Source organism: Lolium perenne, chromosome 7 (assembly GCF_019359855.2).
Source record: "Lolium perenne isolate Kyuss_39 chromosome 7, Kyuss_2.0, whole genome shotgun sequence".
NCBI classification, from domain to species: domain Eukaryota; kingdom Viridiplantae; phylum Streptophyta; class Magnoliopsida; order Poales; family Poaceae; genus Lolium; species Lolium perenne.
The window spans coordinates 246,279,435-246,351,523 of record NC_067250.2 but is presented as its reverse complement, the minus strand read 5'-3'; the positions used below and the strand labels follow the sequence as shown (position 1 = coordinate 246,351,523).

The 72,089-nt window shown below is 41.7% G+C and overlaps 2 protein-coding genes and 1 long non-coding RNA gene across 4 annotated transcripts; 1 reads left to right on the top strand and 2 right to left on the bottom strand.

Moving 5' to 3' along the window:
• Positions 1–27,169: 27,169 nt before the first annotated feature.
• Positions 27,170–29,053, top strand: LOC127311862 (protein MEI2-like 6). The gene is made up of 4 exons (XM_051342340.2): positions 27,170–27,785; positions 27,922–28,041; positions 28,227–28,368; positions 28,493–29,053. The coding sequence occupies exons 1-4, from the start codon at positions 27,196–27,198 to the stop codon at positions 28,646–28,648; spliced, it is 1,008 nt and encodes a 335-aa protein (XP_051198300.1). The 5' UTR covers positions 27,170–27,195; the 3' UTR covers positions 28,649–29,053.
• A 28,042-nt stretch (positions 29,054–57,095) lies between these two features.
• LOC127313176 (T-complex protein 1 subunit epsilon) lies at positions 57,096–62,939 on the bottom strand. The gene is made up of 9 exons (XM_051343729.2): positions 62,614–62,939; positions 61,726–62,044; positions 60,601–60,949; positions 60,185–60,317; positions 60,050–60,102; positions 59,459–59,561; positions 58,453–58,619; positions 58,261–58,374; positions 57,096–57,512 (listed from the first exon to the last, which is right to left on the bottom strand). Exons 1-9 carry the CDS (start codon positions 62,810–62,812, stop codon positions 57,339–57,341), a joined length of 1,611 nt encoding a protein of 536 aa, XP_051199689.1. The 5' UTR covers positions 62,813–62,939; the 3' UTR covers positions 57,096–57,338.
• Positions 62,940–66,313: 3,374 nt separating this feature from the next.
• LOC127311861 (uncharacterized) lies at positions 66,314–67,611 on the bottom strand. 2 transcript variants are annotated; one of them, XR_007857948.2, is made up of 3 exons: positions 67,550–67,611; positions 67,325–67,458; positions 66,314–66,383 (listed from the first exon to the last, which is right to left on the bottom strand). It is a non-coding gene; the product is annotated as an uncharacterized lncRNA (long non-coding RNA). The 2 variants fall into 2 exon arrangements; XR_011748502.1 differs by lacking the exon at positions 66,314–66,383 and having other exon boundaries at positions 66,846–67,458.
• Between the last annotated feature and the right edge of the window lie 4,478 nt (positions 67,612–72,089).

Genomic DNA, 72,089 nt, shown 5'->3' with positions numbered 1-72,089 from the left:
TATGGTTGTAGAAATTTTCATGTTACTAAAATGCCTCTCTATGTGCTGAAATTTTTGAAACTACACTTGTTTTATCTTCCTATGCTTGTTACTTTGCTCTTCATGAACTTGTTTATTTACAAGATTCCTATGCATAGGAAGAATGTTAGACTTAAATTTTTTTTGAATTTGCCTCTGGATGCTCTCTTTCGCTTCAAATACTATTTCTTGCGAGTGCATCATTAAAACTGCTGAGCCCATCTTAATGGCTATAAAGAAAAGAACTTCTTGGGAGATAACCCATGTGTTATTTTGCTACAGTACTTTGTTTTTATTTTGTGTCTTGGAAGTTGTTTACTACTGTAGCAACCTCTCCTTATCCTAGTTTAGTGTTTTGTTGTGCCAAGTAAAGTCTTTGATAGAAAAGTAAGTACTAGATTTGGATTACTGCGCAGTTCCAGATTTCTTTGCTGTCACGAATCTGGGTCTACCTCCCTGTAGGTAGATCAGAAAATTAAGCCAATTTACGTGCATGATCCTCAGATATGTACGCAACTTTCATTAAATTTGGGCATTTTCATTTGAGCAAGTCTGGTGCCATTTTAAAATTCGTCAATACGAACTGTTCTGTTTTGACAGATTCTGCCTTTTATTTCGCATTGCCTCTTTCGCTATGTTGGATGAATTTCTTTGATCCATTAATGTCCAGTAGCTTTATGCAATGTCCAGAAGTGTTAAGAATGATTGTGTCACCTCTGAATATGTTAATTTTTATTATGCACTAACCCTCTAATGAGTTGTTTCGAGTTTGGTGTGGAGGAAGTTTTCAAGGGTCAAGAGAGGAGGATGATATACTATGATCAAGAAGAGTGAAAGCTCTAAGCTTGGGGATGCCCCGGTGGTTCACCCCTGCATATATCAAGAAGACTCAAGCGTCTAAGCTTGGGGATGCCCAAGGCATCCCCTTCTTCATCGACAACATTATCAGGTTCCTCCCCTGAAACTATATTTTTATTCCATCACATCTTATGTGCTTTTCTTGGAGCGTCTGTTTGTTTGTTTCTATTTTTGTTTTTGTTTGAATAAATGCTTGTGTGGGAGAGAGACACGCTCCGCTGGTTCATATGAACACATGTGTTCTTAGCTTTTAATTTTCATGGCGAAGTTTCTTCTTCGATAAATTGTTATATGGTTGGAATTGGAAAATGATACATGTAGTAATTGCTATAAATGTCTTGGGTAATGTGATACTTGGCAATTGTTGTGCTCATGATTAAGCTCTTGCATCATATGCTTTGCACCCATTAATGAAGAAATACATAGAGCATGCTAAAATTTGGTTTGCACATTTGGTTTCTCTAAGGTCTAGATAATTTCTAGTATTGAGTTTGAACAACAAGGAAGACGGTGTAGAGTCTTATAATGTTTTCAATATGTCTTTTATGTGAGTTTTGCTGCACCGGTTCATCCTTGTGTTTGTTTCAAATAAGCCTTGCTAGCCTAAACCTTGTATCGAGAGGGAATACTTCTCATGCATCCAAATACTTGAGCCAACCACTATGCCATTTGTGTCCACCATACCTACCCACTACATGGTATTTCTCCGCCATTCCAAAGTAAATTGCTTGAGTGCTACCTTTAAACAATTCAAAATTTATCACCTCTGATTTGTGTCAATGTTTTATAGCTCATGAGGAAGTATGTGGTGTTTATCTTTCAATCTTGTTGGGCAACTTTCACCAATGGACTAGTGGCTTCATCCGCTTATCCAATAATTTTGCAAAAAGAGCTGGCAATGGGATTCCCAGTCCCAAATTAATTAACAAAAATAGACACTCCTCCATGGTATGTGATTGTTGGACGGCACCCGAAGGATTCGGTTAGCCATGGCTTGAGAAAGCAAAGGTGGGGAGGAGTGTCATCATAATAAAACTAAAATAAAAAGGCACTCCTTCATGGTATGAGATTGTTGGCAGGCACCCGAGGGTTCGGTTAGCCATGGTTTGTGAAAGAAAGGTTGGAAGGAGTGCCATCCAAAAATAAAATAAAATGGGAGCCGCTCTTTGAAGGTTTGTCTGGCAAGGGGGTTAGAGTACCCGCTACCATTCGTTGACAATAACATACACCTCTCAAAACTTTATTTTTATGCTCTCTTTATGTTTTCAAAATAAAAGCTCTAGCACAAATATAGCAATCGATGCTTTCCTCTTTGAAGGACCATTCTTTTACTTTTAATGTTGAGTCAGTTCACCTATTTCTCTCCATCTCAAGAAGCAAACACTTGTGTGAACTGTGCATTGATTCCTACATATTTGCATATTGCACTTGTTATATTACTATATGTTGACAATATCCATGAGATACACATGTTATAAGTTGAAAGCAACCGCTGAAACTTCATCTTCCTTTGTGTTGCTTCAATGTCTCTACTATGAATTTATTGCTTTATGAGTTAACCCTTATGCAAGACTTATTGATGCTTGTCTTGAAAGTACTATTCATGAAAAGTCTTTGCTTTATGATTCAGTTGTTTACTCATGTCATTACCATTGTCTTGGATTGCTGCATTCACTACATATGCTTTACAAATAGTATGATCAAGGTTATGATGGCATGTCACTCCAGAAATTATCTGTGTTATCGTTTTACCTGCTCGGGACGAGCAGAACTAAGCTTGGGGATGCTGATACGTCTCCAATATATCGATAATTTCTTATGTTCCATGCCACATTATTGATGTTATTTACATGTTTTATGCACACTTTATGTCATATTCGTGCATTTTCTGGAACTAACCTATTAACAAGATGCCGAAGTGCCAGTTGCTGTTTTCTGCTGTTTTTGGTTTCAGAAATCCTAGTAACGAAATATTCTCGGAATCGGACGAAATCAACGCCAAGTTCCTATTTTCACCGGAAGCATCCAGAACACCCGGGAAGGACCAGAGGGGGGGCACTGGGCCCCCAGACCATAGGCCGGCGCGGCCCAGGCCCTGGCCGCGCCGCCCTATGGTGTCGTCGCCCCTTCGACCCTCCTGCGCCGCCTCTTCGCCTATATAAAGCCCCTGGATCGAAAACCCTGATAAGTTCGACGAAAACCACAGAAACCTTCCAGAGCCGCCGCCATCGCGGAGCCAAGATCTGGGGGACAGGAGTCTCTGTTCCGGCACCCTGCCGGAGCGGGGAAGTGCCCCCGGAAGGCTTCTCCATCGACACCGCTGCCATCTCCACCGCCATCTTCATCACCGCTGCTGCTCCCATGAGGAGGGAGTAGTTCTCCATCGAGGCTCGGGGCTGTACCGGTAGCTATGTGGTTCATCTCTCTCCTATGTGCTTCAATACAATAATCTCATGAGCTGCTTTACATGATTGAGATTCATATGATGATGCTTGTAATCTAGATGTCATTATGCTAGTCAAGTGAGTTTTACTTATGTGATCTCCGGAGACTCCTTGTCCCACGTGTGTAAAGGTGACAGTGTGTGCACCGTGTGGGTCTCTTAGGCTATATTTCACAGAATACTTATTCACTGATGAATGGCATAGTGAGGTGCTTATTTATATCTCTTTATGATTGCAATGTATTTGTATCACAATTTATCTATGTGCTACTCTAGCAATGTTATTAAAGTAGTTTTATTCCTCCTACACGATGTAAAGGTGACAGTGTGTGCATCCGTGTTAGTACTTGGTTTATGCTATGATCATGATCTCTTGTAGATTATGAAGTTAACTATTGCTATGATAGTATTGATGTGATCTATTCCTCCTACATATGCATGAAGGTGACAGTGTGCATGCTATGTTAGTACTTGGTTTAGTCTTTTGATCTATCTTACACTATAAGGTTACTAAAATATGAACATTAATTGTGGAGCTTGTTAACTCCGGCATTGAGGGTTCGTGTAATCCTACGCAATGTGTTCATCATCCAACAAGAGTGTAGAGTATGCATTTATCTATTCTGTTATGTGATCAATGCTGAGAGTGTCCACTAGTGAAAGTCTAATCCCTAGGCCTTGTTCCTAAATACTGCTGCGTTACTACTGCTTGTTTACTGTTTCACTGTGTTACTACTGCTGCAATACCACCACCATCAACTACACGCCCGCAAGCTATTTTCTGGCACCGTTGCTACTACTCATAGTTATTTATACCACTTGTATTTCACTATCTCTTCGCCGAACTAGTGCACCTATTAGGTGTGTTGGGGACACAAGAGACTTCTTGCTTTGTGGTTGCAGGGTTGCATGAGAGGGATATCTTTGACCTCTTCCTCCCTGAGTTCGATAAACCTTGGGTGATCCACTTAAGGGAAAACTTGCTGCTGTTCTACAAACCTCTGCTCTTGGAGGCCCAACACTGTCTACAGGAAAGGAGGGGGAAGTAGACATCAGCGTGGCAAGATAAGAAACATCCAACTCCCCGCCATTAAGTATTTTGCCTATTACATTGCTACTAGCATTCTTGGTAGGGAGAACAGTAGCAATATTTCTAGCTACCATCTTGCTTTCTTGATTGCTGCACTTACTGGACAGACACCTTATCATCTTGGTTCTCTTATTGCTCGCCGCCTGTCTAACAGGGGGCCTATTTTTGGAGGAACCATTGCATCGCGCATTCTAGCACATTTAAGACTTCCTCTTGATTCTAATGATGTGCCATTAACTCCTAGGAGGCTTGATATTGCTGCTATGAAGAGCCATCATTTTGTTACCGCTGATTCCACTCCAGATAATTTGGTCTATAGAATGTTGTTTGCTGACGGGGATGAGAAGGAAATTCCTTTGCCCCAGCCAGATTTGTTCAGTATTGACAGGGAACCATGGTCGCGCTCTAAGGAGGAGGTGGAGGAAAAGATGAAGATACAAGACTTCCACCAGCAGCATGACTCCGAGGACGCCGATACCTCCTACGACTACACCGTCACGTATCCGGGTGCTTCTCTAGCACATACCCGGAATATGATCCATCTTCGTCGTACTACGGAGATGCTACTTCATGGCCACGATGGGATTGAACTCCACTTAGGCCAAAAGCCTAAGCTTGGGGGGAGGTATACCGGCATCACTCATTATTTGCATATTATGGTTGTTGGATACTTGTATATACTTGTTTAGTTTGTTTGAGTGGTTTTCTAATGAGAGGGAGATGATATTTGGGGAAGTGCTGCCTGAAAACAGATTCTGGACTGTTACCGAAAATATTCTCAAAAATAGCCAGAACAGTATTTTGCGAAGCCAATTTTTGTGCATGTTCCCCAGGTTGTTATCTAACTTTCATTAGTTTAACACTTTTCGATTTGAGCAGTGGAAGAATTTCTTAAAAATCGAGTACTGTACTGCCGTCAAGTTTGACGAATTTCTGCTGCCTTGTGTTTATGTTATTTTTCTAGTTTACCATTTCTTGTTTTTGCTTTGTTTCTTTCCTAAAACCCAAAAAGACCAAAAATATTTCTGTTGTTTCTCTTCATCATTTGTTTGTTTTGGTTTCTTGCATTTATTTTGCTTTATTTGCTATCGTTGGTTTGCTATAAGAAAATCCAAAAAGATTTTGCTTTGTTTGCTTGTTTCCTTTTGTTCTTGTTTCCAATTTGAAAACACCAAAAATATTTGCTGTTCTTCTTTGGTTTGTAAAGTTCATCTTGAGTTCAATGGTCTTCGGTGGCTGGAGCGTGGTTTTCATTTCACATTATCCAAGCTACACAAGTGAAAGGCAATAATGACGATCTACGACAATTGGATTGTGGTGAGAGGCTGGTATGAACTCTATTTGTTTTCATTTTTGTACATATACTCATCCATGTGAGCATGCTTAGTTGGTTCATGTGAGGTATATGTCATTTGAGAAAGTCTAGTAGTTCATGATCTCTCATGTTTAGCTCCAATTTATTAATATGAGTAGCATGACATGGATGTTTGCTTGCATTGTTTTATTCATAAGTAGGTATGGCATTGTGGTATCCTCCTCTGAATAATTCATTTATATCGACTTGGCACATGCTCACGCATGCATATGACTGAACAAAATTCAATTAAGCCTCGATAATTTACATTGCTTCAGAGTTCTTGTATCACTTTTATGCCTCCGTTAATTTATTTTGCCGCAAGCATGATTATGACAGTGACTGCTCTCTTGATTTGTCGCTCCCCAGTCTATTGCTAGCCTTCACTTGTACTGAGCGGGAACGTTGCTCGTGCTTCCAAACACCTGAAAACCAAGTTGTTCCAAAGTGTCCACCATAAATACCTATGCATGGCATTTCAAACCATTCAAAGTAAATTCTCATGCGCTACCTTTAAAACCTTCAAAATGCTTCTCAATTTGTGTTAATGTTTCATAGCTCATGAGGAAGTATGTGGTGTTTAACTTTCAACCTTGTCATTTACTCTTGATGGACTTTCATTATGGACTAGTGGCACATCCGCTTATCCGATAATTTTGCAAAAAGAGCTGGCAATGGGATTCCCAGTCCCAAATTAATTAACCTAAATAGACACTCCTCCATGGTATGTGATTGTTGGACGGCACCCGAAGATTCGGTTAGCCATGGCTTGTGTAAGCAAAGGTTGGGGGGAGTGTCATCATAATAAAACTAAATAAAAAGGCACTCCTTCAGGGTATGAGATTGTTGGCAGGCACCCGAGGATTCGGTTAGCCATGGTTTGTGAAAGAAAGGTTAGAAGGAGTGCCACATAAACATAAAAATAATTCATGGGAGCAGCTCTTGGAAGTCCGGTTGGCGAGGTGGTTGGTGTACCCATTACCATTCGTTGACAACAACAAACACCTCTCAAAATAATTTTACTCCTGTTTTAGAAATGAAAAGCTCTAGCGCATGTTAATCCCTGCTTCCCTCTGCGAAGGGTCAATCTTTTACTTTTGTGTTGTGTCTCCATTCTTTCTTTGAGCACTATCTTGAGAGCACAACTGTCATTCTTAGTATAATATGCTTGTCTCAAAATATGATTGATTGTGGTATAACTTTGATGCTTTTATCTTTGACAATCACTGCTTCTAGTCTTTCTATGATCTTCAGAGGTGCCTGAGCATTTATGTTTTGCTGATCAAATATGGGCAAGCGAGATACCATTCTATCATACTCTCTTATGAACATTGCAATCCTGCTTATATACATGATTCATGATGCTTATTATTAATTGTTGGTACCTCTCCATGATTGACATAGCTATTAGATGATCTTATTTGCATGTATCTTATTATGAACTGCCTAAGTGTTAGCCATATTATGAGAATATATACATCATATGAACAAATGTGTTCGTGAAAGTTCTTTTATCGCTCAGTTGTTAACTGAATTGCTTGAGGACAAGCAATAAGCTAAGCTTTGGGGGAGTTGATACGTCCAAAACGTATCTACTTTCCCGAACACTTTTGCTATTGTTTTGCCTCTAATTTGTGTATTTTGGATGCAACTAACACGGACTAACGCTGTTTTCAGCAGAACTGTTCTGGTGTCTCGTTTTTGTGCAGAAATCCAACTTTCAGGAAAATCCTCGGAATTTATGCGAAAGGTCCTATTTTTCCAGAAGACTCACGGAGCCAGAAGGGCAAGCCAGGTGGAGGCCCGAGGGCCCCAGACACTAGGCCGGCGCGGCCCAGGAGGGGGGCGCGCCGCCCTAGCGTCTGCCCCCCTCGGCTGGCCTCCGACGCCCTCCTCTGGACTACTTAAGGTGTTTCGATCTAAAAATCGCGACCAAGAAGTGGAAATCGCCAGAAACCCTCCAGAACGCCGCCACATCGTGAAACTCCGTCTCGGGAGCCAGAAGTCTCCGTTCTGGCACTCCGCTGGGACGGGGAATTGGAGGAGATCATCGCCATCATCACCACCGACGCCTCTTCATCAACCAGCCATGTTTCCCCCATCCATGTGTGAGTAATTCCCCTGCTGTAGGCCGAAGGGGATGGTAGGGATTGGATGAGATTGGTCATGTAATAGCATAAGATTGTTAGGGCATAGTGCCTAGTGTCCGTAATTGGTACTTTGATGATATTGTAGCAACTTGTTATGCTTAATGCTTATCACTAGGGCCCGAGTGCCATGATCTCAGATCTGAACATGTTATTGTTTCATCATGATATTCATTGTTTTATGATCTTACCTGCAAGTTGTATACACATGTCGCTGTCCGGAACCAATGGCCCCGAAGTGACAGAAATCGGGACAACCGGAGGGGATGGTAGTGATGTGATGATCACATGTGTTCACGGAGTGTTAATGCTTTGCTCCGGTGCTCTATTAAAAGGAGTACCTTAATATCCAGTAGATTCCCTTGAGGCCCGGCTGCCACCGGCTGGTAGGACAAAAGATGTTGTGCAAGTTTCTCATTGCGAGCACGTACGACTATATATGGAACACATGCCTATTGATTGTTTTGTACTTACACACCGTTTTATTATTATCTGCAAATGCCCTGCTATGATTGTTACATGAGTTTCTCTCATCCATGCAACGCCCGTTATCCGTCCCCGTGCCTACAGTATTTTAATCCTGCTGTTTACTATAATCACTACTGCTGTCTCTGTTACTCCGCTGCTGCTATTTCACTACTGTTACTGCTATAAAACTGTTACTACTGATAAACTCTTGTGAGCAAGTCTGTTTCCAGGTGCAGCTGAATTGACAACTCCGCTGTTAAGGCTTTCAAGTATTCTTTGTCTCCCCTTGTGTCGAATCAATAAATTGGGATTTACTTCCCGCGAAGACTGTTGCGATCCCCTATACTTGTGGGTTATCAACCATCCCATCCCATCCCTCTTTAAGTCACCAATCAAACGCACGCTAAATGTACCTAGTTCACCCGAGGTCGAAAATTAAAGATAAGAGAGAATATGTGGAACCTTCTAATGTAATTCCTTGTCCTGTCTTGAAAGCAATGTCCACTCTTTGGTGGATGAAGGGGGTAGGCTAATATGGTGAAGGTGACTTGTGTTTTACCGTTTGTTATTGGCCTCCCTCATTCGACTCAAAAATGACTTACACTATGTATTTACCTTTTCAAACACTTTGCTTAAATATTTGTTTCAGAATCTTACCATAGTTTTGTAAAACTGCTGAATATGGCGTTATTTTTAGCAAAAGTTTTCTTTCTATCCGTTTTTGCATGAAATAAAATCGGGGAAAATTCCACGGAAGTTTTTCACCAAAAAAGAGATATGGAGCTATGGACCAGACGAGAGGAGCCACGAGGCCCAGAAGAGCATAGGTGACGCGCCCCTTGGCCTGGGAACACCACCAAGGACCTTTTGGCCCTCGAGCATCGTCTCACCTCCCCCTTCGCGTGATTCTTATACACCCTAAAAATCTACCCTGCAAGAGGCACAAAGCATTTCGCCAAACAGAGCACCGTCGAGACCACAATCTTCGTTTCGGGGGTCAGATTGATCCTGCTCTTCACCCTGGAGAGAGGGATTTCGAGGGCTTCTTCATCATCACCGCCACCAACAACCGTGGGCTCGCTCACCATCACCATGAGTGAGTAGTTCTCTATAGGCCTAATAGGTGGATGGGATTTAGATGAGATTGATCATGTAATCATTCATATGTATCAAGATTTGAGGTGTTTGTCTTGAGGCTATTCATGTATGAGTGTTGGTACACCTTTGCTATGTTTAAAGCTTGTTACCAGGGTCCGAGTGACATGATTTCAGTATTGAACCTATATTTTTTTATCATATATATGAGGTTTGTATCTATTTGCAAGGTGTATTACTTATTATTATGTTGATCCTGTGAATCCCTAAGGTGACAGATAGGAATAACAAGGGGAATATGTGATAGTTCGAGGATATTATGTGTTCATGAAACTTGATGTTTTGTTCCGGGCTTCGAAATGATAGATCTTAATTTCTTCTAGTTCCAAGTTGGGTCCGGTTAAATAGGCAAGTAGGATAAAAGATGTTATATAAATTCTCTTTGTTAGTATGCTACTATATTTAGATCACACACCTACACACAACTGAATTAGAGATAGTTGCTATGTTAGTTGGATGCCATTATATGATCAAAATCATTTATACAACACACCACTACTATCTCATGCATACGTTTTTAGCCACTGTAAGTTACATAATACTACTTTCGGTGAAAACTAGAAATTTGCTACTGCTGTTTACAACTTGACTTTACTACTTTGAATCAACTACTATAAAATCACCACTTGCTTTATGAGTTTATTGATATACATGTGTGGTTGAGAGTGACGTCTCAATTTCTAAAGTTTTATTGGTATTCTTGTGTTCCCCTTGAGTCGAACTATAAACTTGGGTAATACTTGCCATCGAAGATTTCAGCGATCCCATATACTCATGGGCATCACCCACAAAATAAGCGTACTTCTAAATCTATAGTCTCTAGTTAAAAAAATACTTTTGCATGAAGGCCGTTGTTGGGCTTGATGTTCCATAGCCTTTCATCCCAATCAAAAGCCTCGGCGTCACCAACATGGTTGTCATCATCGCTTCAGGCCCACACGCATAAGTAAGACTCCCTTGCGAGAGGCTCCATACTTCTTTGCACAAAGCCCCGTTCCCGACATCCATGCATGCAAGCATGGAACCGATTGGGGACGCTATATTTACATGTTAAACTACATGTATACATACATGTATAAACATGCAACCAAACCTTCCAATGGGGAATCATTTTGGCCATAGTTCGACATGCCGCAAACCGGTCTATCGGAAAACCTACAACCAAAACCCTAAAACCTACGATCCAAATCCCCCCTTGCGCCATGGTATCCTCCTCGTAGACAATCGCCTAGTCTGCCAACCATTTGTGGACCTGCCCAGTCCTCCTAGCTGATAGTCTAACCCGTATCTGGTTCCTTCTCCTCACACGATCTCACAACCCGCATCACAATTCCAACCACGCCAAGCCATGACGCAACCGGCCCCTTGACGTGATAACATGCTTGCTCTAGGGGGAGCTCCTTGTTGAGGGCGGCGTCGGGCAGTGGGCAAGTAGAGGAGGAGGTGTGCGGCTGTTGATATCCACTCATGGCCTAGCTCAGCAAAGACAACTAACAATTCCATGAAATTAGGCTAGCTCACACCTTATGGATTGTTTGACACAACTTTTGCAGCATAGAGTAGATTGTCAGTGAATATTTAAACTATGGGATAACATTGGGTGTCTTTAGTCCATATTTACATTGCATAGTTCATATTTTCCCTAGTTGATATGCCTTGTGCCTTGGTAAGTTTGTTTAATTGCTAATCATTTTTAATAATACATTGCGGTGCACTTAGTAAGCCTAGGATATTTAGGATGTGTGATTGCAACAATCCGGCTTGTTTATTTCCACACCACGATTTAACAAAATTCATAATTGTTTTCAAATGTATTTACAACCCCTCTAGATGATATTTAAATTATATTACTTTTATGGTAATAATTAATGACACGATCCCTTAGTCCCTGCCTTAGATGATCCTTTATTAATATAGATTTAGTAATGTAGATGTTTGTATTTTTTTATCCAAACTTAGTGAATGAGCCACCCGGTGGAAGATTATAGGCATCCTAAATAAACTTTTAAGTTTTATTAATGTAGTATATAGTTATATACAATTCTTAAAACTTGGATCATCATAAATCAAAAAATTGGTGTCATAGCTAGTATTTTGTTTGATATACTATAATATCTCGGGTTTAGAGGCTATAAAATGAGAGAACGCCAAAGTGTGCATTGCATCCATGCATAGAAAATCCGGGAAATTTTCGCACTTTCAAATAAAACTTACCACGGTAACTAAAGTTTCACTTTAATTGCTGGAATTGAAGTATATCATCAAGTCAAGCGCTATAAATTTCACTGTGATCTTTTCTAAAACCTTGTTTTGGGTAAAGATGATTTGATCTATGGACTAGATCAAATGGAATTAACTTTACAACAAACAACACCTAAAGTAAGGGTCAACCATAAGATCCTATCAAAGATCTCAACATGACATTCCTTACAACGACACATGAATAACTATTCAACCATAAATCAAAGAACACAATTAAACAAGAAACCATTCTTAACTTATCTCTTCCATTTCTGTTACTAAATAAATATCCCTACCATGATTCACATGGTATATCTTTTCAACTACAATAGTTGAATCCATGTCAAGGAAATTCATATTCATTCTTCATCAATCATTGACTACTCAATCTTGTTATTTAAACCTATTCTTATTTAACCACAGAGAAAGGAGAGGATTATTTATATATGTTTACACCATCCATTGAGTATAACTCTAGGTTCATATTCAAATCCTATCCTAGTGAGATAAGTCACTGATATTAACTAATGCTATAAGAAGTACAAGTCAAGTACTAAACCCTACCTGACTTAGCCAACCTGTGGTGGTAAGTGAGAACCTATTTTATTAGGGATTCAAGAGAGGCAAGTGTTGTGATCATTACACCTTGGTAATGCTCATAAACCCTAGATAAAACCCTACCTATCCAAGAGAGCTCAAGCTAAAGAGGTATACCCGAGTATATGGACTTATACTTGATCTTGGAGAGGAGAACCATGTCTCCCTATTGAATCAATACAAGGTCACTGATGACCCACAAGTATAGGGGATCACGGCAGTCTTCGAGGGAAGTAAAACCCAAATTTATTGATTCGACACAAGGGGAGGTAAAGAATACTTATAAGCCTTAACAACTGAGTTGTCAATTCAGCTACACCTGGAAAAGCACTAGTAACAGGGGTGATGTGAAAGCAACAGTAATATGAGAGCAATAGTAACAGTAACACAGCAGCAGTAACACAGGAGCAATGGCACCAGAAAATAGTTGATACTACTTCCAATGACATATAGAACGAGTATATAATGATGAGAGATGGACCGGGGTTCCCAGCGATCTACACTAGTGGTAACTCTCCAATAACAAGTAACAAGTGTTGGGTGAACAAATTACAGTTGGGCAATTGATAGGATTGATAAAGCATTAAGACAGAACATCAATTCATTAATCATGTAGGCATGTTTTCCATATATAGTCATACGTGCTCGCAATGAGAAACTTGTACAACATCTTTTGTCCTACCAGCCGGTGGCAGCCGGGCCTCAAGGGAATCTACTGGATATTAAGGTACTCCTTTTAATAGAGTACCGGAGCAAAGCATTAACACTCCGTGAAAACATGTGATCCTCACATCACCGCCATCCCCTCCGGTTGTCCCGATTCTTGTCACTTCGGGGCCTTTGGTTCCGGACAGTGACATGTGCATACAACTTGTAGATACAATCTAAGCAATAAGTATAGAGCTTAAATCTAAGATCATGCCACTCGGGCCCTAGTGACAAGCATTAAGAATAACAAGATTGCAGCAACAATAACTTCACAAACTTTATAGATAGACTAATCATAATGTATCATCCATCGGATCCCAACAAACACAACACCGATTACATCAGATGGATCTCAATCATGTAAGGCAGCTCATGAGATCATTGTATTGAAGTACATGGGATAGAGAGTACCAACTAGCTACTGCTAGAACCCGTAGTCCATGGGGGAACTACTCACGGAGCATGATGGAGGCGATGGCGTTGATGGAGATGGCTTCCGGGGGCACTTCCCCGTCCCGGCAGGGTGCCGGAACAGAGACTTCTATCCCCCGAATTGGAGTTTCGCGATGGCGGCGGCGCCCCTGGAGTCTTTCTGGAGTTTCGTCAATTGGTATCGCGTTTTTAGGTCGAAAGGGCTTATATAGGCGAAGAGGCGGCGCAGGAGGGCGCCTGGGGCCTCCTCCCCATAGGCCGGCGCGGCCAGGGTGTAGCCCGCGCGGCCCACATGTGTGGTGGCCCCTGATGGCGTGTAACTCACACGTTCGTTGGGAACCCCAAGAGGAAGGTATGATGTGCACAGCAGCAAGTTTTCCCTCAGAAAGAAACCAAGGTTTATCGAACCAGGAGGAGCCAAGAAGCACGTTGAAGGTTGATGGCGGCGGGATGTAGTGCGGCGCAACACCAGGGATTCCGGCGCCAACGTGGAACCTGCACAACACAACCAAAGTACTTTGCCCCAACGAAACAGTGAGGTTGTCAATCTCACCGGCTTGCTGTAACAAAGGATTAACCGTATTGTGTGGAAGATGATTGTTTGCAGAAAACAGTAGAACAAGTATTGCAGTAGATTGTATTTCAGTAAAGAGAATTGGACCGGGGTCCACAGTTCACTAGAGGTGTCTCTCCCATAAGACAAACAGCATGTTGGGTGAACGAATTACAGTTGGGCAATTGACAAATAAAGAGAGCATGACCATGCACATACATATCATGATGAGTATAGTGAGATTTAATTGGGCATTACGACAAAGTACATAGACCGTCATCCAACTGCATCTATGCCTAAAAAGTCCACCTTCAGGTTATCATCCGAACCCCCTCCAGTATTAAGTTGCAAAGCAACAGACAATTGCATTAAGTATGGTGCGTAATGTAATCAACAACTACATCCTTAGACATAGCATCAATGTTTTATCCCTAGTGGCAACAGCACAACACAACCTTAGAACTTTACATCCTTTGTCCCGGTGTCAATGCAGGCATGAACCCACTATCGAGCATAAGTACTCCCTCTTGGAGTTATAAGCATCTACTTGGCCAGAGCATCTACTAATAACGGAGAGCATGCAAGATCATAAACAACACATAGATATAACTTTGATAATCAACATAACAAGTATTCTCTATTCATCGGATCCCAACAAACGCAACATATAGAATTACAGATAGATGATCTTGATCATGTTAGGCAGCTCACAAGATCCGACAATGATAGCACAATGGGGAGAAGACAACCATCTAGCTACTGCTATGGACCCATAGTCCAGGGGTAGACTACTCACTCATCACACCGGAGGCGACCATGGCGGTGTAGAGTCCTCCGGGAGATGAATCCCCTCTCCGGCAGGGTGCCGGAGGCGATCTCCTGGATCCCCCGAGATGGGATCGGCGGCAGCGGCGTCTCTGGAAGGTTTTCCGTATCGTGGCTCTCGGTACTGGGGGTTTCGTCACGGAGGCTATTTGTAGGCGGAAGGGCAGGTCAAGAGGCGGCACGGGGGCCCCACACCACAGGGCCGCGCGGCCAAGGGGGGGGCTGCGCCGCCCTAGGGTGTGGCCCCTCCGTGGCCCCTCTTCGTCTCTCCTTCGGACTTCTGGAAGCTTCGTGAGAAAATAGGCCCCTGGGCTTTGATTTCGTCCAATTCCGAGAATATTTCGTTACTAGGATTTCTGAAACCAAAAACAGCAGAAAACAGCAACTGGCACTTCGGCATCTTGTTAATAGGTTAGTTCCAGAAAATGCACGAATATGACATAAAGTGTGCATAAAACATGTAGATAACATCAATAATGTGGCATGGAACATAAGAAATTATCGATACGTCGGAGACGTATCAGCATCCCCAAGCTTAGTTCTGCTCGTCCCGAGCAGGTAAAACGATAACACAGATAATTTCTGGAGTGACATGCCATCATAATCTTGATCATACTATTTGTAAAGCATATGTAGTGAATGCAGCGATCAAAACAATGTATATGACATGAGTAAACAAGTGAATCATAAAGCAAAGACTTTTCATGAATAGCACTTCAAGACAAGCATCAATAAGTCTTGCATAAGAGTTAACTCATAAAGCAATAATTCAAAGTAGAGGCATTGAAACAATACAAAAGAAGATTAAGTTTCAGCAGTTGCTTTCAACTTGTAACATGTATATCTCATGGATATTGTCAACATAGAGTAATATAATAAATGCAATAAGCAAGTATGTAGGAATCAATGCACAGTTCACACAAGTGTTTGCTTCTTGAGGTGGAGAGAAATAGGTGAACTGACTCAACATTGAAAGTAAAAGAATGGTCCTCATAGAGGAAAAGCATCGATTGCTATATTTGTGCTAGAGCTTTGATTTTGAAAACATGAAACAATTTTGTCAACGGTAGTAATAAAGCATATGCATCATGTAAATTATATCTTATAAGTTGCAAGCCTCATGCATAGTGTACTAATAGTGCCCGCACCTTGTCCTAATTAGCTTGGACTACCGGATCATCACAATGCATTGTTTTTACCAAGTGTCACAAAGGGGTACCTCTATGTCGCCTGTACAAAGGTCTAAGGAGAAAGCTCGCATTGGATTTCTCGCTATTGATTATTCTTCAACTTAGACATCCATACCGGGACAACATAGACAACAGATAATGGACTCCTCTTTTATGCATAAGTATATAACAACAATTAATAATTTTCTCATTTGAGATTTGAGGATTGTTGTCCAAAACTGAAACTTCCACCATGGATCATGGCTTTAGTTAGCGGCCCAATGTTCTTCTCTAACATATGCATGCTTAACCATAAGGTGGTAGATCTCTCTTACTTCAGACAAGACGGACATGCATAGCAACTCACATGAAATTCAACAATGAATAATTGATGGCGTCCCATGAACATGGTTATCGCGCAACAAGCAACTTAATAAGAGATAAAGTGCATAATTACATATTCAATACCACAATAGTTTTTAAGCTATTTGTCCCATGAGCTATATATTGCAAAGGTGAATGATGGAATTTTAAAGGTAGCACTCAAGCAATTTACTTTGGAATGGCGGAAAATACCATGTAGTAGGTAGGTATGGTGGACACAAATGGCATAGTGGTTGGCTCAAGTATTTTGGATGCATGAGAAGTATTCCCTCTCGATACAAGGTTTAGGCTAGCAAGGCTTATTTGAAACAAACACAAGGATGAACCGGTGCAGCAAAACTCACATAAAAGACATATTGAAAACATTATAAGACTCTACACCGTCTTCCTTGTTGTTCAAACTCAATACTAGAAATTATCTAGACCTTAGAGAAACCAAATATGCAAACCAAATTTTAGCATGCTCTATGTATTTCTTCATTAATGGGTGCAAAGCATATGATGCAAGAGCTTAAACATGAGCACAACAATTGCCAAGTATCACATTACCCAAGACATTTATAGCAATTACTACATGTATCATTTTCCAATTCCAACCATATAACAATTTAACGAAGGAGAAACTTCGCCATGAATACTATGAGTAGAAACCAAGGACATACTTGTCCATATGCTACAGCGGAGCGTGTCTCTCTCCCATAAAGTGAATGCTAGGATCCATTTTATTCAAACAAAACAAAAAACAAAAACAAACCGATGCTCCAAGAAAAAGCACATAAGATGTGATGGAATAAAAATATAGTTTCAGGGGAGGAACCTGATAATGTTGTCGATGAAGAAGGGGATGCCTTGGGCATCCCCAAGCTTAGACGCTTGAGTCTTCTTAGAATATGCAGGGGTGAACCACCGGGGCATCCCCAAGCTTAGAGCTTTCACTCTCCTTGATCATGTTGCATCATACTCCTCTCTTGATCCTTGAAAACTTCCTCCACACCAAACTCGAAACAACTCATTAGAGGGTTAGTGCACAATAAAAATTAACATATTCAGAGGTGACACAATCATTCTTAACACTTCTGGACATTGCATAATGCTACTGGACATTAGTGGATCAAAGAAATTCACCCAACATAGCAAAAGAGGCAATGCGAAATAAAAGGCAGAATCTGTCAAAACAGAACAGTTCGTATTGACGAATTTTAAAATGGCACCAGACTTGCTCAAATGAAAATGCTCAAATTGAATGAAAGTTGCGTACATATCTGAGGATCATGCACGTAAATTGGCATAATTTTCTGAGCTACCTACAGGGAGGTGGACCCAGATTCGTGACAGCAAAGAAATCTGGAACTGTGCAGTAATCCAAATCTAGTACTTACTTTTCTATCAACGGCTTAACTTGGCACAACAAAACACAAAACTAAGATAAGGAGAGGTTGCTACAGTAGTAAACAACTTCCAAGACACAAAATAAAAAACAAAGTACTGTAGGTAAAAACATGGGTTGTCTCCCATAAGCGCTTTTCTTTAACGCCTTTCAGCTAGGCGCAGAAAGTGTGTATCAAGTATTATCGAAGGGTGGTACTTCTACAGCGGGGTGTGGGCTTTTCTCAACCAGGCATAGTATATTAGATACATAAGTTTTAGCATCTCCCTTTTTATTAGTCTTAGGCGTGCTACTCTCATCAAACAAATTTTCAGGAACAAGCCAAGCATAGTTATTTTCTAGTGCATCATTCATAGCTAGGAGCTTACATGGTATTGGTGCTTTGATCTCCCCTCCATCATCAATATTATTAGTGTATCTTATTCTATCCATATCCATCTTTTCAAGGAGACTAACAAAATTAGTAGGAGAACCAAGCATATTAAATTTAGCAAACACCTTTCTAGCTTCTCTTGCTAGACCACCAAATTCTCTAAGAAGGGTTTCTAATACAAAATCTTTCTTTTCCCCCTCTTCCATATCACCAAGTGTGAAAAACATGTGTTGGATTATAGGATTAAGATTAACAAATTTAGTTTCCAACAGGCGAACTAAATGTGCAGCAGCAATTTCATAAGTAGGCGCAAGGTCTACCAAGTGTCTATCTTCAAAATTTTCAATAGTACTAACATGGTTGAAGAATTCTTCTATATTATTTCTCCCAACTATAGACCCACGTCCTACCGGTATGTCTTTTGTGGTAAAATTAAAAGGAAACATGATGAATAAAGTAAAGTAAATGCAAGTAAACTAATTTTTTTGTGTTTTTGATATAGCAAACAAGATAGCAAATAAAGTAAAACTAGCAACTAATTTTTTTGTATTTTGATTTAGTGCAGCAAACAAAGTAGTAAATAAAACTAAGCAAGACAAAAACAAAGTAAAGAGATTGAGAAGTGGAGACTCCCCTTGCAGCGTGTCTTGATCTCCCCGGCAACGGCGCCAGAAAATATGCTTGATGGCGTGTAACTCACACGTTCGTTGGGAACCCCAAGAGGAAGGTATGATGTGCACAGCAGCAAGTTTTCCCTCAGAAAGAAACCAAGGTTTATCGAACCAGGAGGAGCCAAGAAGCACGTTGAAGGTTGATGGCGGCGGGATGTAGTGCGGCGCAACACCAGGGATTCCGGCGCCAACGTGGAACCTGCACAACACAACCAAAGTACTTTGCCCCAACGAAACAGTGAGGTTGTCAATCTCACCGGCTTGCTGTAACAAAGGATTAACCGTATTGTGTGGAAGATGATTGTTTGCAGAAAACAGTAGAACAAGTATTGCAGTAGATTGTATTTCAGTAAAGAGAATTGGACCGGGGTCCACAGTTCACTAGAGGTGTCTCTCCCATAAGACAAACAGCATGTTGGGTGAACAAATTACAGTTGGGCAATTGACAAATAAAGAGAGCATGACCATGCACATACATATCATGATGAGTATAGTGAGATTTAATTGGGCATTACGACAAAGTACATAGACCGTCATCCAACTGCATCTATGCCTAAAAAGTCCACCTTCAGGTTATCATCCGAACCCCCTCCAGTATTAAGTTGCAAAGCAACAGACAATTGCATTAAGTATGGTGCGTAATGTAATCAACAACTACATCCTTAGACATAGCATCAATGTTTTATCCCTAGTGGCAACAGCACAACACAACCTTAGAACTTTCTGTCACTGTCCCAGGTGTCAATGCAGGCATGAACCCACTATCGAGCATAAGTACTCCCTCTTGGAGTTACAAGCATCTACTTGGCCAGAGCATCTACTAATAACGGAGAGCATGCAAGATCATAAACAACACATAGATATAACTTTGATAATCAACATAACAAGTATTCTCTATTCATCGGATCCCAACAAACGCAACATATAGAATTACAGATAGATGATCTTGATCATGTTAGGCAGCTCACAAGATCCGACAATGATAGCACAATGGGGAGAAGACAACCATCTAGCTACTGCTATGGACCCATAGTCCAGGGGTAGACTACTCACTCATCACACCGGAGGCGACCATGGCGGTGTAGAGTCCTCCGAGAGATGAATCCCCTCTCCGGCAGGGTGCCGGAGGCGATCTCCTGGATCCCCCGAGATGGGATCAGCGGCGGCGGCGTCTCTGGAAGGTTTTCCGTATCGTGGCTCTCGGTACTGGGGGTTTCGTCACGGAGGCTATTTGTAGGCGGAAGGGCAGGTCAAGAGGCGGCACGGGGCCCCACACCACAGGGCCGCGCGGCCAAGGGGGGCCGCGCCGCCCTAGGGTGTGGCCCCTCCGTGGCCCCTCTTCGTCTCTCCTTCGGACTTCTGGAAGCTTCGTGAGAAAATAGGCCCCTGGGCTTTGATTTCGTCCAATTCCGAGAATATTTTGTTACTAGGATTTCTGAAACCAAAAACAGCAGAAAACAGCAACTGGCACTTCGGCATCTTGTTAATAGGTTAGTTCCAGAAAATGCACGAATATGACATAAAGTGTGCATAAAACATATAGATAACATCAATAATGTGGCATGGAACATAAGAAATTATCGATACGTCGGAGACGTATCAGCCCCCTGGCTCTCCTCCGACTCTCCTTCGGTGTTCTGGATGCTTCCGGGAAAAATAGGATGGTGGGTCTTCGTTTCGTCGAATTCCGAGAATATTGCCCGAACAGCCTTTCTGGAACCAAAAACAGCAGAAAACAGGAACTGGCACTGTGGCATCTTGTTAATAGGTTAGTTCCGGAAAACGCATAAAAACATCATAAAGTGCAAGCAAAACATGTAAGTATTGTCATAAAACAAGCATGGAACATCAGAAATTATGGATACGTTGGAGACGTATCAGTCACCACCTTGATCATTGCAACTTGTAATGATCATAAACCCTAATAATCTAAGTGAGTGTGATGAGAGGAATAATAAAGAGTGATTAGGGAGGAATAAGTGGATCATGTCTAATGCATGATCATACCTTGTAGATTAAGATGATAAGACAAACTTGTGAGATAATCGGAGATCATCCACCACCTAAAATTATAGATCCGTAGCAACTAAACCTAAACCCTTTCTCATATCTTGAATGGAGGAGTAATGGCATAAACTCAACCCTTCTTTATCCAAACATTTGGGACAACCCTAGCATTGCCTTGATACAAGAATTCTAACTAAGAAAGGAGGATTAACCCTAGCAAATAAAACATGATCAAAGCTTATGCCCATATCCTAATCCTAGTTGTGTATCACATGGGTGATCACTACTAAAACCTAGATCATATTTGAATTTCAATCCAAGTACCCCTTGGGATGATAAGTAGAACCTTGCCATGCCTCATGCCTATTTATACTTCAAATTAGTAAAGCACCACCAAAACCCTAAACCTTTCACCTAGGATCCACTCCACATAAAATAATATGTCCTAACATGTGTATCATGGATCACAAATATAACCAAAGCTATGAATATATCTTAAGCTTAGATACCATTTAAGAGAGTAAAGTGAAACAAATATCCAATTCTACTTTGACTTCCAAGTACCTTTCTTAGTTGCCCAAATGGAATATTGTGTCATAGTTTGGACCATCACCTTAGCAAGTTAGTTCACCATGAGGAGCATAGGATCTATCCTAAATAATTTAAGCTAAAGCTTGTTAGTTAAGATTGGTGATTATAGATTTTATCTCACCACTTTTCTTAAACCCTTAGAAACAATTATCCACATAAAATCATGAACCAATTCCATCCTCATAACCATTCGTTTTAAACTCTAGCCATAATTATAATTTATGTGAACCATTCCTATTGTTAAATACTAGCAAAACCTAATAATGTGTTCATTATGCATCTGTTATAAATTTCAATTCATTTGAACAAGATTGGTTCCTAAATTAAAAAAAATTGAGATAAATATTTAAACCCATATCTATTTTAATTATATCTCACCAAAACACCAATTGAATTAAGTATCAAATAATTGTGTAAACAACAAAACTATGCAGTAAGTATGATCACCAAGTTATACTTATGATTCAAATATTTAATAACCTGTAAGAATAAACAAAATTCAAATTTGAGTCAAATAGCAAATTCAAAAATAGAAATTAAAATAGAAAAGAGAGGGAAAAGCCTACCTAGCCGTGCAAACCAGCAGCAGCCCACATAGTTGGCCCAGTAGAAGACCAGGAGCAGCCCAGCCCAACTCGAAATACCGTTTCGTTGCTTTAAAAATCGTGCAAAGAGAGAAGCCCTCTTCTTCTTCCTGGAGGACGACAACACGATGGCGAGTTCCTGCCACCTCCTCACTGCAGATATGGATGATCCCGGACGCCAGAGACCATCTCAAAGCCTCACCAAATCTTCTTCGCGTTCGTTTGATCCTATTCGCGCCAAGATTCGTGCCCACATCACTCAACACCATCACCGCCGTATCTGTGTCGTCTCCGGCGAGTCGTCGTCGTTTCCGAGCTCAAATCGGGCTGTAAAAGCACGAGGAGACGCGCCAAAACCCTAGCTAGCTTGTGACCCCTCCATCATCTTTCTCAGACTCTCAATCTCTCTCTATCTTCTCCACACACCAACGTTGCTGTCGAAGAAGTTCTCCGGCTAGCCGTCGATTGAGAGCATCCCAGTGACCATGGAGTGGCTCTGCAGGTGCGCCTGGTCTCGCAGATCATCGGAGGAGAAGGAATCGTGTCGGGGCATCCCCAATCAACGCAATCGCTGAGTTCCCTTTCGTTGGTGATCATCGGAAACTGCAACCGCATCGCCATCTCCGTCTCCAATCATGCTCGTTGAGTCTCTGGAACACGTCAGGGTGAGCTTACGCTTCTCGTGAGCATCTTATCGCATCCACTAGTCACCTGTAGCTCGAGATAGTCATTTCGCCGGAGTTCGTCGCCGCGATAGAGCTCGCAAGAGATAGCTCCGGTGATACCCTCGCGAAACCATCACCACCACCAGCCTCAGCGTGTCGAGGAGGTTCCGAAAACCCTAGTCGCGCGTCTCGGGAGGCAGTAAATCGGTGGCGCCGTCCTCAGCTGACCGAACACCACGGTCAAAGTGGACCAGTCGTCTCTTGCGTGGCTGCTGAGGTGGACACAGGTCCCACCTGTCTGTGGCTAAGGCTAGCTCCAGACCGGTACATTTAGTTTTTAGTTTTAATTTAAAAAACAGTAAATAGCTGAAACTATTCAGAAATAAATAAAATTCATGTTATCTCGGAAAAATATAAATAATATATCAAAATACTCACAAAAATAAACCCTATTCAATAAAAATGTGTGTCAAAATAAAAATTCAATTATTTTAACTTTATTAATTATGTCTTCTCATTTTTTAAACACAATTTGAATTCAATAAATTAGTTAAGTTTCAAAATAAAATAATAGCTATTCAGTAAGTAAATAAAATGTTAAGATTAATTTTCTTAATCATCTTTTCATTAACTTAAATATTAGTGTTAATTCATAAACCATAATTTGCAAATTACTATTTCTCATTTATATAAATAATAATAAAGTAATAAAATAATAAAAACTAATATTACTTTGCAATGAAAAGTTATTTATTTATTTCAAACTTTTTATTTAACAAGTTAATAATTTACAAGTTAAATAACAACCGTTGAACTCTAATTCTGGAAATTAAACCCTAACTAGTATTTGTCTTTAATCCTAAACCTTTTAAAATAATAAAATGCTAAGACTATTATGAATTTTATTTCAAAGTATTTAATCACCTAAACTCTAGTACCAATTATTATTTTAAAAATGATATCACAATTTAGAAACCCTAAATCTAATATAAACAAGCATCTTGATCCTATTATTTTATGTGATCATTCCACATTAGAATCAACTCTAAAACCCTAGTTGTTTATCCTAGATGATCACATGAATTCCACTTTACATGTAGAACCTTAATAAGCTACCAATGAATGCATACTCATGATCCCCTAAAATTGAACCAATTCACATGAAATCATCATTTCATGCCGTTATTCTTGAATAAACCTTGTATGATCCACTAGTGCCCCTTAGGTGCAAACCCTAACTTGTTACCCACATATTAACATCATTGATCCTCATACTTAGTATCACACCATTGGAATCAACCTCAACCATCAAACCATAGAAGAACCATGGAGATCAATCCTAGTACCAATCTTGTGTAGAAATTCACACCACATGCTCCTATCCCACTAAACCCTATTTAGGAAATAATAAACCACCTAGCATAGAAACCATAATTGAGTACTTAGTGAAGCAAGTAAGAAGTTATAGTAAACTCTAAGGTCTAACTCATGGTACCACATTAATAACCATCCTCTGATATGATCCCTATAATTAATCATAGTAATAAACCTGCTAATACTTGCTGCATATAGATCCATCCAAGTTAAGAACCAATAGTCCCTAATAATGAACTAAATGAACCCAATTGTAAACCCTAGCAACACTTAGCTTCTATTAATAGTAGTTCTTATTCTTATTTAACTTGTTCTTCAAAAGTTATTCTTTTGAAGTGTAAATGTCAATCAAACCATAGAAGCCCTAGTATTATTTGAAATGCTTACTATTTCTTAATCAACATGTTCTTCAAAAGTTATTCTTTTGAAGTATAATACAAGTAACCATCAACCATGTCATGTAGAACTTAAAACTAACAACTACTCTTTACTTGTTATATAACCACTATTTCTTTGTTTGTATGCTTATTACAATGCATTATATCGCTTGTTTATGCTATAATATCACCAACCCTAATAAGAACCTCGTTTGAGAACCATCCTAAAAGTGCAACACGCCCTAAAGAAATCTTTACAACTCATCCATCTTAAATCGTCGAGGTTAGGTTACGCTCGGGACGATTGCATCTCATACTATGCATTATAGCATCTTTACCAGTTCTTTAAACATTGTCCTTACTGACGATGATGGTATTTCAGCATTTGGAGTTATCACGTATCGAAGATTTTGCCTGCATCATCTTGCAGTTAAGAAAGGCAAGTTCATCGCTTGCTCATGTCATTTGATTATTTTTATCAAACTATATGCAAAGTACTATACTTATCACTCCTATATTGAAAAACAAAATATTATTTTACAATTATGAATATGACTATGTGGTGGGCAATGGAACCATTGTATGTGTTGATTGGTGGAGGTTCCATTGCAAGGGTACTACTCATCTAGGACTAAGTACCAATGCCGTACAGTGATTCTAGTGCCGTACAAATCGCGTTAATCATAAGATCTATATGGCTCTGGGGAAGTCAGTTGTATCTTTTTTCCTCTTGCATATCAACAGACTTGATGGAGCCTGACTGGGTGTTGGGGATAACACTGCAGTAGGTTGGGAAATCCTTTAAAATCCCCATCCGTGTGGATGAGAGGCTCTATTGTCTATGAGGGATTATCCATAGTACACCGGGGGTAAAGTTGTATGACCGGGAGATGTCTACCGGGAGTGTGCGGATGGACAAAAGGGTGGGTATGCAAGGTCGCGGAGAAGGCAGTGATTGACTTGGTTCTTATGCTGGGCCTCACACCAAAGGAAGTTTGGACGGGGATATACTCCTGGCTGGCAACAAGGATAAGTTCTCTTATGGGAAAAGTAACGCACCTCTGCAGAGTATATCAAATTGTGGCTGTCACTCCATGTTCCCAGAAGGGAACTAAGAACGCGGCAGGAAAGAAACTCCATGAAGCTCTGTTCAACCTGTGAAGACTGACGGGAATAGTTTTTAGAATGAAATAAACCTTTTGAAGAAATGTTTATGAAAACTTGCATTTGCCTATGAATTTCTGGTTTGTGGATGTAGCTAGAGCATGATACACCTATTTTCTAATATGAACTTGCTGAGTACGCTCATACTCGTTCCCTCACATTTGAACCCCTTCTTAGATCAAGACACCGAAGGAGAAACTACCGTGGAACTCGAAGACAAAGGAGTCAACTGCAACAAGATGAAGAATCCAATCAAAAAAGTCAATGGAGTCAACTTCTGCATCAGCTAGAGTGGAAAGTTAGACTTGTAATAGAAGGAAACATTTCCCTAATCCTAGCACCTAAGTAGCTAGAGTTCTATAGCAAGCCAAGTATCTATAGAGCTAAGGTTAGCAATAAGTTAGACTACGAGTCGTTCTTCTGGAGCTTTATTTGAAGTTTTACCTCATTATCAAGTAGGAGGATGTGATGATCTTCTGTAAAAAGTTTGTGTATCCTCCTATAGACATGCCTTGGACTCGCATATGTTTCTATTGTACCACTTTGAGAGATGTAATATGAGTGGAACAATGTTTCACTTGTGTTATATATCAACGACTGATGTACTACGCCATGCAGTGGTACGCTGGGTCACCACATATACTTAGAATTTTTTTGGACTGTTGGGATTTTCAACGTGGTTTCTTATAATTTAAGGGATAGGAATTTACCTTTGGATGTATTGCGTTCTCAAATGTACTCAAACGGTTTTGTTCGAATTTCACTACATACTTATATAAAAAAGAAGGGCATGCCTAGATCTCAGGCGACTTAGACTAACTAAATCTCAGTCACATGACATCATCAAGTCTCAGTTACAACCTAGTTGCAACTCGTGTGTAACTTATAGGCCAGCATCGAACCTTAAAGTATTCAATGATGTGGATATTTTTTCTCAGTCACAACCACTTGCAACTCGGAAAATCTCAGTTGCAACCTACTTGTAACTAGGTAAATCTCAGTTGCAACCTCCTTGCAATTAGGAAAATCTCAATTGCAACCCACTTGCAACTGTGACATCAGCACGAAACAACAAATCCAATGGCTAAGAAATCGACTTAGACATAATAAAAATCAGACGCCCGATTTCTAGTAAATCTAAAAAAAGAAAAGGAAGTCCGATGCAACACATTGTCTCTCGTTCTTTAATTTTTTTGGAGTATGTCGATCGCCGGATTGATGTTGTTACTTATTTATGAACTTGACATCTCCATCCTTAGTTTTTTACATTCTTATAATTTTCCGATTACTGCAATAAAATTTGACCCCATAAGCACACAGGTATGCCAAACCCTCTCTCCTGGGTTCAGAAACAATTTTCTCTTCTACAGCAGCCACCGCTCTTTACTTGCAAAAAACAAAACCCGACTCACTCCTACCCCTTTTATCCTTCGGATCATAGACAACCTCTTCGTTCTACCCTCTTCTCTCTCGGTCCTCCTATTTATAAACACCGTGCTGCTTCTTCCATAAGCCTCCTCCATCCATAGTACTAGTACTCCGCAACCCAGAAAGAAAGCAATGGCCGCCGTCTCCCGCCTCAATCCCGTTGCCTCGCCTTTCTTTCCGATGACACTCCCTCCGGCGGGCTGCTACCTCTCTCCTATCCCCGATGCTTGTATGCCCAGTGCCGATTTCTTCGCCTCGCAGTTCTTGTACCCACAGCCTCCACCTCCGCTAGCGCCAGCGTACGGGTGGCCTGCTGCTTGCGGCAGCAGCTGGTTCCCCAGTGGAGTGTTCACGGTTGGGGTTCCGGCGTTCCCGCTGCAGGCAGCATACGGGCACCCCCTGCATCCGCCGCCAGTGACGGTGTACTGCTGCACGCCGCCACCGCAGCCAGCGGCTCCTCGGTGCCGCATCACCGAAATCTTTGAGGATGGAGGCGAGGCGGCTGCGAAGGTAGAGTTGCGTGACGAGCCATCCCCGCGCTCCGTCCTTGCAACTTGGAGCAGGGAGCCCAACTCACCGCGAGAGCGGCGTATGCCTCCCCCGCCGCCTACATCTTTCGTCCGCAAACTGCTCCCTCGCCCTCGCCGGTGGCCGCTCCTCGCCTTCAATCCCAGCGACAACTTCACGAGTCTGATGATTCGTAATATCCCCAACAAATTCATGTAATACTGCGAGTTCTTTGCCTTTCTCCCTTTCACGAGCTAGTACTTGTTTGATCTCACCAAGTCTTTGATTGGTGTTATTGATCTTGGTTCTTGTCTTGTTGCTTAAAGATTGAGTTTATCTGTGACATTGCAGGAAGAAGGGATTCATGGCTATCCTCGACCAGCACTGCGCCGAGGAGAATGCCAAGCTCGGCGGCGACAGCGAAGCCGTCAAGTCGGAGTACGACTTCCTTTACGTCCCGATCGACTTCGAGTACGGCTGCTGTTCCTTCCCCATCCCGAGAGTTCACTTTCCAGTTTCCATATCGATGCTACTTTTCAGTTTCCACTAGGGTTCCTGGTTTTCGTCCGATCTGATCTTTTGACGGCGTCCGACTTGTGTCGTGTCGGCGGCTCTGCGCCTTGTTTGATTTATGTGTTCGTTTGTTTTGTGCCCAGGACGAGGTACAACAAGGGCTACGCCTTCGTCAACATGACGACGGCGGTGGCGGCGCGGCGCCTCCACGCGTACCTCGATGGCCGCCGCTGGGAGGTGGCGTGCTCGAAAAAGGTGTGTGACGTGGTGCACGCGCGCGTCGAGGTATGTGCTTAGTTATTCCTGTCGGCCTCGTCGGTTCGTTCTGCGGGTCGATCCTGTGCTTGCTTCGTGCTCATTAATGCTCACCGCCGCTTAATTTGGTTGGGATTCGTATCGCATGCTGCAGGGGCTGGACTCGCTCGTGGCGCACTTCTCCGGGTCGCGCTTCCCTTGCGGCGGCCAGAAGGAGTTCCTGCCGGTGCGCTTCGTGCCGCCCCGGGACGGCGTCCGCAAGACGGCGGAGCACGTGGTCGGCCGCCTCCTCCCCCGCCGCCACGGCTGAGCGGACGGCTCGTCGGCGACCGCACGTGCAACTGACGGACGGGGTATATCTATCTATCTTGTGTTCTATCCTCGTCCATGCCATGGATGGATAGAACGGGAGATAGGTTAGTTCGCCTCATCATTCGATGCCGTTTTACCACTAAGAGTACTCATGTTCAGAGTGTCCTAGAAGTGTTCAGAGAGCTTAGTCAGCAAGTGTCCTGGTAGTACCTGAGTGTTTAGTGTTGTAGAACCCCCTGTTGTATGCCATGCAGATGCAAGTGCAGCACCTGATGAACTCTTCCTTTCCTGGAAAATTTCCTAAATCTGCTGGAAGTTGAACCTTTCTAACATGTATGCAAATTTCCGGTGAAATTCCAGCGACTCAGAGAAGTCCTAATGATATGTCTCAAGTCCCACGAAATGCCTGGATGATGTAAATTTGCACAGCTTCACTTCAAAGTTTTCATTCCGAAAACAAGAACCATCAAGAATTTGCTTGTTCTTCAAAGCCAGCACATATTCAGTGGATTTAACATGGAAGTACGCTAGCACTATTTTTTTCAATGTAATTTGTTCAAGTTCAGAATTAACTGTGTATGAGTTTTTTTTCTCGATAATTAATGCATGAGTTAATTCATCAGACGGGAAGCATGTTTTGGCAAACCCATCACTTTTTTTTTGCGGTGAAAGAAACTGATATTAACTTGGCAATATTACAGAAAGGTCCAAAAAGACAAAAAAAAATTACAAACAAGCCCTTCTTCAAGTCGACCACGCCGGCACCACGAAGCCGTCGATGGCGCACCATCGCAGCTGCTTCTCTTGTCACCTTGGAACGGAAGCAGACCCCCAGCGAACGGGAATTCGCTGAGCGCGTCCCGGAGGACCTACCTCGGACGCCACCGTTGTCAACGAGCCAAGCAACACCATCTTCTTGCTCATCTTCATATGCCAGATCCTTCGCCCCAAATCCGGCCAGGGGAGAGCGCACCCGGCAGCTCCAGGGAGCTGCGGACACGGGGAGAGCGGCCGCTCCACGTCGGTGCTCCAGAGAACGCCGCCATCGAAGGGCCTGAGCACCGCCATCAAACACCACACCGGCCGCGCCACCGCCTTCAAAGCGCCGCCGGCAGAGGTCCTAACAAACCCTACAACATACACAATGAGATCCGGCGTTCCCCCACCCTCCCTCTGCCGGAGGGGAAGTAGTAACTTCAAAAGGTGTTTGGAGATGCCAAGCTTAAATTCGCCAGGAGGAGGAAACACCATGAACTTATGTGGACACGTAGCAGAAAAATACCGAGTAAATTAACACGACAATATGAGAACTACTGTTGGGACATTTCAATCACACATTGTTCTTCCAGGACAACACTAACCCGGATTCAGTTAAAACAGGATATAAAGCGATGTTCATAGATGAAAATGCATACTAGCTTCACGATAGTGAACAAAAAGAAGTTTTCAGCAACATTTACACGAGTTGGATGTACAAGACAGTATCACATGATTCCAAACTTCAAATGATACCATTTCTCAAAATTTAAATTTAAAAGTTTAGAAAAAATGAGAAACATATGTGAGTGTTCAAAAGATGTGTTTCTACGACTTATAAAATTTTCAATACGAATTTGAATTACACATAGAGCAACCGAAAAGACAAATGCAACATGAACAGCGTCACAAAAATACAAAAGCAATACTGACACTATTCACACATCAGTTTGTCTTTTTTGTTTCTTCATGTGTATTTCGAATTTCATTCCGAGATCTCTAGGGTTTGTAGAACCACATCTTGTGAACACATACTCATTTTTTAGAAACTTGTAAATTTGAATTTTGAGGAGTGATATTATCGTATTTTTCGAATACCAAATCAAGAGTCATCCTAAAATTGTTAAAACAATATGTTCGGGATGTCAAGGCATCCCCACTACACCATCATCTCGGTTTGCAAACCTACCGGATTTTTTTAGCACCATAAAAAAGTCACTGCACCTCAACATTTGGAATTAAGGCCACCACCTGTAGATGTGCTTATTGTTTATCTTTTACCTACTAGAATAAAAATAAATTTAAAAGGGATGCATGAAAAGAAAGGGAAAGATACAAATGGTTAAATGAGTTTAAGTTCATCTGTAAATGACGAAGAAATATAAAAGTAACTAGGAATTACAACCATCATATTGTATGTGTTAACATATGATTAACTGGAATTGATTTGTTAAACCTTTGGAAATAAATAATGGTTGTAAATAGCACCTAATATGTGTAATTTCATATATTTTTGGTGAACTACTGAACTAGACTTGATTCACGGGGAGTCGGGGACACCTAATTCTCACCTTGTCTTTTAATTACGAATCATGGGGCAAATAAAGATTAGTATATGTTGTAACACTCGGTTTGACAAAGTTATTCGTGTATGTATAGAAGCTAATAACAACGCCCAAGTCCCGTTATTGGTCCGAAAGTAGTCTAGGATACATGTCGATCTATCACCAAACATGTTGGGTCACATGCTTAAGGTCTATCAATATGTTGCGAGAGTTTCTAAATATGGTACGTGGTTGAAAGAAGTGTCCTGAACAGTTTCGGCGGCATCAAAATATTTTTGGTGGAGTATCAGAGTCATCCTGGTGTTACCGGAAGTGTTTCAGTGGTACATTAGAATTAATCCAAGACGTGAGAATGAGAATGAAGTGACATTGGAAGAGTTTCAAGGGTATTTACGGACACACTCACGAATATCTTATCTTTATTTTATTTGTTACACATATGAGCTTTATTTATATGTATGCATAGCTGCAGGTGAAATCTTAACCCTAGCCTATTTCCATCATTGAACATCCCCCCTTAAAAGTAAACAAGATAGGTCCGATAAACTGAAGATAAAATAAACTAGCAAGTCTTGTAGACGTTTCCTTCATAAAACATTTAGCGGTGTTTTCCAAGGTTCGATTAAACCTAGGTCTTCTAGAGAAAAAGCTTACCATACTACAATTTGTAATCCGGATCGAAGTTATCAACCTGCAACTATGCATACATATATAATTAAAGCACATATGTGTAACAGATAAAATAGAGACAAGAGACTTGTGAGTAGCACATCCGTAAATATTCTTGCCCCTAAAGTCAGAGGTGACAAGAGCCTAATGGTCCAACCACTGTTCTTACAGCCGCAAGCAAGGACAGTTATTAAGTAAATGAATACATACCAAAGCCTTAAGCTAGATGATTATGCCATGATCCCGAATGAATCACTAAACATGTACCGTTACTTTCCCCTTTCTGTCACAGAGGTTTCGCGGTAGCACGTCGTTCTCCACTCATTCCACCTCTTCCCTTGACCGACTCGAGTGATATGGGTACCTGCAGATCATCAAGATGAGACAAAAAGACAAGGATACAAGATTGCAAAACTCATATTTAATCCTTACACATAAAATAAGACCAGATGCACGTGAACGCTACGAGGATTCATCCCAACCCGCAGCCCATGCGGACTACTCACACATAATATCAAGATCAAGTACAAGGATAGAAATCATTGTGCAAAATACTTATATTGAAATCACAATATTCTTACAATGGTCACCAATTCTCAAGGACATATCTATTACAATGGTGATAGCTATAATTATGGAGGAGATGGGAGATAGGATAGATGAACTATGGTGACAGATCTCCTTCAGTGCGGTGCAGATGGATCTGGTGGATGGCGACCCTGTATTGCAACGAATGGCTCTCTTTTTAGCGTCGGTCCCTTCGCGAAACTTATAGGGTTTGACCTCGGGAACGCAGCAACGCATGGTATGGGCGCACAGTACGTGCGGGGCTTGCCCGTACCGGTGCCCGTTAAAGAGCCTGGAACCGCCTTTCCGAGCTTAGTCAACTTTGTCATGCCCCTGACGCGATTTTCTTCAGTAATTGCAGGTCCATTTGTCATTATGACGTGATTTCCTGCATACAATCCAAAAATATAAGAGATTGCACATCTTTGCATGGATTAGTGATGCTGCTCCAGTGATGGCGCCAGACAATCTTGTTGGCAGTTGTTGTGGAAGCGGTTGGTAAACCCCGAGAGCAAGGTGTGATGAGCACATCAGCAAGTTTTCCCTCAGTACGAAACCAAGGTTTAATCGACCAGTAGGAGAAAGGCGTGACTTCTGAAGGTGTTGCTAGCTGACTAGTGGCAGGGCGCACTACCGGCGTCAGCAACAACAGGGAACCTGCACAACACAGCCAAAGTACTTTGCCCCAACTTGCAGTGAGGTTATCAATCTCACCGGTTTACCGAACACAAATGATTAGACATATCGAACGCAAAGAGATGTTTGCAGTAATTAAAGAGAACATAAATTGCAGTAAGTAAACAAAACAGGATGATTGTATCAGTGTAAAATAAAGGACCGGGGTTCACAGTTCACTAGAGGTGTCTCTCCATAAAGATAAATAACATGTTGGGTAAATAAATTATAGCTAGGCAATTGATAGAATATCGACCATACATGATAAGATGATTACTATGAGATTTGATTGGGCATTACAACATAATACATAGATCGTAATCCAACTGCGTCTATCCATCCGGTTATCGTCCAAACCCCTTTCAGTATTAAGTTGCAAGGAACAGATTATCGCATTAAGCAATGTGTGTAAAGTAAACAATAGAATTACACTTGGATAAAATATTTTTGTTTTCTCCCTAGTAGCAACAACACATCTACAATCTTAGAAGTTCCTGTCACTCTTCCAGATTACTAGAGGCATGAACTTACTATCGAGCATAAATATCCCCTCTTGGAGTCACAAGCATCTACTTGGTCAGAGTATCTACTAGCAGTGGCGAGCATGCAAGATCACAAATAGCATATGACATGAATATATAATTGACCTCAACATAGTATACAATATTCATCGGATCCCAGCAAACGCAACATGTAGGATTACATCTTGATCATGTAGGGCAGCTCACAAGATCTATACATGAAGCACAAATTGGAGGAGATAACCATCTAGCTACTGCTACGGACCCACTCTAGGGATGAACTACTTACACATCACTTCGGAGGCGGGCATGGCGATGTATATGCCTCCGGCAATGATTTCCCCCTCCGGCAGGGTGCCGGGAAGAGCTTCAGAACACCCAGAGATGGGTTCTGCGATGGCGGGCGCGACAGAACTTTTCATGGATGGAAGCTTGGGTCTCCAGAGTTTTCCCGAGAAGATGTATAAATAGGCGGAGGATTTAGGTCGGTGGGGAGCCTGGGGGGCGCACACCACCCCTAGGCGCGGGCCACACCCAGGCCGCGCCATGGGGTGGTCTGGCCGCCCTGTGGCGCCTCTTTGACCCCCCTCTGGACTTCTTCTTCGTTTCGGTAAAATATTGACTTCGGCTTTTGTTTCGTCCATTTCCGAAAATATTTCGTGTACAACTTTTGTGAAATACAAAAACAGCAGAAAACAAGGAACTGATATTGTGGCATCTTGTTAATAGGTTAGTGCCGAAAATCATATAAAAGTACATCGAAGTGTAAGCAAAACATATATGAATTTGTGTAAAACAAGAATGGAGCGTCAAAAAATATAGATACGTTTGAGACGTCATTAATGGCAAGTTGAGAGGTAAACTTAGTCAATTTCTTGACTTACCTAAGGGTTTAAACGCGAGAAAATATGGCGTATTTCACAGCCATCATTCACCACCAGGTTAGTTTTATAGTTTGTATCAAATGCATGTCTAGCCCATGTGTGCACAAGGATAGCACTGAGCCACTTCTATGCATCCTCACTCTCTGTCTTCAAGTTCTCCATGGCAACATCAAACTGATCCTTATGAAAAGCATAACTTGCTTGAAAGTTTGTATAGATGTGTCGTAGGCAGTATCTTAGGGGGCAACTTGGAAACACTGTTCTGATTGCTTTAAGAAGGCCCTAGAGCAACAAATGAGTGAAGCTATTAATAATACTACAATCCTAGTAAATTAAAGACACACAACTTAAATTAATGGTCCTACATAGATGGCATAGACTATTCAACGTCGATATGTCATCACCGACTAGCACTACATAACTAGTCAATGCCAACTTGTCGACGGCAACTAGTTTAGGTTAATTAGCATGTGTAAACTAGTCGATGACAACTTGTCGACGACAACTAGTTTAGGTTCACTAGCATATATAAACTATTCGATGACAACTAGTTTAGGTTAACTAGCATATGTAAAACAGTCGATGTTGACTTGTCGACGACAACTAATTTAGGTTAACGACTACCATTGTTTCTCTATATAATGTGTACAATACACTAGTTGCTATAGTAAAGAATTACAAATCTTATGTATGTCAGAAATTACAGTGTACTTGCCAAACTGACCCTCTTCCCCACCTAGAGCATACTTCAGATGAGTCGAGAACCGACACCAATTAGTTGTGTCTTCCTTGGGCACAACAACAAGTGCAATTGGATACATGTTGTTGTTATTGCCATCTCTGCCAGTAGCAGCCAATATTTGAGCCCCAATGCATAGCTTTATAAAGTATCTATCCAACCCTGCACATTATCTTAAGTTAGACAAAAGCAAGCATATAAAATAAAAAAATGTAAATCTGTACACACTGACTCACCTATAAATGTCCTGCAACCCTTAAGAAAACCCTTCTCTGGCTCCATTAATGCAGAACAATAACCCATGGAATGAGGGCCCATGATGAGGATTCTCTTCGGAGGGTGGCGGAGTCACAGTTCTCAAAATAACCCTACTTCCTAGGTTAGTGTCAATCACAGTCTATGCAAAATACCTCAGCCTGACATATTGTTGCCCATGACCCCCTAACGCTGCATCAAGTGCCAAGTTTTTTGCCATGTAGGCCATCATCTTAGGGACTTCAACATCATGTTGTCGCTTAGCACTATCTACCAGTGTCTGAATGCTAGCATTTGGATCTGACCTGAATGCAGCTTCATAGTTTCTAGCCAACCATCTTGCACTCACCCCTGTTGTGTCACAAGTATGGATGAGTTGCATCTTCCTTATGATAAATGTTTGGTCACCTTTTATATCTGAAGCAACAATGTAGAAAGGGCACTCCTACTTTATGCACTGCACACTAATTATCACATTAGAATTTACGTGATAACTATAATTCCTACTATGTGAAATGTGCAAGTTAATCATTTAGGGATTCGTTGCATAGAAAACAAAAAATTTCCTACCGCGAGAACGCAATCCAAGCCAAGATGCAATCTAGAAGACGGGAGCAACGAGGAGAAGATCAAGACTCACCCTTGAAGATTTCCAAAGCCTACAAGATGAGGCTCTTGTTGTTGCGGTAGACGATCACTTGCCGCTTGCAAAAGCGCGTAGAAGATCTTGATCACGGTGCCACGATCGAGCAGCACCTCCGTACTCGGTCACACGTTCGGTGTTGATGACGACGTCCTTCTCCCCGTTCCAGCGGGCAGCGGAAGTAGTAGATCCTCCTCGGAATCCCGGCAGCACGACGGCGTGGTGGCGGTGTCGATGGAGATCTCCGGCGGAGCTTCGCTAAGCATATGCAGGAGAGGTGGTGGAGGAGAGGTAGATAGGGTTTGGGGAGAGGGGGCTTGGGCACCGGCCCTCAAAGGGGTGCGGCCAAGGCTGAGCCAAGAGTGGCCGGCCACCCTCCCCTTGTCCCTCATTATAAAGGTGGAAGCCCCAAGAGTTGTAGTCCAAGTCTTCGAATAAGACCCCAACACTAAAACCTCCCATAGGTGGGAAACCTACTCAAGGAGGGAGTCCTACCCAAGGTGGGACTCCCACCTTTTCCTTAGGTGGGGTGGCCGGCCATCTATGGTGGAGTCCACCTGGGACTCCACCCCTTAGGGTTTGGCCGGCCATGCAAGGTGGAGTCCCTCCGGGACTCCACTTTCCATGTTGATTTCTTCCGGACTTTTCTAGAACCTTCTAGAACCTGCCATAAATGCACCGGATCATTTCCAAACTTGGAATATGACTTCCTATATATGAATCTTATTCTCCGGACCATTCCGGACCTCCTCGTGATGTCCTGGATCCCATCCGAGACTCCGAACAAAACTTCGAACTCCATTCCATATTCCATATCTACTTAAACGACATCAAACCTTAAGTGTGTCACCCTACGGTTCGCGAACTATGTAGACATGGTTGAGACTTCTTTCTGACCAATAACCAATAGCGGGATCTGGAGATCCATAATGGCTCCCACATATTCAACGATGACTTTAGTGATCGAATGAACCATTCACATACGATACCAATTCCCTTTGTCACGCGATATTTTACTTGTCCGAGGTTTGATCATCGGTATCACTCTATACCTTGTTCAACCTCGTCTCCTGACAAGTACTCTTTACTCGTACCGTGGTATGTGGTCTCTTATGAACTTATTCATATGCTTGCAAGACATTAGACGACATTCCACCGAGAGGGCCCAGAGTATATCTATCCGTCATCGGGATGGACAAATCTCACTGTTGATCCATATGCCTCAACTCATACTTTCCAGATACTTAATCCCACCTTTATAACCACCCATTTACGCAGTGGCGTTTGATGTAATCAAAGTACCCTTCCGGTATAAGTGATTTACATGATCTCATGATCGAAGGACTAGGTAACTATGTATCGAAAGCTTATAGCAAATAACTTAATGACGTGATCATATGCTACGCTTAATTGGGTGTGTCCATTACATCATTCATATAATGACATAACCTTGTTATTAATAACATCCAATGTTCATGATCATGAAACTATGATCATCTATTAATCAACAAGCTAGTTATATAAGAGGCTTACTAAGGACTCCTTGTTGTTTACATAACACACATGTATCAATGTTTCGGTTAATACAATTATAGCATGGTATGTAAACATTATCATAAACACAAAGATATATAATAACCATTTATAATTGCCTCTTGGGCATATCTCCAACAGTCTCCCACTTGCACTAGAGTCAATAATCTAGTTTTCATTTGTAAAGATATAACACCTTGGCCTTCCGGTGCTTTATCATGTTTTGCTCACGAGAGAGGTTTTAGTCAACGGACCTGACATGCTCAGAACCGTATGTATTTTGCAATTCATTTGCGTCTTCACGCATCACTCATTTTCCAAATGAGTCAGCATTTAAATATGTTTGGTCTTCTGGTGGAACCTTAATTCCTTGGTCTGAAATAAGTCACTAATATTGTCACACACAATATAGCTTCAAAGTTCTGACACTATCGGAACTCCACCAAGTTCTCAAAGAACTTCTTTGACTTTAACATCCTCAGTCATTGTCAAAACAATGACATAATCTGCCTTCGTTTGTAGAATCCGTCACAACATTTAGAACTCATCTAAATCTAACATAGACAACTTCTATCTCATTATGCTACCTTTTAAACAACACTTAGTCTAATTTGAGATTGAAATTTTATTTTCATATGTGACAAAACAAATATCGGTGCAACACTTTACAGTGATTTGTTTGTCATTTCTCCATACAAAACTATATATATATCCTTGGTTCTTCTTAAGTACTCAAGAATATTCTTTACTGTTTTTCAATGATCATCATATGAATCATTCTGGTATATGCTCCTAACTCTTTTAGAGCACAGGACATCTGATTTTGTACATATTCTTCGTGATCTAAAATCACTCATGTGTTTTTACTCATCGAGTGTCAGATACACTTAAGTCTTGTTAAAACTTCACATGACAAGAACATTTTCTTAATATTTCTATATTGAACTATTTCAATATCCATTCTATGTACTTTGACTTAAACATATTATGTGTTTCAATCTATCTTCATAGATCTTGACACAAAATTTGTTTCAGTCCATATCCTTTCATTGAAGTTAATTTCTCAATGAAACCTTTTAATCAAGTATATAATTACATCATTTATAACCAACTATATGTCATCTACATAAGTATTATAAATATGTCTCAACGCTCCCACTTAATTTCTTGCAAATGCAAGCCTCTTCATCGTCTCTGATGAAATCAAAAACTCTTTGACTATTTCATCTGGTGAAGATTCCAACTCCGTGATACTCACTTCATCCAATTGAAGTTTGTATACCTATCTAGTATTCTATGGACCAGCAAAACTCTTGGTTGTATCTTGTATACACCTTTAATACATACTTCTGTTAAGTAATGTATTTTGCCATCCTACTAGCATATCTCATAAAAGAAATATGTAGTGATTACTAGAATAATCCACATAGACTATAACCATTGCTACGGAAGATCTAATCTTATTGTATTCAACTCTTTGAACTTTGTCGTAAACAATTTTTCGACAAGTCGAGCTTATTTAAGGATATTCCATCCAAGTCCATCAATTTTATAGATACATTTACTTTCAGAAAGTATTCATCTATCTTGAATTTCATGGCATATGGCCATTTTAACGGAGTCAGGGCCCATCATAATTTCTTTGTTCGTAGTTGGTTTATCATTGTTCAAAATCAATCCTTTGTCCACAAATCATTTATTTGATCACAAAGTAAACCACACCTACAAGGTTCAATAAGTACTTCGATCTCCATGGCTAAAAACACTTTGTAGTCATGGAAGCCATGATCGTTGTGGCTGCTTCCGGAACCAATTTCCGATGCTGCGCTACTCTGATTATTATGCTCAAGTTTATAAATCTTATCAAGTTCTATTGTCCTCCCACTCAAATACTTCGCTAGAAAACAATTTCTTGGAAATAAGCAAGTAACATTGACAAACACTTTTGTCTTTTACTTCATAGTAGAAAGAATTCCCAATCAAATCTCTGGGATAACCAACAAAGACATTCATCCGATTTTGGTTGTAAACTTTTAGACCAAAAATTTAAAGAAAGGACTATTAGGGTTTATACCCATGCCATAACTTGTATGGTGTCATTTCAACGGATCATGATGATGCTCTATTTAGTGTAAAAGCGGTAGTCTCTAAAGCATAATCCACAAAAATATAATGGCATCAATATTTTATATCATCATTGACCCAACAAGGTTTGGATGCATCTCTCGGATACTTCATCATCACTATGATACTTCAAGAAATGTGAGTTGTAGAACAATTTCATAACTCTCTTAGATGTTCGCTAAAACTCGTAATTCAAATATTTCCACTATGATCCAATCATAGATATTTGATTTTTCTATTACGATGATTTCCACTTCATGCTGAAATTTATTTGAATCCATTCAAATGTTTCAAACTTCTTCCTTATCGAATATATCCACATGTATATACTCAATGCATTGTTTGAAGTTTTCATGAAGTAGAAGAATCTCCCGCACACAACTATGCCCAGTGAACCATATACATCATCATGTATGTTTCCACTAAGTTAGTTGCCCGTTCAAATCTTGGTCTATGAACGGTATTTCAGTCATTCCTTTTAGAAGAGATTTGCAAGCGCCAAATGATTCATAAATCAAATGACTCCAATAATCCATTTGCATGGAGTTTCTTCATGCGTTCCTTTCCAACATGACCTAAATGGCGGTTCCACAAATAAGCGGAATTCAAATCATTTGCCTTACGGCATTTTAGCGTCAGTGTTATGTATGTGTGTTTCACCATTAAAATTTATAATAACTTATCCATCGTTCATGGAGTAATGTCATAATTTGAACAACTCATTGTTTTTATTTGACAAGAGCAAAATAACAATTTATTAAGTTCTTTATTATAAATTCTAAGGGCTAGATAGAATGCCAACGATGAACATAATAACACTTTATTTTTGTTCCAGACGTGCATTCCTATCATATTCCTTGTCAGTTACTTAGGCCATTGTATTCTTATATTGCGTTGTTTTGTATGACACTTCATACCAACCAATATGGTACAAATACCCAAGAATTTCATTGTGTGACCAAACGAGGAATACATCCATAACATGTATATCATTGATATACACCTGAGCTAGACTTTCTAGTCTTTTCTTTTCTTTCTGCCAAAATATCTTTTGTAATTTCTCTTTTAGCTTTCCTCATTATTCAGAAAACATTTCTCCTTCAATAACTTCTAGGTTTGTTGGTCAAATACCAATAACCTTGAGGTTCTTACTTTGAAGTTGATCATCATATGACAAGTGTTTCAGATTTCACTATTAGTAACTTTGTAATATGATGAACAATTTCACTCATAATTTTATCCATCATATCATGACGACTTTTCGAGACCATGTCTGTACATGCTAGGCTCGTAAAGTTTAACCTCAGTATTCGCATGTGCAAATCTGGCTTGCACCCGTTGTAAGCACACGTAGAATCTATAACACCCGATCATCACGTGATGCTACGAAACTACGAGTCTTAGCAACGGTGCATACTAAGGACCATCACTTCATGGATATGCGAATATCGTTAGTGCCCCAATAGTTGGAGGATTGGGAAGCCTGGCGTCTTCAATCTTCATACATTCCCATAAAACTTATGAGTTTATGTAGTCTCACCAAATTATACTCTATCATCTTGCAATAAGGTCTTAGATATCACATATATCTCATACCTTGATTATTTCTGAAAACTAAATTTTCAGCTCCTTACTTTTCAAAACAGATTTGAACTTCAAGTTTCACGGAGACAAGATAACTTTAGGTACTGATTGAAACCATAGTTCTTTGAATCAAAAATGTGAGGTTTACTAAAAGTTTGCAATAGGACTTAATCATTTCTTGATTCTTTAACAATACGGTACGAGTCCGTAAATTTATTTTCAGATTTTAACAGTATTTCTATCTCAATAACAAGACTAGCGCTTGGTAGAAAAACGGATGCTAATACTACAAATTAATTCAAAATACTACTCAGACTATGTTTATGATAATTAGTTCATGTTTTAATCTAATTACTAATGAACTCCCACTTAATACAACATCCCTCATAGTTGTTAAGTGGTACACGATCCACATCCACTACACCAAAACCGATCATCACGTGAGATGATGTAGCTTCAATGGTGAACATCAACATGTTGATCATATCATCCATATGACTCGTGTTCAACCTTTCGGTTTCCGTTGTCCCGAGGCCATGTCTGTACATGCTAGGCTCGTCAAGCAAACCCAAGTATTCCGCGTGTGCAACATGGCTTACATCCGTTGTATATGAACGTTGAGTCTATCACATCCGATCATCACGAGATGCTTTGAAACGACGAACCTTGGCAACGGTGCATACGAGGGGAGAACACTTTATTATCTTGATATTAATGTGAGGGATCATCTTATAATGCTACCGTCGCGATCTAAGCAAAATAAGATGCATAAAGGATTAACATCACATGCAATTCATATGTGATATGATATGGCCCTTTATTCTTTGCGCCTTCGATCTTCATCTCCAAAGCATGGACATGATCTCCATCATCAACGGGCATGATCTCCATCATCGTCGGCATAGCGTCAAGGTCCATGGCGCCGTCTTCATGGTTGTTCACCTCATGTAGCAACTATTACAACTACTTTGAAATACTACTCAACATGAAATTTAAAGACAACCATAAGGCTCCTGCCGGTTGCCACAATACAATAATGATCATCTCATACATATTCATCATCACATTATGGCCATATCACATCACCAAACCCTGCAAAAACAAGTTAGACGTCTCTAATTTGGTTTGCATATTTTACGTGGTTTAGGGTTTTCGAGTGAGATCTAATCTACCTACGAACATGAACCACAACGGTGATACTAGTGTTGTCAATAGAAGAGTAAATTGAATCTTCACTATGGTGGGAGAGACAGACACCCGCAAAGCCACTTATGCAATACAAGTTGCATGTCGAACGTGGAGCAAGTCTCATGAACGCGGTCATGTAAAGTTAGCCCGAGCCGCTTCATCCCACCATGCCACAAAGATGCAAAGTACTCGAACTAAAGACAACATAAGCATCAACGCCCACAAAACAATTGTGTTCTACTCGTGCAACCATCTATGCATAGACACGGCTCTGATACCACTGTAGGGATTCGTTGCATAGAAAACAAAAAATTTCCTACCGCGAGAACGCAATCCAAGCCAAGATGCAATCTAGAAGACGGGAGCAACGAGGAGAAGATCAAGACTCACCCTTGAAGATTTCCAAAGCCTACAAGATGAGGCTCTTGTTGTTGCGGTAGACGATCACTTGCCGCTTGCAAAAGCGCGTAGAAGATCTTGATCACGGTGCCACGATCGGGCAGCACCTCCGTACTCGGTCACACGTTCGGTGTTGATGACGACGTCCTTCTCCCCGTTCCAGCGGGCAGCGGAAGTAGTAGATCCTCCTCGGAATCCCGGCAGCACGACGGCGTGGTGGCGGTGTCGATGGAGATCTCCGGCGGAGCTTCGCTAAGCATATGCGGGAGAGGTGGTGGAGGAGAGGTAGCTAGGGTTTTGGGAGAGAGGGCTTGGGCGCCGGCCCTCAAAGGGGTGCGGCCAAGGCTGAGCCAAGAGTGGCCGGCCACCCTCCCCTTGTCCCTCATTATAAAGGTGGAAGCCCCAAGAGTTGTAGTCCAAGTCTTCGAATAAGACCCCAACACTAAAACCTCCCATAGGTGGGAAACCTACTCAAGGAGGGAGTCCTACCCAAGGTGGGACTCCCACCTTTTCCTTAGGTGGGGTGGCCGGCCATCTATGGTGGAGTCCACCTGGGACTCCACCCCTTAGGGTTTGGCCGGCCATGCAAGGTGGAGTCCCTCCGGGACTCCACTTTCCATGTTGATTTCTTCCGGACTTTTCTAGAACCTTCTAGAACCTGCCATAAATGCACCGGATCATTTCCAAACTTGGAATATGACTTCCTATATATGAATCTTATTCTCCGGACCATTCCGGACCTCCTCGTGATGTCCTGGATCCCATCCGAGACTCCGAACAAAACTTCGAACTCCATTCCATATTCCATATCTACTTAAACGACATCAAACCTTAAGTGTGTCACCCTACGGTTCGCGAACTATGTAGACATGGTTGAGACTTCTTTCTGACCAATAACCAATAGCGGGATCTGGAGATCCATAATGGCTCCCACATATTCAACGATGATTTTAGTGATCGAATGAACCATTCACATACGATACCAATTCCCTTTGTCACACGATATTTTACTTGTCCGAGGTTTGATCATCGGTATCACTCTATACCTTGTTCAATCTCGTCTCATGACAAGTACTCTTTACTCGTACCGTGGTATGTGGTCTCTTATGAACTTATTCATATGCTTGCAAGACATTAGACGACATTCCACCGAGAGGGCCCAGAGTATATCTATCCGTCATCGGGATGGACAAATCTCACTGTTGATCCATATGCCTCAACTCATACTTTCCAGATACTTAATCCCACCTTTATAACCACCCATTTACGCAGTGGCGTTTGATGTAATCAAAGTACCCTTCCGGTATAAGTGATTTACATGATCTCATGATCGAAGGACTAGGTAACTATGTATCGAAAGCTTATAGCAAATAACTTAATGACGTGATCATATGCTACGCTTAATTGGGTGTGTCCATTACATCATTCATATAATGACATAACCTTGTTATTAACAACATCCAATGTTCATGATCATGAAACTATGATCATCTATTAATCAACAAGCTAGTTATATAAGAGGCTTACTAGGGACTCCTTGTTGTTTACATAACACACATGTATCAATGTTTCGGTTAATACAATTATAGCATGGTATGTAAACATTATCATAAACACAAAGATATATAATAACCATTTATTATTGCCTCTTGGGCATATCTCCAACAAATCAATGCCTCACTGAATTGATGCACATCTCTAAAACACATCTTCAGACATAGCTGCTCATTTGGCTCCTACCTCCTTTCGTCATACCATTTCCTCCATGGCCTCTTCTTATCTCTATGCTTTCAGCCTCCTTTTGGTGGAACCATAGACATTGGTTCAAATTGATCATCATCCATATCATCAAGAAAACCAGCATCCAAGTCTCATATGCTTATGGTTTCTAGTCAATAATATCATCAATTTGAAAAGATGAATGTGATCTAACAGTTGGTCCCTTCCTTTTCATCTTCTTCTCAGGTAGAACTGCAGCTAGAGGTTCAGGTGCATGTAGAGGTGCAGCTGAAGCTAGAGGTACAGTTGCAGTTTTAGCTTCTTCACTTACAAAACGATCTTCAATGTCAGTATCTCCTTCACAATGCAACAAAGGATACATTCTCTCCTGCCTCATGTCCTTAATCCTCTCAACAATCTCAGCTTGTTCCTTCGTCCTCATTTCCTCCATCATATTGAAATCAGCCACATCCATGTCAAAGTCCATGTCTACATTGTTTGCTTCATTCAGATCAGAAATTCCCTTTCCCTTGTCATGTGCTGCATCATTTCTGCTCTCTTGAGTAGCAAAAAAATAATTTTGACTTGCAAATACAGTTCCTTCACCATCAACAACATATACAGTTGGAGGACTAAGATCATACACAACATGACCTGCATAATTTATAATGCATGAAGTACACTGAGAGCCTTCAATGCCTTCATCTGCATTTGCATCCACAAGATCATACAGAACATGATTTTTGGGCCTGCCTCTCTTGACTGTCATGTTAAGCATTTTGGTTGACTCATACTGCTGAAGCAAATCATATATTTGCTCATTGTTCTGAATAATTACCATATTGATATGTTGTAAATGTATCTATAATTTTGATGCTTCATACTTGTTTTACACCAATATATATATATATATATATATATATATATATATATATATATATATATATATATATATATATATGTTTTGTTTACACTTTGTTGCACTTTTATACATTTTATGGCACTAACCTATTGCAAGATGCCACAATGCCAGTTCCCTGTGTTCTGTTGTTTTGTATTTCATAAAAGTTGTACAGGAAATATTCTTGGAATTGGACAAACAAAAGCCAAAGTTCCTATTTTACTGTAACGAAGACGGAATCCGGAGGAGAGACGAAGAAGTGCCACGAGGCGGCCACACCTGGCCTAGGCACGGCCCAGGCCTTGGTCGCGCCTAGGGGTGGTGTGGGCACCTCGGGCAGCCACCGACCTCGCCCTTCCGCCTATTTATTCACCTATTTGGAAAAAACCTAAATACCCAGAGCCTCCATCCGCGAAAAATTCTGTCGCGGCCGCCATCGCCGACCCTAGCTCGGGAGGGTTCTGAAACTCTTCCCGGCACCCTGCCGGAGAGGGAGATCATCACCGGAGGCCTCTACATTGCCATGCCCGCCTCCGAAGTGATGCGTCAGTAGTTCATCTGACTACGGGTCCATAGCAGTAGCTAGATGGTTGTATTCTCCAAATTATGCTTAATGTTTAGATCTTGTGAGCTGCCTATCATGATCAAGATCATCTTTATGTAATGCTACATGTTGTGTTTGTTGTGTTTGTTGAGATCCGATTAATATTGAATACTATGTTGAGATCGATTATATATTTGACATATGTTATTTGTGATCTTGCATGCTCCAGTTAATAATAGATGCTTTTGCCAAGTATATGCTTGTAACTCCAAGAGGGAGTATTTATGCTCGATAGTGGGTTTATGCCTCTAGTAATCTGGAAGAGTGACAATAACTTCTAAGATTCTATATGTGTTGTTGCTACTAGGGAGAAAACAACAATGTTTTATCTAAGCATAATTCTATTGTTTACTTTACACACATTGCTTAACGTGATAATCTGTTGCTTGCAACTAATACTGGAAGGGGTTCGCATGATAACCGGATGGTGGATTATTAGTCATATACGCAGTTGGATTACAGTCTATGTATTATGTTGTAATGCCCAAACGAATCTCATAGTAATCATCTTGTTATGTATGGTCTTTATTCTATGAATTGTCCAGCTGTAATTTGTTCATCCAACATGTTATTTATCTTTATGGAAAGACACCTCTAGTGAATTGTGGACCCCGGTCCTTTCTTTTGCATAGATACAATCATCATGTTTTGTTTACTTACTACAAGCACTATTCTCTTTAATTACACTCAAAAAAAACATCTCTTTCCACACTATATGGTTAATCCTTTGTTTTCAGCAAAATCGGTGAGATTGACAACCTTACTGTAAGTTGGGGCAATGTATTTTGGTTGTGTTGTGTGCATGTTCCATGTTGTTGCTGACGCCGGTAGTGCGCCCTTCCACAAGTCAGCTAGCAACACATTCAGAAGTCACGCATTTCTCCTACAAGTCGATTAAACCTTTGTTTCTTAGTGAGAAAAAACCTTCTACTATGCTCATCATACCTTCCTCTTAGAGTTTCCCAACGGTGTGCAATATGCGCTCATCACATATCCTCACCCTGTCGTATATGGTGTCACTGAAACTAAAGCCATGCGTCTCTACCAGTGCATAAAGATTAATCACAGTTAAATCATCAGGCCAAGTCTTCTCTCTAGGTTATCCACCCATCTAAGTGAAAAAAAATTCCCCAAATCAGTAAACCCTTACCATAAAATCCCCACTGTGGCAAAAAACACCAATGCGAGAAGAAAGCGATAGAGGGTTATCAGGTACATACTCTATTCCTCCAAGACAGCGGGTGAATCGCTCGCTCGATGTCGGGTTGTCCACCTAAATCTGAGCGAGCATCGCCGCTGCATTCGATGACCTCGACGGCCACAGCTCCTCGAGGTCTTCAAGGCTACTTCCGACATCGCCACCGTGGCCTCCACCATCCTGAACTCCGCCGGCACTGAAGACACCACTCCAACCGCCATGCACTCCGCCATTGTGGCCTCCGCCGCGCCACCTGGATTCGTCGGCTCCTCCATCTGGGCGAGAAATGAACAGACCTCGAGCGGGAAAGAATGGGAAGGGGACTAGAGTGATTGGTGTGGTCGGCGTTCCGACCGGCTCGGTCTTAACCAGCTCCTACACCTAACGGAGAGAAAACGGCCGTTTGCCCGCCGGCATGTGTTAAACTGCTGTCAGACTGGTGTTAGCGCTATTTGTTCTAGATTACCTTGAAAGTTATTCATAGCAAAAATTCTAAGAATTATACTTACCCGTTACTATTGCTCCAATTATGATAGATTTATGTAATTTACTCCCTTGGGCCATTAACGGGTATGTGAGCTTGTGAAGCCCCGGGAAGAAAAAGAGGGCGCCCCCTGCCTGCCCTCGTTCGTCAGCAACTCTGCAGCCCGTCTTCTCCAACTCTTGCAGGCGCGAGGCGAGACAAAGACGGAGACAACGGAGAGAGAAAGCGCCGTGGCTAGCTTCCGATCCCGTGCTTCTCGATGTGATTGTGCATCCTTCCGATCCTGTGCCACCGCTACACAGTTCCGGATGCAGGCTGCAGCCTCGTGGTAGCTGCCCTGCAAGCGCAGGCAAGACGAACCAACAGTGGGGAGATCGATGTGCACGCCTGGGCTGTGTTGGGAAATGGCGACCAATGCCCTGCGCCGCGCCGCGGCAGCGCTGTGCGAGAACACGCAGAAGGTACTCGATTGCACTGTGGAATGAGCATATATCGCGAGGTTGCAGCAGCTAGCGCTGCTAGACTCCTAGTGCCATGGCATGATGCGGTTGCGACGTTGCGAGAGCGTCGTCGTTGCTGCTGCTACTCGTAGCGCCAACACAGCTACACTACACTACGGAGTAGCATCAGCTAGCGCGTAGAGGGTATACGCAATCTAGCCTGTCTGTCCCGAGGCAAGCGACCGAGACGACTGATTGACGTATCTCAGCAAACTCTTCTTTCCTCTTATTTTATGTTGCTCCTTTTCGGGAGTTCTGTTGGTGTAGTATGGACACCGGGACCTGGAAAGCACAGTGAACAACAGTGAGAGTGGACTGGATATATTGCATGGGCGCGTCCGTACGTATGCACCCAGTGACACGGTTGTGTTCGTCATCCGTCAATAGTGAGATGTGTGGGCTAGGGTATGGTGGCATGCTGCATGCACGATTCCACGGGACGAACGGCGCCATGGTGACTGGCATGGCACGTAAGACAATCCTAGCTCGCGAAATGCGGGAAGTTCCTTGGCTTTCTATTGCCGCTTGGAGCTCTTCGATCTTTTCTTTTACAATCAATAACATTCTAGATTCTAGAGATACATGAGTTGTATGCGGCGATTTCAATATAAACTCTAAAAGATACATGTACATTTCCAAAGTATTTAAATTCATTCTTCTTCCATTACATAATCTTGTATTTCTCTGAAGGAAGCCAAAAAATAACTTAGTTATGAAAGCACGAATTTGTACTAACTCTATCCCAAGGCTTAAAGCTTATATTTTTCCAAAAATTCACTAAGTAAAATTTGAATAAATTTTTACAAGAATATCTATCAACAAATATGATATTTTGTAGATACCATATGAAAAATATATCTCATCATTCATCTAATGATATTAATTTTGTATTTTACATGTTAATGTTTTTTGATAAAAACTTGGTCAGTATTCTTGGGATGGAGGTAGTATATATCAACAAAAGGGTTTTACCATAATTTCTAATTTAAGCCACAAGTGCAGTGCCGGAGCTAGAGCAAAGGAGACCATGCATGGAGCAAGATGGTGCCACACCACATATAAATCCTTGGTATAGGGGTGTACATATGATGAGATTTCGTTGATATACAAAGAAACATAATTCCCCGGTTTCAAGTGCACCTCCTTGGCACCATGTAGATCCCTCAATGGTTAATTACGTACATTTGTGCAGTCATTAGTGTAGCCAATCAACATCGGCAAGAGTACCAACAATAATAAGGCAAGGAAAAGCAACCAAATAGTTTGGTCGATGTCGCTGGGCAACCAAGAGACCTAGTAGCCATAACAAATATTGCGAGGGCAACCATCCTCGCAGCAATCATAACAAAAGATACAAAATCGATGAAGCGAAACAAGATCTAAACAAGCATACCTAGAGAATTTAAATCTTTCAACACCATCATTGACGCTGGTGTGGAGATCTAGTCACCGAATGAAGGGCCTATTGAGGATATACCAAATGGGTATGCCCATGACATACTATCATACCAGCAAGACCAAATGACACATAGATGGTGGTCAGGCTCATGTCCTAACCGGGCGGCAAAGTTGTTGATAAAACCATATAGAGGTCCGGCTAGGACGAAGCAAGGCGGACATGACGACGCTCCCGAGGACAAGACAACACGTATGCGAGGTACTCCCTCTGTTTCAAAGAATTAGACGTCCTCGTTTTTTGTGCTTTTTGTTTGACCAAGAATTGCTTTAAATATATAAACATTGTTTGTATGAAATCAATATCACTAGAAAGCAATTTGCAATACGAATTCAACAATACTACATAAAATGTTATCAAGATTTTGTTGTTTATTTTTTATGGTCAAAGTTCGTCTTAGAATACGAGTGCGCTTTATTATTTGAAACGGAAGTAGTAGTTTAGAAGAAGACGGTTACCAAAACCCTAACCTATTGAAACACTATTTTTATTAAAAAAAAAACTTCATGCATCCGCACCCTCCTGATATGGGTGAGCCCGAGAAGAGGGAAACCGACCAGTGCTATGGAGGAGGCAACCATCAAACCATTCTGTTTAGCGAGAATGCGGCCCAACACTACAACCCAGAACACCTTACCTTCGTCCCAAGTAGCTTTATTAAACGGCCTGCATAAACGAGATCGAAGTTGCTTTGAAGAGGAAAAAAGTAAGTGTCGCAGTATTTTTTTACATACTATTAAAAAGTTGACATGGAACAAAGCAGTGGGTTTAATGCCACAGATACCAGACAAGGTGTTTCGGCAAAAAGAAAGTCAAAAAATGTTAAAACTATATATAAAATGTCTTGTGTACATGTTGACATGTTACACGCTCATACAATGTTTCAGCAAACACCGATATGTTTTGTGATATGTGTAAAAAATACAATTTTTTGTACTAAAATAGTCTATTTATCGAGACATTTTTTGTTTTTTTACACATGTCACAAAATCGTCGGTTTTATGAGAAACTTTACGTGCACACGTAAAACATGTCCCTCTGCATGTGAAATTTTTCATTAAATTTTTTAACTTTTTAAAATATACTTTTACATACTGGATGCATATGCATCCGGGATCAGTTTTGGATTTCGTCACAGATTCCACATATCTAAATTTTGTGTTAGTATTGTAAGAGATGAGATTCGTACAGAACACACAGAGTTGCTGGTATCGCGTTCGGTACCTAGACTAAAGGAACTTTCTCATGTACGGATCATATATCCACACAACACTACTACTGGAACAAAATTATATGGAGGAGAATTTTTTTTGTTTCATGTTGAATTGGTTGTGTACATAGTGTAGAGGAAGCTGACATGTATAGATGCCTAGATGGATACTTGTTTCAGTTCAATCAAAAATTGTTGCTGAATTATTTCATCTTGAATTGGTACGATTGGGTGGATGAATACCACATGCTGAATTGTTTCATGTTGTGTTTGAAATGCACCTTAGTCCTTAGAGCATCTCCCGCGTCCCCCAAAGCGTCCGCCAAAACTATTTGGGGAGCGCCGGACAAAAAAACCGTTCCAGACGCGTCCTCCAAACCCGTTTTTTTTCCCCTGTATATAGAGGTCCGGCTAGGACGAAGCAAGGCGGACATGACGACGCTCCCGAGGACAAGACAACACGTATGCGAGGTACTCCCTCTGTTTCAAAGAATTAGACGTCCTCATTTTTCGTGCTTTTTGTTTGACCAAGAATTGCTTTAAATATATAAACATTGTTTGTATGAAATCAATATCACTAGAAAGCAATTTGCAATACGAATTCAACAATACTACATAAAATGTTATCAAGATTTTGTTGTTTATTTTTTATGGTCAAAGCTCGTCTTAGAATACGAGTGCGCTTTATTATTTGAAACGGAAGTAGTAGTTTAGAAGAAGACGGTTACCAAAACCCTAACCTATTGAAACACTATTTTTATTAAAAAAAAACTTCATGCATCCGCACCCTCCTGATATGGGTGAGCCCGGTAGAAGAGGGAAACCGACCAGTGCTATGGAGGAGGCAACCATCAAACCATTCTGTTTAGCGAGAATGCGGCCCAACACTACAACCCAGAACACCTTACCTTCGTCCCAAGTAGCTTTATTAAACGGCCTGCATAAACGAGATCGAAGTTGCTTTGAAGAGGAAAAAAGTAAGTGTCGCAATATTTTTTTACATACTATTAAAAAGTTGACATGGAACAAAGCAGTGGGTTTAATGCCACAGATACCAGACAAGGTGTTTCGGCAAAAAGAAAGTCAAAAAATGTTAAAACTATATATAAAATGTCTTGTGTACATGTTGACATGTTACACGCTCATACATTGTTTCAGCAAACACCGATATGTTTTGTGATATGTGTAAAAAATACAATTTTTTGTACTAAAATAGTCTATTTATCGAAACATTTTTTGTTTTTTTACACATGTCACAAAATCGTCGGTTTTATGAGAAACTTTACGTGCACACGTAAAACATGTCCCTCTGCATGTGAAATTTTTCATTAAATTTTTTAACTTTTTAAAATATACTTTTACATACTGGATGCATATGCATCCGGGATCAGTTTTGGATTTCGTCACAGATTCCACATATCTAAATTTTGTGTTAGTATTGTAAGAGATGAGATTCGTACAGAACACACAGAGTTGCTGGTATCGCGTTCGGTACCTAGACTAAAGGAATTTTCTCATGTACGGATCATATATCCACACAACACTACTACTGGAACAAAATTATATGGAGGAGAATTTTTTTTGTTTCATGTTGAATTGGTTGTGTACATAGTGTAGAGGAAGCTGACATGTATAGATGGATACTTGTTTCAGTTCAATCAAAAATTGTTGCTGAATTATTTCATCTTCAATTGGTACGATTGGGTGGATGAATACCACATGCTGAATTGTTTCATGTTGTGTTTGAAATGCACCTTAGTCCTTAGAGCATCTCCCGCGTCCCCCAAAGCGTCCGCCAAAACTATTTGGGGAGCGCCGGACAAAAAAAACCGTTCCAGACGCGTCCCCCAAACCCGTTTTTTTTTCCTGTGCGCTCCGATACGGTGTTCGCCGCCCCGAGCCCGTCCCCGTCCCACAGGGGACGCACCGGGGACGCCAGACACAACGAAAAGCGAGGCGAAGCGACGCGGGACCGACGCGTCAGCGGCACAATAAATTTTAACCTAACCGTCGTCTACCTCACGACTGAAGTTATTGGCGCGCAGCGACGGTGCAGTTCCCGCAGAGGCGCAGCGACGGTGCAGTTCCCGCAGAGGCGCAGCGACGGTGCAGTTCCCGCAAAGGCGCAACGACGCGTCTCGTCGCGCTTAGCTCTGCGTGCCGGCGTTAATGAGCGCCACCGCTCCCCTGCCTCCCTCCGGCCTATAAAAAGGGCCACCTCTCACCATCCCTCTCACACACAAACCCTAGCGCCTCTCTCCCCAACCCTAGCCGCCACCATCTCAACAAGAGTCGACGCTATGGCTGGGAGAGGCGGAGGCCGATCTCGCGGTCATGGTCGTGGCCGCGGCAGAGTTGCACGCTCGCCGTCGCCTGCCACGTCGTCGTCTTCATCGTCGGAGATGGACGTTGAGCCGGGCGTGATGTTCGAGTTCGTCCTCATCCTCAAGGGCGACCAACGTGGCATCCAGAGGCTGCCGGACTCTTTCGCCGAGTACGTCGCCGTCGACGACCGCCTGGGCACGATGCATCTGCGGGAGGCTTCGTGCGGCTACTACCGGTGGATCGTCGACGTGATCTACGACGCGCGCGGTAAGATGTACCTCCACATCGGCTGGGATAAGTTCGCGCGCCACCACAGCCTCGAAGCCGGCTTCATCCTCCTGTTCTCCTACTTTGGCGACAGGGACATAAGCGTGAAGGTCTTCGACGAGACGCGCTGCCGCCGGGACTACCACGGCGACAGCACGGACGAGGAGGACGACTGATGATGAAGAGTGTTGTTTCTTCACGGCGAATACGTACACGGAGGTTGCTGGTTGTTCGTCTCATCTGTAGAACCAACAAGGACACCATCTCCCGCTGGATTTTCCAGTTTGGGTGACTGGGTGTGCCCTCGAGTGTTCTTTCTTAGCAGCGAACACAGGAAACCTTCGATGCACAACCTAGTTAGGTTTAGTTTTTTTGCAAAATTTTATATTTGTGTCCACCATGGTTCAAACTATGTATTAGTTTGTGGAAGACCATGTTCCAAATTGTGTAAACCACGTTCCCAATTATGTATTAGTTTGTGGAATATTACTTCTCTTTATTGAAATAAAAATGCAAAAAAAAATAAAAAGAGTTTTTTAATGTTTGGGGCGGCGTTTGGGGGACATGGCTGGGGAGCGACGTCCCCCAAACGCGGCACGATCGAAACACGTCCCCCAAATGCTCAATATGGCGCGGTTTGGGGGACGCTTTGGGGAACACTCTTATCTGCAAATCATTTTTTTAGGATACGTCATGGATAGGCGCATCTGTTTCATAGAAGAAATGCTAGAAGGCCGACATACAACACTCGAGGCACAGGCGTCCAAAAAGTGGAACTCCTCGCTACCTCCGGAAAGGCAGTACACACACGTTACCGGACTACTCGTGACATCTCCACTTATCTACTAATGCAAGAGAGCCTTTAAAAAGGCTGGCCACTCTCCACAACTCGTCCTCGTCAGAGATCTTTGAGAGGACCGTGGACTTGGAAGGTGCGACTATGTCGTTTCGGTGACGCCATAGCCTAAAACAGATGAGAGTCACATATGTCCAGAGGTCGCGGTCTGCTCCAGGTCTTCCACGCTTACCATGCAGTCATCCAACGAAATCCGTATCTACCTGCGGCATTCAGTGTAGCTTCCCTCACCACCGCAGACAAGTCATCCAAACCTCTCGAGCCAACACACATCCCAGCAGCAAGTGGTCCAAGGTTTCCTCGCTCTGGTCGTAGAAAGGGCACGTAGCCGGGTGGGGGAGGCCCCGCCTGCTAAGTCTGTCCGCTGTGACCGCTAGTCAAAGAAACACCCTGCAGTTTGGTGGAGCCCTCGAGCGCTAGATCTGAAGCGTCCATGGCCTATCCACCCTTGCTTTAAACATCGCACGATAACCCGAACGCGTGGAGTATCAGAAATCTTTCTCCCAGCTTCATCTGAAGCTATCCTCTACACCCTCCAGGAGGGCTACATCCTCCGGTCCATCCGCCACTTCGAAGAGTTCCCGGGTCGCTGAACTGCAAATCATTGATGTTAACTGCACGGTTTTCATTTATTTGTTAGGTGCAGCAGAAGCCGAGCGGCTTGTCACCGGTGTTCTCCAACACTGGGGACGGAGGCTGCTTCGCTAGCTGTTGTGTGCTTCCTAGGAACAATGTCGATTGATTGATGCGCTATTGGAGCTACTCGTTTGGCTTCTTACTGCAGTATGAGAATTGGAGTAGTTCCTGTAGGGCTACAAACTGTAGACCTGTAGTTAATCACGCTATAATTAGCTGAAGTGCTGTCACTTGTTGCTAGAACCATCTGGTGTTCACGGTTACATGCTAACACTTGTTGGTACTGTTTAGTTTTCATCTACTCTCATTGGCAGCAGCTGGTGGTCCTTTTCTTGTGTGTAGCACTCCTTCATTTTGTTAGATAAAAGTTGTCAATATATATTTACTGAAGACGCAATCTAATTTATGTCTTAGGAAGATAATTGTTGCCATTTACTGAAGATAGGCAAGCTAATTCCCGTCTTAGGAAGATAACTGTTGCCATCTTGAATTCGAATACGATATATCCATTGTGTGGCCGTTTTCAGCGATATCGGTGAGCAATACCATTAGTCTATCTGTGAATAATAAACAAATATGAATTGTTACCTGAAAAGATATGTAGTTATCCTTTGGGTTGATCTCTGTGGACTTGATAGTGTCTCGTAGTTGGACTTTTTGGTGGAAGCTACAGAGCTGGCTATTTTACTTTGCCGATGTCAAAGCATGATTTGCAACTCTATTCTACCTCTCTAACTGTAATTTGCTGAACGTAGTTCTAGGATTCCCTGTCCATTTAATAACTTGCCACACTTCTTCATCTGACCAACTGGTCTAGATGACTTGAATTGTCTTAAAGTCAAAACTTATTCCTCTTGATTAGCATCAAGTTATGGATGTGTTGTATTGTACCGTTGATAACCTGTTGGTCCTACTTTTTATATATGTATATAGCCGCTATTGAGCTTGGTTCAGTAGCTCAATCTTCATACTAAGAAATATGTACATGTACTTCTTTTTAGAATATTTTGTGTTATTACTTGTGCGCTGAACCAAGAAACATTTTCAAGGAAGAAAGGCTGTTGAGAAAAACAAGACTTTGCCAGACTTCCTGATTCGTGAAGGTAGACACTAGAAGAGATGATCACCAGGTACTTTCTCTTGATCAACCAGATGCTCCTCCAGCCGGATGAACCGCGCTTGGCACTGCCAAATTAGCCTTATTGGTTTTTAGAAAGAAAAAACAAGAATTTTCTTATTTTTTTATTAACATTAAGAAAAAAGAATAGAACTAAAATGGAATTGGCAATATAATTTTTATATACTTTTGAAAGAAAAAAAAAAGGGTTGACATGGAGCAGCGAATAAAAATATATATACTCCTCTAGCATGTGTTCATATGTGCTTTGAGGGTGACCCATTGGGACACGAAATTTGCTCGTTTGTCTTCGTTTGTGTCGGATCATGGACACGAAATTGGCATCTTTGGCAGGTACGCTTGTTTGGGTCGGGTAGCGGGTAGCCTCAAGGCCTGACGCATTTTTTGCCCCAAATATTTTTTCAATTAATAGAACCATTTACATAGTGCCGAAAATAAATAAAAATTCTAGAAAATAGACATGGCTAACAGGGCACCTGCCATGGCTGTCTACTTGTCTTCGTCATCGACAAGGTCGATGAAGACTTGAGGCGCCAAAGGCCACGACCAGTGGAACGGCTGCTGAGGCGCCAGTGGCAGTGTCGGTGCGGGAGGAGGCGTAGGTGTGGCAGGAGACATTGGCGTCCCTTGGGCCAGCACGGATAAGTCGAACTTCCATGTCCAGAAGGTGGACCAGTTGTACGAGTCGAGGGAATATGCCTAATCTTCACGAATATCTGGCAGCAAGATCTCATACTGGCGCTCACTTCCCTCATGGGGCACTTCTAGGTGGTGTTGAGGAGGGAGGAGTGATCATCTAGATCCTCACGCAAGGAAGGGTCTTGGGCACGAGGACAAACTCTGCGCATGAGGGAGATCCTTGCACATGAGGGATGAACAGAAGATTTTGATTTCAGATTCAAAGGACCACAGTGGAGAAGAACTGGATTGATGAAGGGTTTTCTGTAAACGTGCATTCCTTTTAAACGACCAACAACTTTGTTGGGAACATAGGCTCAGCCACGTCAACTGAGGTACTTTAGGCAAGTAAAACAAAATGACACACTTACTTCAAAGCAGACAATAATGGTCCAAACTATAGAATTAAGCATCTGAATAATACAACAAAGGACTAGACTGGTTTCAACGGGATTTGCACTGTTGTATCCAGAAAGCTTGTCACAAAACAAGATAGCTCATCAAACAAAACAAGCAACCACTCCATGTCAGCAAATCCAAATCAACCCCTAGAAAATTGCTTCCTACCGGAGCGCATGACACCTAGCACAGTCGATTTCCGCTGTTCCCAGGCATCAGCAATATTCAGAGGGCGTGATAACATCATCGATCTTGAGAATCATCTTGACAACCTGCGTTGCCAGCAAGATCTGCTGCTGCTTGCCGATAAGAGTTTCGAAAACATTCTGCTCCTTCATGTCATTGGTACCCACATCATTGCAATCAATGCCACAACGGGAATTGTTCTCCTAGAAATATGTTCAAAATGAAATGTCACCTCAATTTTCATAACGAAAGACACAATATTTAAATCAAAGCCGACAAAACCACTGGTCTGGCAAAGACTGGTCAAGGTGACAAGGATTTACTCCCTCCGGTAACACCACCAACCTCTCAGCCCTTATATTAAGAACCTCATCTATGCTGAAATAGTACTGATTTAACTTACCAAAAATCTAAATGCAAGGGTAAAACAGAACCTCCTGCACAGGATTTGGGTGGGTTCTGGTTTCTGGAACCATCACACAAAAACTACATGCTGTGACTTAAAGCGAACCACCTGCACAGGATTTGGGTGGGTTCTGGTTTGTGGAACAACAAGTTGTGACAAGCACGGGCACTTGCTCGGAACCAGATGCTTAGGGACTATACAAGCACCGGCACATGAAAAAGTAACTTACAAACCCCAATTCTATCACAAGTTCAAAAAAACAACCGACTAATAAATAGCACTGCCCCGTTTCGGAAATAAGTGTCGCAGATTTGTCTTGATTTAAATGTATCTAGACACATTTGTGTGTACATACATGTGAATCTAGACAAATCTGCTATACTTATTTCCAAACGGAGGAAGTATTACTGTTTTAGGGCGGTGCAGCAACGTTCTAATGCATATGAAACCGGTAAGTAGTGTGAGATGAAGATCTCACATCCGCAACAGTAAACAGGCTGACAACCATATTATAGAATGTGTCTAAAGCAACAGAGAAAACATACCTTGACATGTTGAGATTTAACCACGGTTAGAGTGTCAATAGGTGGCAAACCACTGTTTTCAGCTAAAGCCAGTGGAATAGCATCTAAAGCATCAGCAAATGCCCTGATTGCATACTGAAAGTACAAAGAAGCACAATCAGAAAAAAAAAATAGCCTTCTTTTGTAGCTACCAGTACCAAAACCAGCAATTACCTGCTCAACTCCAGGATGCCGATCTGCAGCAGCTTCAACAGCAATCGAGCAAGATATCTCTGCTGAGCCACCACCATACACAATTGAGTTGTTGATAATCAGATTCCTTGCAACACAAAGAGCATCATGGATACTTCGCTTGGTCTCCTCAATCATCATTTTGTTGCCTGTGCATTACCAGAACTCCAATCAGAACATGTACTTATCCTTTAGCTTAGATAATGAATGAAATGCATACTGATTAAGATTGAAATGCAGTAGCCAGGCTTCACAGTTCTAAGACATCATATTTTGAGGTCATTTAAACTTTTTTATACTTTAGAAGCCTGCTAGAGCCTAGAGGTATGGCAAGTACAGTAAAATACGATCACAATTAAAATCAAGCAGTGATATCCTCAGTTTGTAGTGGAAAACAAGAATTATTGATCATATATTCCCTACACAAAAGGTGATCTGGTATGACCTAATGTAAACTCCATATCCATGAAAAGGTCATATATACATATCTATATATATATATACACCCGGGTGTAGTATGAATATGTATATATATATATATATATATATAATATTCATACTACACCCGGGTGTAGTTACACCCACGTGTGTTTCTCATAATCTAGATAGTATCTATCATACCGGAGAGTATGTACATGTGAATAGACTATTTTGGTTGTATATATACTACTTTGTAGGCAGTATGTACATTTTTTACGTAGACTCATTTTTACGTATACATATGCATGTATTTTGGATATACACTGCAAACTATGGGTACACTTGCATTTTTATATATATATATCTATTCTTATCCCTTGCTTCGAAAATATTAAGTAAGAATACTACCAGTACCACTATACAACAATGTCTAATCAATCCAGTACGAACTGCAAAGTGTCTCCACATCAGATTCACCATTAGTGGGATATTACTTCTATGGCTCAACAAAGCATTGAGCAGATATATGCCAGTATGAGAGAAAAAATACATATACAGCAGTACATACCACCACGGATGAAAATAGTTACAGCTTTGGAATTGGCACACTTCTCGATGTAAAGCATCCTATCTTTTGTTGTTCCAAATGACTTCTCTCTGACTAATCCAGCCTGTAAGTAACCCAAACAAACATATATAAACCAAGTGCTTTTAAAAGTAAATTAAGGCCATCAAAGTTCAGAGAGTGCATTCTCTTATTCTCTAATTCAAATGGTGTTTCTAGACAATATGACTAAACCAACCAACTCAGTTACCAAGAACAGCACGATGATTAAATCAGAGTTGGAAGATAAGGATCCAGCAATAGTCGCTCATAGAATTGTAGAAACTCACACAGCTACATTCATTTTCTGTTTAACTAATGGTTTTGATCAATCTGCTTACTTTCAGAACAACAAACAAGCATATGCCACAATAAAGGGAGTCCTCACAACAAACACATGCTTATTACATAGAGGCTGCTTGGAATGGACGTAAAATAAGTCTGCACACTGGCATTTAGCTAAAAGTAGAACTAATAACAGTGTAAATACTAACAGTACATGCATTTCCAAGCAGGACCTTATCTGGAAAAAAAAATAGGCAGGTCAGTTTATACCTTCCCAAGCTTTTCAGTGCTCAACTCTTGGAATCTCGGAACAATTCTCCCACCTGCAGCCAGCTCCTAAATGTTATGTACTGCCTCTAAAAATAATTCAGACACACATGAAGAGATGAAGAGATGAATAAATACCTGTAGCAATGGCAATTAACTCTAATTCAACACCACCAACCCATCTGACAGCCGGCAAATCTCTTTGCATTAGTAGATGATTGGCTTCATCATCAAACCCCCACTGACAAATAACTAGTGTTGCACCAACATCCTAAAAAGATACGCATATGAAAGCAATTATTTTCCGAGCAAACAATAAACTGAACATAAATAACATGGACTGAAGTAAAATACACATCAAACACCACAATACAAATGTTAATAACAGGATGTAGGAATTGTTTTTGCAACCTGAGTTCAAATAACTGAAATATTTTTTTTTTGTTAAAAGAACTCACATCAGAATCAATACAATAAATTAGTAGCCATACCCAAGCATACAAAAACTAGTTAAGACATAACACATAAACAATTTGTCCTTTATAGATTTTTACCTTGCATTTCTGAACCATGTCATCGAAGTATTTCTGCTCTTGCCCACGCAGTGTCTGGAATTTCTCTACAGTGTCAATATCAACCTTATGCTTGGTCTTAGGCTTCGGGGGCTCAAACGGGCAAGTAAGAATGGCGATGTGAGCATCCTCGATTCTCTTCGGCATTTGGGGGTGGCTCATATCTTTGTCAACAATGATTCCTTGAACTAGCTCAGTATCCTCTAGCTTCCCACCAACCTTACCTTCCACTTTAATCAAGTCCAAATTTACATCCTTCCTTTCCAAATCAGCAACTGCAAGGACTGCTTTGACAGCAATCTCAGCAAGCGCCCGCTTGCAACGGCTAACACTGTGGAAAGAGAATAATGAGTAACATCAGAAACATTTCAAACATAAAGAGATACTCCATCTATTACACATTTGCACTATCTATCATCAGCCCGCCATGCATACAGACCAAGTGACCATCACTAACAATGAGAACGGGTTAACAAAACATTAGTCCAATGATCTGTGACAGCCACTTAACATTTACCAAGACATTAAAACAAGGCAAGGGGGTGGAAGCATGCGTCTGCATTTTTTTACTTCCTCAATAGAGGTTATTTTGAAATAGCTTTCACCTGTGGTCAAGGACCATTATAATGAAACCGAAGGAGCAAGGTTGTGGCAAAAAAAAAAATCCTGCAAGCAAGTTCCAGGCTAGAAGTAGAACTGTGGCGTTGATATTATGGTACATAATGAGATGATGTTATGCTAGACACTAACATCATTAATTAAGCATGAGGTCAGATTATCATTATCTATATGCATTAATTAATGAACCAATTCCATAATGTCAGAATGTGCTAAAGGGAGAGACAATAATTAAATTTTCATGTAAAATCACCAAAATAGCCTGACAAAAAAATTGGACATGCATTTAGCTGAATCAAAAGTTTATAACGCTGCTGAACACCAAGGAGTAAAAATAAAAAATGAAAACAGAAGTTGTCCAAAAACAAGTAACCACTCTACATGTCTTTTTTTCTCAGGAAACAAAGAGAGCAAAACTGTCAACATGTTCCCCTGACAGGTACCATATTAAAGAAGCTAACTGATTAAGCATGATATCTTATGACTCACATCTTTGAGGACAAAGTTGTCATGCAGGTCTGCACCAAAGGCTCAATGTCTGTAGCACTGAACTCATATTTGGTGGAGATGCTTTCAAGGTGATCAACAGCTATCCTTGACGCCATCTCATAGCCTTCAGCGACCCTTATTGGGTGAATACCACGCTCCAGCAGCTTCTCAGCCTGCTCCAGGAGCGACCCAGCCATGACGACCACCCCGGTGGTACCATCACCGATGTCATAGTCCTGACTGCGTGACAGCTCCACCATCAGCTTCGCGATCTGGTTGTCGACATCCATTAGCTCAAGGATGGTCGCCCCATCGTTAGCTGAGAAATCCATGAGGAAAGATGGTCAGTTAACAAAACAATAGAAAGATGGTCGGTGATGGACAGTTAACACAACAATAGATAAATAAGTACACATGTAAGAACAATAATTAAGTGGTAAAAACACAAAACCAGATATCCAGATCCAGACAAATAGGGTCACCTCATCTCACTTCAGGATGAGCTTTGCAGCAGCAAAACTCACACTACACTCGTACATACTAGATAGCTACAGAAATGACAACGTAGCATTTCCGCGGCACACATTTTTCCAATCTGACCATAACGGGATCACGAAACTATTATACAAAATGCATCAGGTAATTCCCCCGGGAAGGGACACCATGCAAAAGCACTAAAGGAAAGCGCATCCCCCAAACATGTAGATCTCGTGACCAAAATCACACTGTAATAATAACACCTAAGGAAACCGTGATCCTCAAAGTACTACCCGGCCACAACCGCCAAAGGTCCAACGGCAGGCGAGAACTTCCAGATCTCGCATCACAAGGCGGCCAGAGAGACCAGACCTAGAACTCGGAGAAAAAGTAGGGGAGCGGGGGTATTACTGATGGTGACGTCGCCGTCGGGCGACTGGAGCATCTTGTCCATGCCCTTGGGCCCGAGGGAGGTGCGGAGGATGCGCGCGACGGACTTGCCGGCGGCGATGTTGGCCTTCTGCGCGTCGAGGCCCTGCAGGCGCGACTTCTTCTCCTGCTCCCTGAGGATGATGAAGGGCCGGCCGTACTCGTCGAAGGCGAGCGCCATGGCCGCCGGACCGGAGCGCCCCCCGGAGGAAGGAGGAGCCTCTGGAAGGGCGGATCGCGCGCTCGGGGACTGAGGCGGCGCTGCGGCTCTGTGGGGGGCGAGGGTTTGTGGTGCTTTCTTCTTCCTCCTCGCTCCCACTGGCGGCTTCAATCAAAACCCTCGCGGGAGTGCGGGCCGGGATTGGTACGTGGGCTTGGCCCGGTTGGTCCGCAGTGTCTAGGGTTTCCGCTCGGGCTAGCTTTTGGCCCGCGTTGATCGAAAGCCAGCACTGGCCCATTAATCAGCTACTATCCCGGCCTATTGTAGCGATGGTGTGGCCCAAGTACTGTGGGTGTGTTTGGTAGCCCGGGTCAACCGAGAATAACTATTTCCTCTCATACATGATAAACCTAACCAAGTTAAACTCAGACGAGATGTTTGTTCTCTTTGTAATAATGCAAAGGAGTGGATACTTTCACTGCTAGAATCTCTTCCTCGTGATCAGCTAGTCATAGCAGTCATCATCACATTATGGGCGGTACGGTCAGCGAAACGTAAACCTATCCACCAAGAGATTTTTCAAAGTCCGTTCGCCGTCTTCAAATTCATTGGAAAATTCAAGGAGGATTTGAATTTGATTTCTGTACCGCAGAGAACTACTATTGTTGCTCATGCTAGTCGACTAGTGGTTCCAGACTGGATGCAGCTGTGAGCAGAACGGAGAACAGGGGTGTTGTAGCAACTATTTGTTGCTCCCCGAATGGTGAATATCTAGGATCCTCGGTCTTGGCGTGTCCTGATATCTCGGATCCTGCAACTTTGAAAGCAGTTGCATGTAGGGAAGCACTATCTATGGCTCCTGATCTCTGTATAACCAAAAGTGTGATAGCTATTGACTGTTTGGAAGTGATCAATTCTTTGAAGCATAGAAGCTTACTGAGATATGTTTCGGTTTTGAGATAAATAAATATGCATAGAGGAAATTTTATAGATATTAGTTTGATACATGAACGGATAAATTCTAATATTCATGCTTATGATTTAGCTAAGAGCTCTCTAGATTTATCACATGGGCAACGGGTGTGGCTGCTACAATCTCCAAACATTATGATTGTACCTATGTTTATTGAGAAATAAAGAAAGCTTTACCTCTCAAAAAAATGAGATGTTGTTTGGTAGCACATGTATTAGACAACATGAGATGTTGTTTGGTAGCACTTGTATGAGATGAGATGGTGAGTACCACCACAATTCATTTTAGCTACAATTTAATGTTTGAACAAAGTTGAGACTATATCTAAATATAAAATACACACTTTACAAAATACACAATAATTCAATTAGGGCAAGTTCTACAAACATGCCAACTTTTTACAAAAAGGTCAATGAAAAAAAAAACAATCGGGTCCGTTCATGAGGAGACCCTGCCGGTGGAGACCTTGTCGGCGCTCTGGCCGCGACGGGAGGGTGGCCTGGCGGCGGCTCAAGCTATCCCTGGCGGCAGCGCGGTCTTCGGGGCATGGCGGTGCGGTGGTCAGAGAGTAGTGGGGGTGCTCTAGCCACGGCGGGATGGCTAGAGGACGGCCTGGTGGCGGCACGAGTCGTCACTGGCGGTGGCGTGACTCATCCCTGGTGTCGGCGCGGTCTTTGGGGCCTGGGGGCGCGGTGCTCGAAGCCTGTAGGCGCGATGGTCGGGACTGAGAGGGAGGGAGGCGGCTGTGTCTTTGGGGTGAAAAAAAGAATGACGAGAGAGAAGTCGTGTGGCTGAGGGTTTCGGGGTGCGCGACCCAACTGGGGAAGGGCGCGTGGGATTTTTGCGGGATGAGCTCGCCCATACTGGGTGTGAAGCTCTAGGTTGTGAAACTCGATTTGAGCTTCACAACGGGCTGCCCGAGGTGCCTTTTCGGTATGAAGTGGGCGTAGCTAAGATGAGTTGACCCGGGCTAACAAACACATGTTTCTCTCGAAATCTCGGTTGAGATGGAAATTTCTGAGTTGCCCCAGTCTGCCAAACACACCCTATATAGCTTCACAAGGATATGAGTTCTCTGTTTGCAAGATTCATGTTCATGATTCCCAAAACATGCCATCTTCCCTTTATATGCGATGTCTTAGCATTTCCTCTTTTATAATTAGGGTATGACTAACTTTTAATTGACTGACGATAACTTAGTTCTGAGATGATGTCAACTGATCTTAGTTGTAATCACCATTAGCAAGAATCACAAAGCAAATCTAATGGCTAGGAGGCATTTTTTCTAGTTACAATTTAACTTGCAACTAAAAAAGATCAGTTGCATTGCAACTCATCGTATCACAAAGCAAATCTAACGGTTCAGATGCAATTTTATAGCTGCAACCCAACTTGCAACTCAAGTGGATGAACCACGATGTGAATCTAGTGGTGTAGGGCTTGACCAATAACTAGCTGATAACTACGAAAACCACTGTAATTAATTTTTTTTAGGAACCCAATACATACACATACGCTCATAAATACGTAAATATATCCATTCTTAAGAATGCACACATACAAGAGCATACACGTACTCCTTACCTCTATGAGCATAAACATAATATTTGGGAGCCGGTGGTTCTTCAGATTGATGAAGTCACCACATACTACTCGCTATCGACAAGAATATCGTCTCCAACTAAAATGTATTTCACATTTAAGAAACATCAAAGCGTCAAACCTAGAGTTTGCTTCCTGATGGTATATGTACCATATCCTCCTAACCATTCAATACAGGCCGGTTCTTCTTTATAATCAAGTACTAGTACAAATGCCCGTGCGTTGCTACGGGTACTCAAATTTCATTTCTCAACACGCATATATAATTCACAACACACTATCAAAATAATACAAATATATTTAATCTCTTCTGAGAAAAAAAAACATGATAATTATATGTATAAGTTAATAAATTTTCGCTTTCCATGAGGTTCCATACAATTTTGTGCTTTCTTTTGGGCACTACTCAAACAACGATCGATCCCAAAGTTCAGGAATTCCAAGCCAATTTGCCATCACCCAGGGCATTTCTCGGCATGCATCACCCGAAACATATAATCATATTTCACACGTTACCAGACGAAGCCTCCTCTCTATGGCCCCTTGACACCAGTACCTAGCGAGATGCTGCCTCCACACTCAGCCACTCAACGTTGGTGGTTTCTTCATATGTGTCGTCCACACCACTTGTGACATGCCCGCGATCCGAGACGGCTGCTATCACATCCCGTAATAAATTAGTGTTTCACGAAGATAGAGTGGGCTTTTTTATCATGTCAGAATGTATTTTAATATCAATTTCACAAATAACATAGCGGCAACAATTGTTGTAGATAGAATAGACGTTTCTCCAAGGGAACAATTAAAGATAAAACCATACCTTAATATCCAAGATCTAGGAGATAACCATTCGTAATGAATGAAATGAAAAATAGATAGAACACTTTGATTATTCATCAACCGTGTTTCCACTTCCTTCTGTATAACAGCAAGCACAATCGATGCAGAAGTGCCCTCATGAGCCATATATTCAATTAGATATGTGCCCGTTGTTACGTCAAAAATTTGGCAGCTAGTCTGATAAATAAAATCCAAATGGCTTAGATGTCATAAAACTACATGTGCAGCAATTCTAATATAGATCAACACTGAAGTTTTTCTGGTTGAGAAAAAACTAACTCAAGTAAATAGTGCTAGACGCTGACATGACCAGGAAAACGAATCTATTCCCGAGCTAACAAAATCATCCAAGCCAGTACCCGATTGACATATACAACAGATGTGAATACTAAAATCAAAATGGAAAATAAAATCGTTGATGAAAGATATAATATTCTTGAGGTTATCTAATGTCTTCGGTGAAGAAAGAAAACAGAGTAACAGGCAACGGGTTGGATTGACTTCTCCACATCATACGTTGCAAAGCCTATAAAAAAGGTAATATGTGGGTCTTGATTGTTAGTGAAAATAAGTGGATGGATGCGTTTCCGCCCCGTTGAGCTTTTTCAGTAGCCAGAGACCAGAACTTAACAAAGAATATAAACATTTCACAATAGGGACAGCCATATCTAAAACAACTCACGATAGAACCTTCCATCTTCAAAACATGTTTATCTATGTTAGAACACAAGAATATGAAACAAACATGAAAGGAAATTCAATCTGCATTGAACCATGGACCTCATCTTTAGAGTTATTCTTAGTGATGTAGCAGAGCTCATTTACTTGGAGTGGACATATATCCTCGATGGCGAAGCCAGGACAACAACCTTGTGTTGTCGGTTTAATGTTGTGTAGCTAAATACGTGTATTTATATAAATTTTTAATATTTTTTTACACACTTTCATCTTATGTTGTTGAAAAGTTGTGTAGTCATTTGACTACCCAGCCTAAGTGTGGCTCCGCCACTGTATATCCTCATATATTTACTGAAGTTTGAACATTTTACAACATATCAGATCAGAACCAAGAAAAAAGGAACTTCAATAAGTAAGAGATAAAAATAAACTCAACGGACCTTATGCAACTAAAAACAAGCAGGCAACACCAAGTAGCTACACTTGAGTCAATTGATCTCTTTGCGATACTGGCACAGATCAGATCAGTGTAATTGACTGAGTTGTAAGCTTTCAGGAACAAGAAGTCCATCACCTAATCGATAAAGGGCAAGAGAGCAATCAGTTAGACGAATCATTTTTTTGTACCTTTATCTTCTAGGATTTGTTCAAGTAGATACACTTACTTTCATGCGCTAGTCTATGAGTAATGTCCTCATGCTTATCCTGCTGAAGTGGTTCCCAAAAATCTGGTGAAGGCATTCTCTTGCTCCGTTATAGACAGGTAGTCAGCAACTACTTCAGCAGTAAAGCGAATACATGGAGAACAAGAATAATGCAAACCCACGAATTATGGGTGAATCATATGTAAGACATCTATCGGATACTGCGATGTCGAAAATGTTCTACCAAGCAAGAATGGAATAAACACAAAGTAATATCATGTATAATTGAAAGAAAAAATGTACCACAAATCAATGAAGAAATGGACTTTCTTTGCCTTCCCCAATTGCATCGAACAGGGCTATTTTTGGTGCTAGAAAGACATACTAATCAAGTAAAAGCTCTTCCCAGGATGGCAATTATCAAGCATAAGATCAAGATTACAGTGGCAACAATAAGAAGTAGAACTACAAGACCCACAATTCTGGTTCTGTGCATTGGAGAAAAAGATGACGCATAATATGAGTATTTAGGCAATGTATTAATGTGCTTGATAAGAGTGACATGCAGGGTACACATAGTACCTGATAATGCAGTAGTATTTCTAACGTATTAATGATGTATACCTGATAATGCAGGATACACGTATTAATATGCCCAGCGGACCATTGCCTTGATTATTATTACGCTTACTAATACATGGTTCAATGTTCTTCTGCAGTCAAAGAATGCCAACATAAGTACACTGTATACTTTTAGCTGCAAATAATATGTCAAGAAAATCAATAGACGAAATGATGTAGCTCTAAACCAAGCTAGCTAAAACAAATCTTAATGGATGGAAAAATAAAACCATACAAAAGTCGTGAAATAAGAGAGCAAGAAACATACTGGGACAAAACATGTTTTGAAACCCGTGAAATATGTCATGTTTCAGGAATAATAAATGGGGAGGTGAAAGAGGTCCATCTCCTAGATAAAACTCGACTTTGTATGTTTCCTTAAGATATGTATGTGTTTCATAGATCATATCTAAAAGGAAGTCACAGTTCAAAGTGTAATCACCTTCCCGTCACATGTATAAGTTATAGGATTAAAAAATGAAACTAACTGCAATATATACATGTTCTGGCCCTTTCCATTTTAATATTTTCTCCACTTTTCTTTACTTCCCCAATTCTTCATATTATCGAGTTGATGCTTTCTAAATTAACTTCGAACACTTTGATTTAATGGTCGCATACCATGAGGTTATGAGCTTCGCTTTGCCTGTGTTGTGCGTCAAGTAATTCGTGCAGCAGGGAGTACTAATTCTCTAACCTTATGCTTCGTTACATGTGTGGTTTTTTCACATAGAGACGAAGTCTCCTTCAATTATTGTCAAAAGAATGGAATGTATATGTTCAAAAGGCAAAAGATTAACCTGTCTGGAAATGTGATTGTGTGTTGATCTCTTTTGACAATCTGATTGAAAATTGGTAGGTGAAATGAACCTGCAACTCCAGCAAATCTTTGGATCTCATTTTGGTTAGAAAGTGCAGTACAGAATTACAATGCACAAAATGAACGGTTAGTAGAACAATATGCTAGGGCCTTAGCTAATATTCGATCAGCGGGGATTTTAGTAGTACCATATCAAGACAGTAACTGAACGAAGTACAATGATTAAACACACATAGAACAGGGTCACAGAGGCAACTTAATGATTCAACTTCTTGCATGTATAGTGCTTACACCGCTTCCCATCAACATCCCTCAAACGACCGAGAGAAATCAAGACCCTACAATACACTTCCAGCAGCATACCAACACTACACGCCATATATTCGTTGTATTGCCCGAAAGCCACTACGGTACTAACATAGGGAATTGGCTTAAATTTGGGCATGTGGTTTCAGTTGAACCTCTAGCGATAAGGTATAACACTGTGATATTAGAATTACTCCCTCAGTCCCATGAAGCTCGTCCTCACTTTACTAAAATTTGGACGTATCTGAATGCTAAATAGTGCCTAGATATGTCCAAATTTTGACAAAGTTAAGGCAAGCTTCGTGGGACGGAGGATGTACAATCAAATCAATCCGTGACTAACTGGATAGATCAATTCGAGATATCTCAAAATTAAATATGTATTTAGATTCGGCCGCTCACTTCATAGAATGGAACACATTTACCTTTTTCCCTGATCACAAGCTTTGATATATCCAAATTCAATGCCAAAATGAAAAATTATTTCTCTGTGTTATTAGGTGTGAACTGGAGTGGATCTTAGCTTCGCCTTTCCAGCAGAAAGGAGGCTGCCATCCATCAACGGAGGCAGGGGTCAATGGCCCTACGTACAGAGCATACAGATCCCTCCCTAGAGTTCGTGAGGCAATCAGCTCCACCCTTTCTCATCTCATCTGGTTCTCTCGAAATTTTCACAGAAATGGTGTAACTGAAACAAGACATGGATTAACTCCATACATGAAAGTAGACTTCGAGAAGATACAAAACCCAGATGTCAACAATTGCAGTAGGGTCCATTTTGCCTCTCAAACCTAGGGCTGTACAAATAGGGAATCCAAGCCCAGGACTCACACAAAGAGGAAATAAAAAGGAAAGGCGATAGGCTGAAGAGCATACGAGGTTGCTTCGGCCGTCATCTTGTTCACCGGAATCGCCTCTAGGGCATCCGGGGTAGTCGAGCAAGTGGCGCGCAGCCGCGCACCTCCTGCGAACGAGAGATGAGATCGGGGTGATCGAGCATTGAAGAGGGATGGAGCCGAGGGGTAAGTGAGAGAGGAATAAGGTATATACCTTAACATAGTGACTTGGGAAGCGGCCTGCGCAGAATCGACTTCAGACACCGGCCTTGCCGGCCTGGTCACCTTCTCCCCACCACCGCCCGCACGGGCTGACTAAGCGGCGCCCACCGTGGCTGTCCACCATCACCAAGAGGCCAAACAGCTCTTCCACCACGTCGTCACCGCACTCGGTGGTCCAGGCCACGCGTGAGGGTGGCGGCCAGGCATCCGCACGGTCTCGGGCACCTATGCCGAGATCCATGCCCAGACCCCAAGGAGTTCAATGCCCAGAGCTGCGCCTTCGTGCTGCTCCTCCTGCCCGCGATCCGGGCACGACGTCAGGCCTCCGTAACCCCGAGATGTGCGGTGGAGGACATGGACAGTCGAGGAGAGGCAATGTCGGCCGGATTCGTGCGGCCCGGATGCCGGATCCGCCCTATGGAGGCGGTGACGGCCATTGAGGATGCGACGACAACCGGATCCAGCGGCTGTGTGGCGCCGGATGCAGGGGAGATGGCTGGATGGTGCGGTAAGGAAGCGGCTGGATGCTGGAGGGAGTAGATGGTTGGGGTGCGGGAGGGGCGGGGTAGTCACGGGTTTGGTTAGGGGTGGGGCCATCGCGCGAGGCGACGAAGGTAATAACAAACGGGGTTTGACGTATTGGCAGAATAAGGAACATGTTCCTCCTTTTTAAGTAGTGTAGATTCAAGTATCTCCCGTGCCACCTGATCCTACTATCTAGTAGTACTCTGTACGTAGAGTGCTGTATGACCATGGATAAAGTTCTCCAATTGACAAAGAGAACATCGTAAATATCAATTAGTGAGCAACTGAGTCGATACAACTAAAAAAAATTGCTTACTAATTTCAAAAAAAATAAAAAATTGCTTACTTATCCCATGATATGGGACAAAATTTAGGAATGCATCATGCTGCAGAATGAACAATCGGGTAGCACAATTATATGCAACTTGGAGGTCCTAATAACTCAGTCAACCGCTAGACTAATAAGTAGTCTCTCTTAGCTGGCCCTATGAAGTCTGAAGAAGTTAAAGCACGGAAATATTCGAGAACAACAGGGAGTTAAGTGAAGGATGAAGGTTGATTCATACTTAAATCCATTATTATTATATTCGTAAAAAGAATAAACTTAAATTTATTACCACGTTCCTTACGAACAGTGTTGCAAGATACCCAATATACAGTTTTACATCCATTATCTTTACTGACCCAGACGCACTGACTGCTGTCAAAAATGTCGGAGGTAGGAAGAGGCCACCTGAACATTGTTGAATTTGACTCAGGAACAGAGGCCGTGACCATAAATGTCGTCTGCGCACGACCAGAAGAGGGCCAATAAAGGATTTCTGTCACTGACACTGTAAGTAATTTCCATCAAAATCTCTATCTTGACACTACATTTTGTCTCTATGTCTATCCCTTGCAGTGAATTTTATTTGTCACGGACGGCAACCATTGGTGCGTAGGGCCAGAAGAAAAAAAAAGTACAGTACTGATAGCTTAGCCAGCTTGATGTCAATCAGAGTTTGCTCCACTTGTGTCTGTGAGTTCATTGAATTTTTGAGTGTTCCAGCGCCGGCGTAGTCGGTATCCTGATGGTGGCCGGCTGTCTGGAGTCTGGACGCGGTTAAGTTGATTTTTCGTTCGATTCCCTAGTGTAGACTGTAGAACGGTCGACCTGGTAGCTGGGTGATCCATAGATTTTCTGGCGTTGGAGAAAGAGCATACCCGTACACAAGACCCAGGTTGTCCTAAA

What these genes read in the sequence shown, in the direction of transcription:
- LOC127311862 (XM_051342340.2), top strand. Translation starts at nt 27,196, where the DNA reads ATGGCCGCCGTCTCCCGCCTCAATCCCGTTGCCTCGCCTTTCTTTCCG. An exon ending in TACGTCCCGATCGACTTCGA is followed by an intron (nt 28,042 to 28,226) that starts GTACGGCTGCTG and finishes TTTTGTGCCCAG; the next exon opens with GACGAGGTACAACAAGGGCT. An exon ending in TGGTGCACGCGCGCGTCGAG is followed by an intron (nt 28,369 to 28,492) that starts GTATGTGCTTAG and finishes CGCATGCTGCAG; the next exon opens with GGGCTGGACTCGCTCGTGGC.
- LOC127313176 (XM_051343729.2), bottom strand. Translation starts at nt 62,812, where the DNA reads ATGGCGCTCGCCTTCGACGAGTACGGCCGGCCCTTCATCATCCTCAGG. An exon ending in GTTAATTGCCATTGCTACAG is followed by an intron (nt 60,103 to 60,184) that starts GTATTTATTCAT and finishes AGCTGGCTGCAG; the next exon opens with GTGGGAGAATTGTTCCGAGA. An exon ending in AACTATTTTCATCCGTGGTG is followed by an intron (nt 58,620 to 59,458) that starts GTATGTACTGCT and finishes GGTAATGCACAG; the next exon opens with GCAACAAAATGATGATTGAG.